The sequence below is a fragment of the Magallana gigas genome, chromosome 4, assembly GCF_963853765.1.
Source record: "Magallana gigas chromosome 4, xbMagGiga1.1, whole genome shotgun sequence".
Taxonomy (NCBI): Eukaryota; Metazoa; Mollusca; class Bivalvia; order Ostreida; family Ostreidae; genus Magallana; species Magallana gigas.
Genome location: NC_088856.1, coordinates 24,997,696 through 25,069,784, shown reverse-complemented (window position 1 = coordinate 25,069,784; position 72,089 = coordinate 24,997,696). Strand labels below are relative to the sequence as shown.

The window sequence follows — 72,089 nt, the reverse complement described above, 5'->3', positions numbered from 1 at the left end:
GTCACAATATGCAGCATGATGTCAGATTTTACTCAGAAACTTGTCGATTTTAACTTTATCTCTGGTTTTAATTATAAAAACTACAGGCATAACATATCACTGGAAACTCTTCTAACTGAATATATCTTCGATTTCTCTCTATTACGTATAATTATCATTGATGACGTCACAAGCATGTTTCATAGAAAGGATCATGTCGGGAGACAAATCATCTGAATGCAGTGTAAACAATGCCGAAATAAGACTTATTCAATACAGATACCTAAGATTTAGATGAGTGTCAGTTAGGATAAAATCAGGATAATAAGGCATGGATATTTTGTTTAATCAGCGAATTTTATAAGGAAAGCAGATCGACATTTATATGGCTTGACCAGCCTTTCCTCTGTCAGTGTGTAAAAAAATGGCAAAAGTGTTACACTACCCCGGATATAATGAAAGATGACTTTGGTAAATATCAACGAACAATTCTGCTATAATCCTTTGCTTTGTTCTTTTAAATGAAAAATACGTAGTATTTTCAATGAAATTATAGAAGTTAAGAGGGTTTCCGATAAATATTTACAATATTTATTTCATGCGATTAACGATAGGATTCTAGCAATAATGCTAATAAGCATAACATGAACTAATTGCCGATCGTATAATTGTAGCAAATATACAAAAGAACTTCGGGGTAGTGTAACACTTTTTAATTTTTTGTTAAAGTAATAAAGTGATCTATTTTTAACTGTCACGTGATACCATGGTACGGCAGCTTCAAAGATCGAGTCGATTCTGAAGTAGAAACATAAAATCTTGGTTAACACATTCGCTTGGTATTATTATTCCGCACTGTTTTCATAAAAATAAATAGTTTTTAAATTGATCATAATTTTGACGGTCATTAAACTCGGAGTTGCATTAACCTACCCGCGTAGCGTTTAATCAATTTTATTCGACAAAATGTTTACAGAATCTGAATATAAACATAACGTAATTTTGAAAGTTATCTAAAAAGTGTCAAATTATTTTTGGTATAACCCCAAAATAACAAAATAAAATATTCAAAATGATTAACTTTAAACATGAGAAGTAAAAAAATTAGACGTCTGCTATAATTCGGAGACTCTATCATCTGATAAAGATAATCTACAAGCCAACACCCATCTCACTAAGCTACGTTGATATATTACCGGAACGGTGAATAACTTTGACTTTTCCAAAATTATAAATAATTTAATAAAAATTAAATGTTTTGGTGAAAACCATAAATTGTGAGTAATTCAATAAATTTTATTGATCAGTATTTTATTATTTACATGTAATTGAAATATTGCTAAAGTTACACGAAAATAAGTAATGAGATATCTTTCTTTGAATATGATTATGTGATAAAAAACGGTCAAGCATGATCAAATCTATCATAAAGCACTTTGGGCTTTATTGGATTTGATCATCTGACCGCATTTAATAACATCACAATATTTAAAAATTAAATGATTTCCTTATTCATTAAATATATACATGTAGCAATAATTATTAAATATTGTTGAAGTCAAGTTATTGATATTGATTATATAATCTTGAGACATGATAAAGAATACATCTTCAGTTTGATTTGCGCCACAAAGCTCCATTTTCTTAAGTTTTTGTTGATCAGGCTGACATTTTGATCAGTTATATTTTGTAAAATATCCCAATAACGCGTATTTGAAGGAATTTAATACTTTTGTTTTAATTTAAGAAATCTAGACGATGAAAATCTTTTGTGATCAATGTAATTAAAGGTAAAGTATTTTTTTTTCAAAAAGGTATTACTTTTTTATGTTTAAAGCATAAACCTACACAAAAACGTTATCATTCCAGAAAAAGGGCTAGCGGTGATTCGAATTTTAGTATCCTCATTAAATGCAAAGAATTAGGTCACAGAAATTAGGGCATACGTTAATGTTGATTAATGGAATGAGAATGAAAATTTCATTAAATACCTCTTACATGCAATGCACCACATTCTGTTTAAATTTGAATTAAAAACTTTGAATAAAATTGAGTCGTTTATTTTTTCAACATTTTCATAAATTATGATATTACAGTGTTTCATTTTTAATCTACTAATATTCCTAGTAAAATTATTGAATAAAATTTGCAAATAAAGTCTATAGATTCGTCATATTATTTCAGGAAATTATAATTGCTAACAAAAAATGATAGAAAATGGGGGAAATTCACATCAAAATATATCATTTACATACCAAGAAAATGGCTTCAAAAATAACAAATGTTGTCGGAAACTTCCACATTTTTTTTTATTATTGTTGATGGGTAAACAATAAGCACACAAAAAAGATTGGTCCCCCTAACGCAAAGAAAAGTCAATATATTTACTCTGTTTGTCAACCAATTTATTATACAGCATAATTCTTGGCAAAAATAAAGTGAATTTATACCAAGCTGAAAAATATACACAACATCAGTTTATGACGTTTGATACAAGATGAATAAATAATCTCAAAACGTCTCTAAAAATAACCTTAATCTACACCACTATTTTTTTAATGTAAGTCAGAACATTTTTTATGACTTTTCTTGACTCCTACAGATTTCTAAATCAACAAAGATGGATAACTTGCTGGTCTTGGGTCTCGTAATTGCCTCCTGTTTGGCTGACGATTATTCTACTTATAAGAATGATTATGGTGGCGGTAGAGGTCATGAAGGAGGTCTTGGAGGAGGAGTTAGAGGAGGTCTAGGAGTAGGAGTTGGAGGTCTAGGAGTAGGAGTTGGAGGTCTAGGAGGAGGTCTTGTCGGAGGAAGTCTTGTAGGAGGATTTGGAGGACGATTTGGAGGACATTTAGGAGGAGGTTTACATGTAGGAGGAGGTCTAGGCGGAGGTCAAGGTGGAGGTCGAGGAGATGGGTTTGGTAAGATATCGTGACATATCAAAGTTTAATTACATGAAAGATGGTGGCAGTATTATTTTGTCTTTTTGTTATTCTAATAGCAAATTCCCCACAGACTGCTTTTAATAAAAATGACAAAATTAATTATGTTTTAAGTCAGTCAGATATATTGATTCGTTTATTTTTGCAATAATTAATTCAAAGGTGTGATTGCCTATCTGTTTATATTTTTTTCCTAAAATCGATTTTTTTAAAAACCTGCATTCTCTGAAAAAAGAGATGCGCTTCCCAGTTTGTATATATGATTTTATGAAATTTCAATATTTCAAAGTGGAACGATACATGTACATACCTTAAATATATTCTTAATAAAGAATTATTCTACTTCAAACGACATATTTCTGCTTCGTTAAATATTAGCACTGCTTTAACAAAAAAAAAAATGGATAATGATACATGTTTATTATTTTATTATTAAAAAATCATTCCTTTTACTTCGCTGAACCATTGCTGCAGGGTACGTATATTCCTTTTTCTTTTATTAAGACAAACTAATAGATGCAGAAATCAAAATTCACGTTAATGTTTGTGTTGCCCCGACGTTATAGATCAAATGCTAGGAATCGGATGACAAAACACGATACTGTTCTTTTACTTTTTAGCTCACCTGAGCCAAAGGCTCAAGTGAACTTATCTGATCACAATGTGTCCGTTGTCTGTCGTTGTCGTCGTTGTTGTAAACTTTTCACATTTTCATCATCTTCTCAAGAACCACTGGGCAGATTTCAACCAAATTTGGCACAAAGCACCACTAGGTGAAGGGAATTCAAGTTTGTTCAAATGAAGCGCCACGCCCTCTGTAAAGGGGAGACAATTGAGAATTATTGAAAATTTGTTGGAATTTTTAAAAATCTTCTTCTCAAAAACTATTCGGCCTGAAAAGCTTAAATTTTTGTAGAGGCGGCCTCAGGTAGTGTAGATTCAAGTCTGTTCAAATCATGGTCCCCGGGAGTAGGGAGGGGCCACAAGAAGGGCATCAATTTTTAAATAGGAATATATAGAGAAAATCTTTAAAAATCTTCTTCTCAAAAGCTATAAGGCCAGAAAAGCTCAAATTAAGATGGGAGCATCCTCAGATAGTGTAGATTCAAATTTGTTCAAATCATGGTCCCCGGTGGTAGAGTGGGGCCACAATTAGGGGGATCAATTTTTACAAAGGAATATATAGAGAAAAACATTTAAAAATCTTCTTCTCAAAAACTATTAGGCCAAGAAAACTCAAATTGGTGTGTAACCATCCTCAGGTAGTTTAGATTCAAGTTTGTTCAAATCGTGGTCCCTGGGGGTAGGGTGGGCCCACAATAGGGGGATCATGTTTTACATAGGAATATATAGAGAAAATCTTTAAACATCTTCCTCTCAAAAACTATTAGGCCAGAAAAGCTCAATTTAAAATGAAAGCATCCTCAGGTAGTGTAGATTCAAGTTTGTTCAAATCATGGTCCCCGGGGGTAGGGTGGGGCCACAATTAGGGGATATATTTTTTAACAGGAATATATACAGAAAATGTTTAAAAAAAATTCTTTTATAAACTTTTTGGCCAAGAAAACTCAAATTGGCATGTAACCATCCTCAGATAATGTAGATTCAAGTTTGTTCAAATCATGGTCCCTGGGGGCAGGGCGGGACCACAATGGGGGATAAATTTTTATATATAGAGAAAATCTTTAAAAATCTTCCTCTCAAAACTATTAGGCCAGGAAAGCCCAAATTTGAGTGGAAGCATTCCCAGATCGTGTAGATTCAAGTTTGTTTAAATAATAGTCCAGGTGTAGGGTGAGGCCACAATTGGAGGGGGGGGGGGGTGAATTTTTGCATAGGAATATATAGAGAAAATCTTCAAAAATCTTCTTTTTAAAGACTATTTGGCTAGAAAAGCTTAAACTTGTGTAGAGGCATCCTCGGGTAGTGTAAATTCAAGTTTGCAAAATCACGATCCCTTGGTGTAGGGCGGGGCCGTGATGACGGTTTGAATTTTTACATAGGAATATATAGAGAAAATCTTTAAAAATATTCTGGGAAAGTTTTCGGTCCAAAACTCAGTACTTAGTGTGAAAGCACAGGTTATCCAGATTTAAGTTTGATAAAACAATGATTCCCTAGAGAAATGTGGGGCCACGAAATGGGGGGGGGGGGGGGCATATAGGAATAGAGAAAAAAACTTCTTATAGGTACAACAACAAAAGGGGCTTGGTATTTACCAAAAAGAGACGTGGAAAAAAATTGGCAGATTTTCAATTTTTTTTCTCAAGATCTACTGTACTTAGTTGTCAAGATATTGTGATACTGTAATGTTAATTTGATCAGAATTAAGGCAATTGTTGCTCAGGTGAGCAATGTGGCTCCTGGGCCTCTTGTTAATGTTAAGTTCACTTTATAAGAATGACTTTTAAGGTCTGATTGCCTTTTGTACATGTCTAGAGTCCAAATTATGTTATAGTTTGTATATAACGTTTTTTAAATGCGAAATACATGGTTTTAGTTAACAAAACCAAAACCAATATTTTTTTAGGTTTACCAAAGGCCGGAACTTGCCCAGCAAGCAACATTTACCCGGAACCAGAGCTTGGCCCATATTGTAGCAATGACGAACAATGCCACGGAGTACAGAAATGTTGTTATGTTGGAGGAAATGGTCAAAGATGTCAAATTCCAGCTGAATTCGAGCGCCGAGGTTCCTGCAACCAAAACTATGTAATCATCGGTGGTAGGCGCGTAGCTTGCAACCATGACACAACATGTCCATATGGAGGCAAATGCTGTAAACGATATTCCAGCGGTCAAGTTGACACATGTACCTACCCATTCAATATAGGACCTTACCATGGAACCCCAGGCGGTCATGGAATCCCAGGTGGTCCCGGAATCCCAGGTCACCCCCGTCAAGTCTATCCCATCCCGCATCGACCTGGTCACGGAAGTCACGGATATGAACCTACATACCATAAACAGTCGAAAGTTTACTAAACCCTATTGATCCAAAATGTTTTTCTATGTAATGACAAATAAAATTGTTAGTCTGCATCTCAAAATTGCGTCATTGATCAATTCTGGAGGATCCTCTTAAAAAATTTTTGATATCGTGATAGAATAAGGTCACAGTTTGGGAAGACAGTTTTCCTTTTTTTTCAATAATAATCTTACTTTTACTTCAATAAGATATGTTAATGGTATGTAAATGCTCAATATCTTTTGTCAAGTTATAAGCAAGATAGAAAATCATATGTTTTTCTTATATAAACTAACCTGATGCATTTGTTCTTAAAACGAGTTATACATGTATACTCTATTTGCTGGTTAAAGAGATTTTCACATGCATTTCTTTAACCCTAGGTTTAGTTTTAAGCAGTTTCATTTTCATAATTGAAAGAAAAGCCCTCACAAAATTACAAACTTTATCATTCATCAGTTTATTGCACAAAGCAAAAAAAAATTGTATCAGATTAAATATAAAGTTTGATTAACCGACATCGGGATCGTTATTTTGACTTTCTTAAGGATTACATTTACTCAGAACGAAGACATAAATCTACTGATGATAATGAAAAACCATCTACCGTCTGTTATAGACCTACAATGTACTTTCTGCGTTAATGGCCACTGAATATTTTTTTATATCCCTAAAAATTTAACACTGTGATTGAGACTTTCTTAATTGTGAAAATAATACAAATGGCTAAATTCATTTAAAAATCAAGTACTGTTTATGATTGACGGTGACACTAAATAGATACAAAGCATTAAGTTTTCATCCTGAATTTTATAAATATTTCAGTCCGAATTTCTTTATCAGTTTTCAAATCCCTACCCATTTTTGATTCAATTAAACAAAAAACCCCTGAATTATGATAATGATAAAACTTATATAGTATTAAACTGAGTATATTGAGTTTTCTCTGCTGGCATTTAATCTATATGAGGTTAATGATCAACATTTTGAGATATGGTGTCTTTTATCGTTTTCAAGCATTTTTTCCCGTATTTTTGTAGTGTGTGCCATGCAATTACAATGTATCTGAAGGTAAAATAAAACCAATATAAAATATACAAATATATACTGATAACAAAAAAAATCTTACTTTAGATACTTTAGTACTACCAACAATATTTCAGAAAAAAGAAATATGAAAATGTAGTTCGAATTTCTCTGTGTTGCTTAAAGTCCTACAATTAGTAAAAATATCGAATGTTTAATCAATAATAATTAGTTTCACAACTACTTTTTGTGTTTAGAACAAGATTTACTCATAAAATTGAACTTTATAATATTACGAATTTGAGAACTCAAACCCTGAGTAAACAACGTCCTTCATGCCATTTTAAGGAAAGCCAGCATATTTGTCGGAAACAGCAAACCTTTATCATGATAGAAAAAAACATGCTGGATGAAATAATGATTAGTTTTGACCTTTTTTTGTGATCGACTTAATCGGACCAGACTTTTAGCTCAATCCTCGTATTGACCTAAATAAAAACAACAATATTTATATAATATATCATATTACCTTTCACACAAGTATCCAGTATAACAATACAATTTTAAAGCACAACTGTAACATAATCATGATAAAGTTCTTTCAATCCATACACTTACCCTTTCCGTCTAAAATTAGTGACTTCATTAAAGGCTAGTCATACATGTATATTACTTTTGATTTGAGACCGTTGCATTATTTAAATCAGTTATATTAGGATTGAAACAATCCTTCAAAGTTGTTCAAAGTTCAAAGACGCTCTCCTTGTACGGTAAACATTAACAATTTCGTATTTAAGAATATCTGATGTTTTCTTTCTATATAGGTCCTTATCATGGAAATCTAGGTGGCCCCAGTCATGTTTACCCCATACCGCATCTACCTGGTCACTGAACGTGCGGATATAGACCTACATATCCCAAACAGTCAAAAGTCTACTAAATAAATGTAGCCAAGCTAAAACTCTAGATCTGACTCAGTCCAAATAAATGTTCAACAACACCAAGGTTCTGGCAAACCAGTTTATTGTGTCTAACGCAGAGTGAAATAAAAAGCTAAAACATTAAAACAGGAAGTGTCACAAAATCAACATTAAAGCTTTGACATACATTTACACATGTGAAATTTGTGATGGGGGCTGTGTATAAAATAAAGATTGTATTCCAATGTTTATGAGTAAATATACATGAAACAGTCATTAAACTCCATCATAGTATCCAATATACAAGACGTTAGATAAGGCACTGTGTAGATGACGATCGACCTATATATAAAGAACGATGTGTGGTATCATGCATTTTTTAGCCCAAAAAGTTTTATAAAGAGCTTTAAAAATTAGGTTGAAGATAGTTAAAATCTAAAGAAAAACATATTTTAAAATCGTACTTAAGCAGACCAGCACTCTTTTGAAATTTTCTTTTGCTTGCACATTTGTGGGAATTAAGTCATTTAGGTAAGGTCACAGATAAAAAGCAAATAGGCAATAATGAATAAAATCAAGGTTAAAGTGATAAGTATCCTCTCTACACAAGTACACTAATTTATGAAAATTTGATTTGTATACGATACTATTTAAAAACTGGTTAAAATTGGGGGGGGGGGGGGGGCAGATATTTGACCATACCAAATACAGTCCTTTGATCTTACGTCATCAATCTGATACTTTCCAGAACTATCATAGAACAAAAAAAAATATTTAGTCATATTTATTCAATTCTTTAATTGTCAGACACTTAAAATAACACTTTTAATGAAAGGTTCAGCGAAAAAAGTAAGCAATTTCCTTTACACATTAAGACAAAATATTGAAAAACATTATGTACTTTCATTTTATAAATGGTAATCTTATTGTATGTATGCAAATAGTCATACGTGTACAAGTTATAAGGTTAAAAACAATATTCCTTGCACCGATACATCTATCAAACACAAGCACACATTCTCGTAGAATCGGAAACGTGCGATTAACAAACGCAGGGCTCACTTATTTCTTAAAAAAACAAAAATACAGGTGGCACTAATCGCCACAGCATCAGAAAAATACTTTAACATACAATGTTAATTTGTAATGTGGACTGGTATAAAAGATATCACCTAAAATCAACAAAATAATCAAGAGAATGTAACGTTTTAAATACAAAACATGTTCATTCACTTTCACAATCTTTTCTGCAGAGGAACACAATGTCAGTTGTAGGTCGTGTATGGTTTCTTCTGTCACTGCCGACGCGCACATCAGTCTTGCAAACGCAGTTATCGGAACTTGGATAAGCCTTGACGATTTTTCCGACCGGCCATTCCTTTTAGTATGTAGATTTCTCGGTGAGAAATGGACATGGAGGGAGGGTCGTACGAGGTGTGAGGAGTCGAACATTCACGATGGATGAAATTTGTGCCATACGTGTTGCCAGTAAATCGTGCGTCAGGTTTTTTTACATCCAGCAGGGGAGAGTCAAGTATGCATCTAGCCACTCCTACCAATCTCTCTCATGACCCTTCCATATGTGAGGCATGAGTTGGGTTAAACATCCAGTTGATGTGATAATCTTTTAGGTACTTCGAATTGGTCTGTCATCTACGCTAATGACATTCGCATTCAAGTCTTTGTTAAAACTTCCGACGATTGTCCCCTGATCGGAGTGAATAATCTTCACATCCCCTCTTACTGCACAAAATCTTCTAATAACATTGATGAAACAAGGAGACGACATCTCATCTAAAAATTCAATGTAGTAGGGTCCATCGCTATCTATCCCGGTGTGTGTGAATGCATAGGGTTGCTTGAGTCCAAACGATCGAAGGGAAGGTCAGCCAAATTCTGCTCCCCACGACGTCATCGTAGTCTTCGACATTAAACGCAGTGGTGAATGCAGGAATTCACAAACAGTCTCCTACAAACAACCAAAAATCCGCCACTTCTGACAGCTGCTTCCGTCAATTGGCGTAGTTGGTGACTGATATTTTCATGAAAAATGTGATATTTCGGAATAATGACAGGATTTGTCTGCAATATGGACAGTTTTGACCCCCGTAGGCGTCCACCAACATGAAGGAAGTCCATCATCATACAGGTAAGGAGAGAGATGCAAGATGTTACGAGATCTCCGCTATTAATTTTACCATATATTTTTTAAAACAAAAATTCGTTTTTTTTTCATCAAAGTCGATACCAAGAGATTCCAATGAAACAAAGTTAAGGTAGCAATGGACGGTTTCGGATATAGTACCCGTCAATATTTTTGTAAAGTTGAGAGTTGCTGATCTTGAAGGCTTATGAGTGTTGCAAAAATTCATGAAATGATTTTGAATGATTATCATAAGTTAAAGGGGTGTTTCTTTGTAGGCCTCATAAGATAGGTACATGAGAATCAGAAGTAAAATGCGAAATCTGCGGCTGTTGTGCTGACTTTACAGAGTGAAATTGCAAACGGGAGGTAAAATAACACGAAAGGTAAGTGGATAAGACAAACTATACACCGGTAAGTTTCTGACATGTGATAGTGCAACATGCACGCGGTACGGAAGGTCAACCCTCTGCAGAGAACTAGCTGGCGGAGGTCTCAAAAGCTGAAAAATCATGAAAAATTAGCAAAATATGAAAGGGTCAAAATCTCATAAAAACCAGTATGTAGATAATTTTACAGGTTTTGACTAGTAATTGTCTTCAGAAATTGGTGATTAGCCTAATAAAGAGTTAATTAAGGGTATGTTTGCTATATGGGAAGTGAGGAAATTCTAGTTACAGAATTCCGAAGACATGCATCCCTTGGCTACAATGAATTGTATCAAAAAACTGTCCCGTGCCACCTAAAGAGATTAAGCGCTGCTAGATTTTTCCAAAATTGACAATGTGTGTAATCATGATATGAAGAATATTAGACACAGTGATTAAAAAACCAAAACTTTATTATCGCAGCATAAAATTAAACATATTTAATGCATATGAAAATAATATTTAGTTATACACAATGTCAAATCATCTTACAAAACATAGTGAAGCGCTGCTTTTAAGTTCAGAAGAGCACTTTGTTGTTTAGGTTTGTAACAAAAACAGCAAGATTTATCTTTCTTTACCATGAACTATTGAAGGGTTTTCATACAGGTTTTGCATACATTATATGATTATTTACAATAGTTTTTAATTTTTCATAAAAAGGTTTTCTGTTTTTAAATTTGGACAAGATAATAGTAAATGGATCCATATGTTTTAGAATGAAAAAAAACTCAAACCAGAGCTTTTTATTATATATGACACATAAAGGGGATCAAATGAATGATCTTCTATTGGTACAATCTCAATATAGGGATTTACATTATCTTGAATAAAATTGGATATTGTTCATTTTTTTTTTTAATTTTGTTTCCCCATATCTGATCTTTTAAAATAGAAAAACCTGAAAAAGTTTTAAACATTTGAAATGTTATAAGTTTCAAATAATGATTTCTAAGTCTAGAGTTTGCAAATGTCTTAGTATGTTTTCCCAAATTCTAATTCATTTACCTTTGTAAACGAGCAATTAAGAGAGAAATAAAAATTTACTATCTAAAGATTCTCTCGCCTAAACCATCAAACACGTATTGTTGATGGAATGTACAAGTACCTATAATTAAGAAATATTTGGAAAAACAAAACAACAATGCAATGGGGATGGGAGAAGGGGGTTTATACATGTAGATATCAACTCACAAAATTTGATCAATATGATTAGTTTAAATTGATTGTACTACTTGGTAAAACATTTCTACCCCCCCCCCCCCCCCCCCGAAAAGTTGGGGTTCAGTTCGTTCCGTTCAAATTTTATCTTTTAATATTTGAATTAACATAGATGTTGCCTTCAAGCATAAAATAGGGCCCAGTACGTACCGCCTCCCTTGTTGCTTGTTGTCCTTGTTGCCTTAATAATTATGAGTTATCAGAAACAAAGTGATAATATATTCTGCAAAGTTATCTCTCTTATCAGAGGGACATTCCACCTTAAAAATTCCTTTCCCCCAGCAAGAATATATATATATATATATATATATATATATATATATATATATATATATATATATATATATATGGACCGCTCTCTGGAAAAAAAGGGTCTTAATGGCATTTTTATCAAAAATTGGTTTTTTATTGGAAAATGAAGGAATAGGTCTACAGAATAATATTTCCAAATTTGAAACTTGTTCTCCATCTAGTTTTCTTGTTACAAGCTTTTGAAAAACGTTGTTTTTATATCCTTCATAACTGGGATGTCATGACGTCACTTAAATTACCTTGACGTTGCGCACATTTTTTTTTTCATTCAGATATGTGCTAAGTTAATTTTTTTTAAGTTTTGCTTTTGACTTTCCTTCGTTGTTGTATATCCGATCACTGTCTCACCTATACCTGTACACAGGTAAGCACGCTAGTGAGCGATATTCACGGACTGTGTGTTTCTGTATGTCTTGTTCATGAGCTCGAAATCAAAAAACAGGAAAAATATAACATAAGACGGTTATGTATAGAAATGTCTACAAATTCAGGAAGAAACTCAAGAAATTCTACAAAAGCTCAATCTTCCGAAAATGCGGCATCGTCTGATGAAACTGGGTACTCCATGACGGAGGTATGCAGACTATTAACCAGTATTAAGACTAACCTATCTGAGGTCAAACAAGATCTAAAAAAACCCGTTAAAGAAGAAAATTTGGAAAAACTGGTGACCGACATTTTACAAAAACTTTTGATTGAAAATAACAAAGTAATAAGCACAGAGATGGAGCAAAAATGTAAGAGTCTCGAAAAAAAGATCATGCTGAAGGTGGATAAATTAAAAAACGACGTTGAGGTTTTGCAGGGACGCGTCGAAACCCTGTCCGAAAAATACAATGATTGTAGGAAAAGCCTCCGTGAAATGTCCAAAACCGTGAGTGATTCACAGCTTGCCGCGATAGAAGTGCTCCGTCGCAGCAACCAAAATGAACAGTTTTCCAGGAAAACCAACTTTAAAATCATGGGAGTTCCTGAGGAGGATAGGGAAAACACCTGGGAACTAGTGAAATCCTTCCTAAAGAAAACAGCAAAGATCGAGCTCGCCGACGATGAAATGATCGCCGCTCACAGAATTCCAGGAGCAAAAGGAAAGATTATACCGATCATAGTGAAAGTTTTGAATACGTCGGTGAAATCCAGAATTGTGAAAATGCGGGCTACTGTGAAAGCAAAGGGAGGTGGTTCCAGATTAGCAGATGATGTTACGAAGTCCAACGCGGAGCTTATCACCAACCTTCTTAAATTCGAAGGAATTGAGAGCGCTTGGTACTTCAACGGGGCAGTATATGGGAAATACAAGGAGAAAAGAATTGGTTTTGATATATGTGACGACATCGAGGAGAAATTGGGAAAAATTAAGTGATGAGCTGTTTCCGGAAAAATTTCCTCCGTTTCACTATTTGTCTCGGTTTATACTTTACTTTCCTCTGATAAACTTCCGGTGTTGAGATACTCGCCTGCCTGACAATGTGTTCCGTGTGTTTACGGTAAGAAACAAGAATAAACATAGTCCACGTTTGACAGTTCCGCCATATGAATCGTTCCTCTTTTTTTAAACTTGTGTTTTTATATTGGTTTTTTTTTCCTTTTGGCTGTATGAAAGAGAAGCATGAAAGTCTATGTTCTGTGTCGTCTCATATTCATTTATATTAGTTGATACAATTAAAGTAGCTACTGTAAACTGTCAAGGATTAGCCACACCGTTAAAAAGGCAAGATGTTTTTAATTGCTATAAGTCAAAAGGTTATTCCATTTTATGTTAAAAACTTTACAAGATACTCATTTTACATGTGAGATAGAGGCTACTGTATTGTACTAATACAATAGGGGTAAAAATGTGTATTTAGTTCATATACTTCTAACTCAAGAGGAGTGGCCATTTTTTTTAATAATAGTTTTGAGTTAAAGCTTCATAAAGAAAAAAAAGTAATGACGGTAATTTTTTTAGCTTTAGACTTAAGTATTAATTATATCAGAATAACTATAGTAAATGTTTATGGTCCTAATTCTGACTGTCCAGAGTTTTATGACAATGTTCGAGAATGTTTTTTTAGAATGTGATAATGACTACTTTATACTTTGTGGATATTTTAATTTAACACTTAATCAAGCTATGAACACTCAGAATTATAGCCATATAAACAACCCTAAGGCAAAAGAAAAAGTTTTAGAAATGATGAGTGACTTAAAACTTGTGAATTTATAGAGTTCTTAACCCAGATAAGAGGGTGTTTACATGGAAAAAGAAAAATCTCCTTAAACAAGGGAGACTAGATTATATCCTGATGTCAGAGAATTTTACTAATGTAGTTGAAGATATGTATAACAAATCTGGTTATCGGTCTGACCATTCCGCTGTTGTTGTTGAATTTAGATTAAATACATTTGAAAGAGGACGAGGTTTATGGAAATTCAATAATAATCTACTTTATGACAAAACTTCCGTTGATAAGGTGAAGAATCAAATAAAGATGGTAAAAACACAGTATGGAAATAGTTTCATGGAGACCGAATGTAAACTTAATGACTCTCTTTTTTTTGGAAATATTACTTATGGAAATTCGTGGAATAACCATATCATACTCCTCTTTCAAAAAAAAGAGCGCAATAATTTAGAATGTGCTCTTATTAAAGAAATTAATGATATTGAACATAATAGTGAGATTGTTGATCATACCTTTTTAGAAGATAAAAAAACAGCGCTTGAAAAGTTACGAAAAGAAAAACTACATGGCCACTTTGTTCGATCTAGGGCAAAATGGGTAGAGCTTGGGGAAAAACCTACAAAATACTTTTGTCACCTTGAATCTAGAAACTTTCTCAACAAAACAATTAAAAAAGGTAGTTAACACAAGAGGAGAGATCATATATGATCAGTCAGATATTCTATGAAAATTTATATAAAAATTTTGATCATGAACTAAATGATATCGACATTCAGAGTGTGATCTCTTCTCCAAGTGTACCATGTTAAGATGATAAGGTCTCAAAGAAACTTGATGAACATATTACAGAAAAAGAAGTTCTCCAAGTTCTTAAAGATATGAAAACCAATAAGTCACCAGGCAGTGAAGGTTTTACGGCTGAATTTTTTAATTTTTTTTGGAATGATTTAAAGTATTTTATAATTAGTGCTATCAATGACATATTTATTCAAAAACAATTACCCATATCACAGAGGCTTGGTATAATTTTTTGTTTACCAAAGGGTGACAAACCTAGCAATTTTTGAAAAACTGGAGACCTATTACACTTCTAAATGTTTTTTATAAATTAGTATCGGGTTGTATAATTTATAGGATCAAATCCACCCTAGATCTGCTAATTTCCAATACTCAAAGCGGTTTTATCAAGGGCAGGTTTATAGGTGAAAATACTAGATTTATTTATGACCTCATGGATTATACAGAATTAAATAACATCCCAGGCCTTCTTATGCTAATTGATTCTGAGAAAGCCTTTGATTCTAGTTCATGGTCATTCATTTACAAAGTTTTAGAATTTTTTTGGATTTGGTAAATATATCATTGACTGGGTAAAAATCTTAGATACCAATTTTAAATCTGCAATTCTGCAAAGTGGTTACTTATCAGATCAATTTAGTATTCAACGCGGTTGTCGACAAGGGGACCCAGTTGCCCCTTATCTATTTATACTTTGTGCAGAAATACTTTCTATTTTGATTAAACAAAACAAAGAAATAAAAGGTATAATTATTAACTAGTAGGCTAATTGTTCTCGAACAATTAGAGGTCTTTCCACCTTAATATATTTAATGAATAGCTAGATTGCTCATTAAGGTACACAAAAAATTATCACACCTATGATTCATGTTGTACTATAAAATGGGAAAACCAAAATGCCATGAAATGATAAATGATTTTTAAAGAGATTTTTTTATTTATTTTCAAGCCATATCTTTTAGAATTCCATGTTGTATATATCATAAACATTTATTAAATTACTTTTCTGAATTGTTTTCTACTTACTATGAACAAAACTAAGCCAAGTGATTATTCTTTACACAATCATATAAACAGTAAAGCTAACAATAGAAGAGAGTGTTCTACAGGCTAGCTGTCTTTGTACAAAATGAATGGGATGACTGTAAAAACAAGTTCCACTTGAGTAACCGCAGGACTTGATGCGATACCTGGCTGACCCAATTGAATACCTTATTGCGCAATCCAGCAAGCTATTGAAACCCTTACTATAATTCTGTATTTCAAATGATATGAAAATTCATTAATTAACAGACTTCCAAATGACATTGACCTTTGAACTTTATGTCATTTTGTTTGGCCAAGGTAGACGCTTCTATTCCAAGTGGTCCGAACTCTCTATGATAGATAGTAAAAAAGTTGGAAGTGATTTTATCGAAGTTTCAATACTTTCAGGGGCAATAACTGCTATAAGGGGGCCTCAGATCCTTTCGGTATGAATAGATTGAAGAACCCTCTAAGTGTACTGAAGACTATGGTAAAAGTTCCATATCTTTATCTCTTAAGGTTTCAGAGGAGTAGCGATAGCAAACATTTCGTACAATAGGGGCTATAACTCTGTAAATATTCAAAGGTATGAGCCAAGAGGCTATTTTTTAAAATGGCTTAAGATGTCCTACTACATCCATAAAATGTTTTTCTCTACCACCCTAAACAAAGGAGATATAAATACTCATTAATTAACAGCTTCTCAAATGACCTTGACCTTTGACTTTTATGTCATTTTGTTCGGCCAAGGTAGAGCTTCCATCCCAAGAAGTCCGAAGTCTCTATGATAAATAATAAAAAAGTTGGAAGTTATTTTATGGAAATTTAAATACTTTTAGGGGCAATAAGTACTACAAGTGGGCCTGTGATCCTTTTGGTATGAATAGATTGAAGAACCCTCTAAGTGTAATGAAGACATTGGTAAAAGTTCCAAATCTCTATCTCTTATGGTTTCAGAAGAGTAGCGATAACAAGCATTTCCTTCTCAAAGGGCAATAACTCTGTAAGTTCTGGGAGTTCTTTGCCACAGAGTCAATTGGTACCATAACTTCTAATGAGCAATTACATACAGTTTAAATTGTTTGGATAACTCTAATAATAAAAAAGTAACCCCGAGCTAAATTGAAAAAAAGAAGAAGAAGAAGAAAAAACATAAAGAAAACAAGAGGTCTTTCACCTGAAAGGTGGAAAGACCTAATAACAAGGAATATAAACTAACACAGTATGCCGATGACACTTCACTAACCCTTGATGGTTCTGAACAGTCCCTTTTTGCAGCTCTTGATACTTTAGAATTTTTTGCAAGATTATCTGGTTTAAAAATCAACAGTTCGAAAACAAAAATTATTTGGATTGGCTCAAGAAAATTTTCTAGTCAAGTCTTCCATCATACTAGGTGGAAACTAGATTGGGGATCAACATAATTCAATTTATTAGGTATTTATTTTTCAGTTGATCTCAATAAAATTGTTGACTTAAATTATGATAAACAATTACCAAAGATACTGGCATTGATTCAGCAATGGAATAGACGAATTCTCACTCCTATTGGAAGAGTAACCGTAATTAAAACACTTATATTGCCGAAGCTCAATCATCTTTTTATCTCTTTACCAAACCCCAATAAAGAATTTTTGTCATCTTTGACCCAAGAACTCTTTATATTTCTATGGAAAGCCAAGTGTGATAAAACCAAACGGGAGGTTGTTACCCAAATTTGTTAATGGTGGACTTAATATGGTCAATATTGATAATTTTTTAGTATCGTTAAAAAGTTCCTGGATACAAAAGCTCCTTAGAGGAGAACAATCATGGATTCATATTTTTTATGCAATATATGGTGACACTGCTCTCAGAAAAATTCTGGATTTTGGTGATGATTTTATTAAGAAACTTTTAGATAAGACAACCAACAACTTTTGGGTTGATGTTTTAAAATCATGGTTGTATGTACTGGCATCATATATTGGTAACTTGCAAAATTCTTACAAGGTTACTTCATCTCCTGTATGGTACAATTCTAAGATAACGGTTGGTAAGAAAAGTTTGTTCATAAAATACTGGTATGAAAAGGGTGTAAAAAGTGTTAATGACTTCTTAGATGATAATGGAACTCTTCTACCAAAAGAGATGTTTGAAAACAAATTTAACATTAGTCATGTATGTACAATGCAATATAATAGCATTATAAGTGCCATTGCAAAGTTTTTAAGACTTTTTAGTTTCACCAAAGAAATGTATTGTTATACTATTGGTCCAGTTATACCATTGTATTATGAGCCATTGTTCTTTTATAAATTTTTTTACCAATATTATCTATAAAAATATTAACACTAAAGACAAAACTCCAGCTTCTGTTGTCAGATGGAACTCTGAAATGTCACTTAATGGTTATTTAGAAAAAACCACCAAAGATGTATTCAAAATATGTTTTAATGTGACCAAAGATTCTGCTGCTCAATGGTTCCAGTATAGGATTTTACACAGAATTCTCTCAGTTAAAAATTATCTGAAGAAGATAAAAGCTACTGTGGGAATTCTACTGAAACTATTGAGCATATTTTTGTTAGTTGTTCAAATTCATTAGCTATGTGGAATCAGTTTAGTATTCACATTTATAATACTACTTCAGAAAGAGTAGGTTTCAATATATCAAATGTCATTTTTTGGAAATTGTCCTCTTCTAGATGCAAACATGGTTGTGAATTTCCTTATTTTATATGGAAAACTATTAATTTTTTTATTGTTCTAAAAAAAAAAAAACTTCCATGTTTATCTGGTTTATTATGTTACTTAAAAGTGAAATATGAAATTGAAAAATGTATATCTTATAAAAATTCTGAAATGAAAATATTTGACAAAAGATGGACTTTGTGGAGAAATATTTTTCAAGAGTATACTTGTATACTTTCTTTTCTGTACGTTGTATCAACTATATTCCTCAAGCTATTTATTGTATATTCTTGTTGAGATTGTATGAGTGTGTGTATGAATGTCTATGTGAAAAATTTATAAATTGCAAATAAAAAAAAGATTTTTTTTTTTTTAAGTTGCATAATTTATAGAACTAGATAATTTCTTTTTAAAAGCTTTACTTAATTATCCGGTAATTAATCATATTTGATCATTTTTTTTCTCCAAGTAGGAATAAAAAAATATACACAAACAATCATTGCATAAGATAGGAAATTGATTTTAATTATCCTTCACTTTAAATCATTCTTCAAATTCATATTTGTTAACATATATATTCAAATCATATTCAATGGTGTAATTAATATATGAATTCTATTATAAAAATTAGATTTATACAATAAAAATCCACCATCTCCTGAAAAAAATGCTTACATCAAAATGTGTCAAAGTAAAGTTTCAGTTCAGTAAGTTTATTACTGGACTGGAGATGAGCACGTCTCCTCCTGGAAAGCATGTCTCACAATTGGTCTCACATGCGAGTAAACCTTGATTCAGACAGTCCACCAGCGGGAAGTACATCCGGTCTTCTTATTTCTCTGAACTGAAATCCCTGATCTTTCAAAATCTCAATCTTCTCCTCGGTTCCGTCAGAAGTCTTCTTCGCCGTTACAATGCCAGGCTCGTTAGAATCGAACGAAAAGTGTTGGTACTGGAGGATACCCTTCACTGGTTTGAAAAACTGCTCCAGATACTCTTTCCAGGATTCCCATTGCCACGCTGGATACCGCACAGCAGTGTTAGTAGTAGAAGATATGTTAACAACATCCTCAAGTTGGCCAATGCTATCACAATCACTGTGTTATCACAGTGTTAGTAGTAGAAGATATGTTAACAACATCCTCAAGTTGGCCAATGCTATCACAATCACACCGCCTATAAAACTTCTTGAAAACAGCAAATCCTCCATCGATGAGGCATCGTGCGTGTCAGGGAATCTGCATATTGAACTCTATTCTGTTGTGTTGCTTTGTCATTACTCGCCACATGAAATATCCAATGACATACTGGTTCTTATTCTGGCCACAGCAGTTATCAGCGTGTATTGTGCATGACGTTTCGCCCGAATTGTGGTTTTGTAAGGCCCAGTCCAACATAGAGATCACAGAATCTGGTCCATGCACTTTGGTTCCATCTGGTCCGATAGTTTCATTTTCTTTTATAAGAATGTTCAGTTGTTTTGGTTCTCCATCGGAGCGGACACCAAATATATGGACTTTTCGAAGTGTCTGAAAGTACAGGGGGCCCATTTGCCGCGAATGATGAGTAATGCATACATTCTGACTGAAGTCAAACGTGTAATGGACGAATCTGTCTTGTGAATGGTATGTGTCTCGGGACCTTTTCACACAATCGTTGTACACTTTCCTTTCAGCCTGTGCATGTGTGATGTGTTCCTGCATCTCTCTTGCTGCCTCCAACTTTTCCTCCTCTGAAACTGCATCTAAAACCCTTTTTCGAAGTTTTTCACAAGTGGCAATACATCGTCACTTGGTTTGGCTATTCTTATATGTGGAAGACACTGGTTCCAGATGTTGCAAAATGTGGAATACCGCACATGTCAGTCGTTCGGTCAGCTTTCAACATATTTCTCGTGGACGTCCTTCTTCGTTGTATCGGATTGAATGTTTATGGGTGGGGTGTCATCTTTTCCTCTTGGGGCTGCTGGTTGTGGTAACCCAAAGTCATCTGCATAACTAGAGATGAACTGTACAACTAACTTAATGTCATCATATTATAGCGAATGACTAGATCTCTTTCCTAGGTTCCCATGCTTGCGTGGTTTTACTCTATGTGTATTCTTATAGGTGATGATATTATGAAGACAATGCTTCTCTATATCATAGACAAGCAGGAACGTATTTCTGCAAACCTTTTCCCCGGAAAACATGAAAGTCTGCCTGGAACGTATTCTTTTATTTTCCCGTTTTGTCGTTTCTTTGCAGCTGTCCACAAGCGATCCCATGATGTACATGTCTTTTTCTTCCTTTGACATTTCTCTCATGTTTAGGATGTGCGAATACAAAGTATTATCGCTGAAGATAGAAACGCACTTGTTCTTACAGACGCAGTCACGAATCTTTACCTCTCTGTTTTTGAACAGATCAGGATCATCATGGGGTAGAGGTACATTCTCAATGGACGCTGAGCTTCTCTGGTATTCATTTTCGTCATCCTCCCCATCTCCATCATCTGAATTTGGATCCGACAAGACAGCATCATCAAGAAACTGCATAACCCGTCGATCTAAACCAATAGTCTCATCAGCTGGTCCATCGCCGTTCGCGTCATCTGATGAATCTTCATGATCAGCGACCTGGGAAGCTGCAGGAGTGCTGTTTGGAGTCCATCAAAAGTGCTGAGAAAAGAAATTCTCCAGCTCCTGAACATAAAATAAAAAATAAATATTTTACACCAATAAGAAATTAAAAATTCCACTGTAACATTAAATGAAAAACGCAAACCCTAGAATGTTATTTTTTAAAATGTTTTTTATTTTTTTTTTACATTTGGTGTATGTCAATACTCAATAATTGTGGGTTGTCGTGATAAAATTGACTAACTAATCAACTATAATTAATACTCAGAGAGAAGAAAACTGCGAACATTAAGTACATATAATAAACTGGTTTTTGTCCTTATTACATTTAGAATATATACATCTTAAATAGGTAATTAACACTGATTGAATATAATAAGTAATGATTTATAAAAGCGTTGATAAGGAGTTAAGGGCTCATTTTGAAGGTTTATATCCCCCTTGATATTGATCACAAGAACTTAGAAACACATGCGTTATGTAGGGGAAGTTTCTTAATATTTTCATGTATAACAAGGGTGTCACAATTATGTTCCAACCATACTCCCATACTTTTGGTTGAGTTCTAGTATCTAAATTTTGTTTGAAATGTATTTCCATACTTTTGAGTTATTTATATATTTTTGCTTGCATGAGTGGTCACTGGGTGTAGTAATACTACTGGAGAAAACCTGTTTAACAGGTATTATTTATTTTTAAATAAACTTGCTTAGTGGTTTGAAGAGTGAGGTTAGATGTATTCTGGGCGACACGCTGTGTGGACGTGTCTGTACTCTTGGTGAGATATCTTGGGCGTTTCCCATGCTGTGTGATCTTGGGAACGGCATCCCTGTGTGGGCTTATTTGTGTGAGAGAGATACAACCCAGTAAGTGTTACATTATTTCTATTTTTATGGTTGATATTAATTCTGCATTGTGAGTAGAGTTAGACTACAGGTATGTGAAATTGTAATTTAAATAGCTGTTATGTTACGGTAGCCCAGAATTGTAATATACTGCAGCGGTGTGTTTAATGAGTCAGTATATGTATCTAATTTCAAATAGGTGAATAAGAAAACTTATTATGCCACGTTGTTCGATATTTAAATAGGTGACCACGGAGTGGGCACGTGCACGTGGTGGACCATGCTATATCCGTGGAAGGACTTATGGTGGGACAATTAATATCCAAACCAAAAACTTATGTGAGATGTCTTGTCGTATGCCATCTATTCCATCCGATAGAACTGATGTCAACAACCTCCTAATTATTGTATATTTGTAAATAAATTGTTTTTGTTTTGTAAATTTTGTGTTGTTTGACTCACAAGGACCATCCTTTTACCAGATTGGTTAAATGTTTTAATAAGAACCTATACAATTTGAATGCAATTGTGACAAAGGGTCTTAGGGCTTCTATCTAAATGTCTAAATGTGTCCATTTAGCTCACTAGAACTTTGTCATTTATTTAAACTCTTCACAGCGATATTGTGGTGAATGGTGGGCCGTTATCTCCCTTTTCTTTATATAGTGTACATCAAATAAATTACAGAGAAGTGCAGGAGACCTATAGGGCTATTATTTCTTGATCCCAAATTCGGGCTGTACGGGTACAACCAGGTATTTCCGAGGGGTTTATATCTCCCTTGATCTTGATCACACAATCTTTACTGCCTCCGAAATTGTCAATGCTCCCACAAACTATTGATATACTGTACCGATCAGACCCAACCTAACACCAGAGTAAACCCCAACTAAACCCTGGGTTTACTTTTTGCGTTTACGTTGGGTTTATTCTGTGTTTACTTTTTGAAAATTTGGGTCCACTCAGGGCTTAGTTCGGGTTTACTCGGGGTTTACTCTTGGTATTTTGAAATTGCTTTTGAGGTCAACTGTATTCACTGAAGTGTGAAACAGACTAGTATTTTAACCTTTCTATCCTACTGCCTGTAATTCCTACCCCTTGTTTATTCTGAATACACGGTTAGCGTCTGCTTTCAGAGGTAAACCTCTGGCCGGGTCTACTCGCTGTGTCCACTCTGGGTTTACTTTGGGTTTACTCTGGGTCCGCTACCGTAGACCCGAAGTAAACCCACAGTAAACCCAGGTTCTATCTGCATGTATATCAAGCCGGAATAATCTTTTATATATTACGATTTATGAACAATTAAAGTGTGTTTTTTTAATGTGGTTACCAGCCTTAGCTATTAATAATGCCCAATCATTATTAAATGACAGATTCAAATTAATGTCGTTAACTTTTTCAGTTGCATATCTAAATATTTATCATTCTAAATGCATTTATAGTTTTATTATGTCGCTCTGTCTTAATAATAAAAACAACAAACATGCTAAAAAAGAATTTAAATGCCGAGTTTTTTTCCTTATATTTTCTTATTTGTTTACATTTGATTATAATTCATGATGACCATTTTGATGTCCAGGGCGGACAATTTCAAATTTAATACAAAAGATTGTGTGGAGTGAATGGATAAATTGTAATCGAAACAAATTGCAATGAGGTATTATGTTCGTACATGTAGTGTCCAAAATTGAAAACTATCTCTCAGACCATTGTGATTGTGATTTAAATATATTAACCTGCATTAACTTATTTTCGACACGAATTTTCTTTACCTGAATACAATCTTTTGCAAAGTTTCTATAATTAATTTTACTTTTTAAATAATATTCTTTCAGTGCTTTTATTTAGAGAATAAAAAGCAACAAATAATGCATTTTTCACTTAAAAATGATACAAAAGGTTGTCTTAAAGTTTGGAAAAAATAGTAATTGTTTTTTCTCGGTTTGTACCGTTAAATGAAAGCATTAAAAGCTTTCCGTAAATGGACGTCGTAGCAAAATAATGCATGTTGATCCAAAACAACATGAACAGTGCCGAAAAATTATTATTCCAAAACTCGACAAAACATTTTTTTTATTTATAAGTTGAATGCATTAAGAAATATTTTGTTTACCTCTTTTTCTTTGTAGATTTGTAGACTCAGGAGAGATAAAACCAATCTAGATTTGAACTTTTATACTAAAGGAATAATATTTGATCAAGAAAAGGCAAACAAAAAATCATGTTGATTTTTTTTCCGATCATGGCTTAGCGTTTTTCACCACTTAAAATGCCTTTTATCAATTTGCCTTCTTCAAAAATGCTAACGTATAACTGAAGAAGACAACTCTTTTGTATAAGATAAGGAATTCAAAGAAATAGTTTTCATTTAAGTTCGGTATTCATGGTTGTTCACTGCGAAACGTCCGATTGTAAATTACAGTCACTGTGGTAAACGACACCATTTATTTTTATTTTTTTACAAAAAATATAAAATCATAAGAACTCCATTGAAATTTATGTGCTCTTCTATATATAGTATAAGTTTATGAAATCATAAATTTCATTCTAAAAAATCAAGTTTAAAGATAAAATATTGCATCGCATTATTCGTTAAGACATTTAAATGATTTATATGATTGACACTCATTAAGAAATGCACAGATTGCATGATTTATAAGCAAAAAAAAAACCCCCACATATTTCTGATTAAAAATCGTTTGTCGTTTGTGCATTGATCATCTATTTCTTTTTTTAATTTTTGAAAAAAATAACTTTCAAGTTCTCGACTTCACAAATGGATGTCAATCAAATTAACCCTACGTCATTGCCATTGATTTATTTGAGGGTAACAAAAAGTAGGATCCTAGGGTTTATTTGTTTGAAAGAATGTGCTGTGCTATATCTAAGATCAGATTCATTATGTAATTATAATTTCATAAGGACATTTTTTACAAATAAATCGTGGAGGCCATGCTGTGATCAAATTTTCTCAATTGTTGAATATTAACCTTATATTTATGCACTCATTTTCCAAAATTTTCTTTGAAGTTGAGGTTTAAGTTAAGAGATTTTAAAATATTGGTAACAATGGAGTGAGTTCTCTTAAATAATATAAAGATTAAATGAATGTATGAACCAAAGCAGTCAGTACCAAAAACTTGAGAATAAAAATGACATCCACAGTTTGACTAATACAGGTATAGATAAATCTAACCGTTGCATAAGTTTTGTTCCGTGGTCGCCATTTCTGGGAAAAGCCTGTAAAATTCTCAGAGTAGCTTTTCTAGTTTAGAACTTTCCAAATGTGCTATTTGACAAGGAAGATTCGTGTGCATTCTGAATTTTGATTGACTTGAGACTGGGCAACACACGCGTTGAGAGGATAAAATTTAACAGTGTACTCAAATTTGAAGTGGCGAAAATATGTAGAAAGTTGGTTCTTCTGAATATACTCTGCAAATTAAAACAACTTCTTCATATTGTGGATTGGGCTGAATTGTTCGGATTTATACATGTACTGGGGTGGATCACCGACTAGTTATTTTTACTAATTATAACATGAGCATTAAATTGTTATTTTAAGTCACCTGACTCACTCAGGTAACCTATTACCATCGGTCTTCGTCCGTCGTTGTGCGTCTACGCGTCGTGAATCGTCCGTTAAAAATTGAAACCTACAATGCCAGTTGTTACAAGTACCAGTTTTGGATTGAAGCATTTCTGTAATACATGTACGATGAATCTAAATTGTGGAATTCATGAATATACCAACCCCGTAGCCTCAATGACGGACTCAAATATGCCTAAAAAATCCAATAAGCTCTCTACTCCCACACAAGTGAAAAAACAACCAATTGGCAATGCAGATGCAATTAAGATGCCCTATACAGTCATTTCATGCATATCTTTTACAATGTAATGCTATGCTTAGGTATGCAATTTTAATGATATGCTATGGGATTTTAAATTAATGCTATGAGATTTGTATGCTATGCTATAAGAAATTGAAATGAAGGGCTTAATCTATGGTATGCTATGGTATGGTATGGTATGCTATGTGATTTGAATAAAAACGCCTCCATACACAGAAGAGTTCCACACATATGGAAGTAAAATGATAAAAAGTGAAAGTTAACCATTTATCTGCAATGTGAGCATTTATTCCTCCAAATAAAAACATTTAAAACCGAGTTAAAATCATGTTGTATGTTATGCTATGGTATGCTATGGTATGCTATGACGAATGAAATTCTATAAGATTATATGCTTCTCACATTAAAATTCATCATTGTATATATTTAGTTTCGTATTTTAACTTTACCACATATCCCGTGGTGAGCCCCTTAGTATTTTAGTCTTACGTATTTGTAAATACCCATATTGAACCTCAGTTCACCGGGCCTTAAACCCGCCAGTCCGTGCAGTATCAGTTTGGACGCGGCAGTCCAGAGGGAAGGACGCACTTATACTTCTCTCGTGCATACCATCCAGTCATTATGCATTTTTGTTAATATAAATAGCTGTGTGCTAACTCTGAATTGAACCTGGTACTGGCTTTTTCTGAGGTGAGGTTTATTAATTGTCAATTTTATCGTCATTTCGTTCATTACTGTTCTAAAACACCCAGTCATGGTATACCAATCGTTTTATGCTTATTTGTTACGTTTGAATTTTAATGTCTATGTTTAGATACACGTGTTTGAATCTATTATAAGTATGGCGGACTCTTATGGTCATATTCCTTTTGTAGTAGTGAGTAGTATTATGCAACACTGCATTTAAGTAATTGAGTTAGTATTTTGTGAGTGTAAAAGCTAACATGCTTTATAGTAAGTCTTCTTTAAGACTGTATATCAGCATTTTGTGTGTAATAAGCGTCTATGCTAAGTGTGTCATGACCGTATAGCCTGTAAGTAAAGTATGGTGCGTATTGGTGTAAAAGCCACAGTTGCTTTTGTCATGTACTTAATGTGTTTGTGTACTATGTTGGCGCAGGTCCCTTATTCCATCTATTGTGTAAACCACTTTCATCGATGGTGGCCGAATATTGGTGACGTCTTGTGTAGACTAAGTGGCCAGTAGAGAACATTGTCCCTTGGAGGACCTCACCAGTCCATTCTTGTCACGACCAAGTGGCAATAGACAACAGTGGAGGACCTTACCAGTTCCCATACTAGGACAATTACTTTCTATATGTATTGATTCAAACTATATCAAATATGTAAAAACAATGTAAAAATATTGTCTTAGTCTTTGTCTTACAGTAAATATAAATTTTAGTTAATTTCGCTCGAAAATCTGTGACAAATTGGTTTCAGAAGTGGGATAGATTCCCCAAAATCTTTGTATTAAAAAAAAAAATTGTAAAGTTTTTCTAAAAAAAAACCAAAAAAACTACGCAGTGTTCAATTTGTTTACTGTTTTGTTTTTTTGTTCCATGTTATTCATGTTTATTGTTCTTTATGTTGTTTCAGTTTGTGTGTACCATTGTCCTTTTGTGTGTGTTCTGTGTTGTAGAAAATCAGCCGTGTACTGGTTGTTTGGGACCTTGGAAAAATGCTAACCAGAGTTGGACCTGTCTCAGTAAGTCGGAACCTTATGGTAACTACAGAGTAGTAAGCTATTTTGTGTTTCGTGATACTGGATGTATTTGTTTTCGCGATGTATTGTGTATCATAGCTACTGGTGGTTTTAAGTTATTCACACGTGAAGTGAGGTTCAAGTTAATTTATTCTTGTACCGATAGTTTCATGTCAAACATGGATGATTTGAATGAGTTAAAAGCATTTGGTGAGGGTTTAGGTCTTAAGGACACTGCTCTGGCAGATTTTATTAAAGGACAGCAAGCTATTAGAAGAGATGAGAGACAAGCTCAGAGAGAGTTGGAAAAGATTAAGATGCATGCTCAAGCGGACGCTGAGAGAGAGAAATATAATTTTGAGTTAGAAAGAGAGAAAGTGAAGATTGACATTGAGAAAATGAAATTAGAGCAACACTCTTATATTGCAAGTTAGTCAAAATCTTACGATAGTCATGTGTCCGCTAAGATTCCTAAACTCCCTTTCTTTGACGATTCTCACGATGAGATGGATAGTTATCTTTTAAGATTTGAAAGGTACGCTGAAGCTCAGCGTTGGGATAGATCGGATTGGGCTATAAATCTATGTGCTTTATTAAAGGGGAAAGCTTTAGATGTTTATGCGTTGATGCCCAAAACTGATGCCTTTGACTACAATACCCTGAAGACAGCATTACTCAGACGCTTTGAATTGACAGATGACGGTTTTAAAAAGAAATTTCGATCATGTAGGCCAGATCCTAGTGAAACATTTTCCCAGTTCGCTGTTCGGTTGAGTAGTTATTTTGATAGGTGGATTGAAATGGCAAAGGTTTCCAAATCATTTGAAGACTTGTATGATCTTATGTTACGCGATCAATTTTTACATGTGTGTAGTCAAGATTTGAAACTGTTTTTATAGGAAAGATTACCTGAGAATTTGACAAGAATGGCAAACTTGGCTGATCAGTATAAAGATGCTCGTGACCTGAATGAACTCCAAGCTACGGGTAAGGGTAAGATGCCTTTAGCAAGAAAAGTTGATCAGGTGAAGAAAAAAGATGTAGGTGAGAACAAGCATGTACCTAATGATAAGAAAAGGTTCATTCTAAGGACAGAGCGTAAGTGTTACACATGTCATAGGTACGGACACATTGCATCAGAATGTAAGTCTAGAACATCGTTCAAAAACGTTTATAATGCAGTGCAAGACTTTGGATCTTCAGAACAAAAGGTTTGTTTTGTAAGCACAATGCCTACTGATTCTATTGTAGATTCCAGAGTATCTTCTTCTCCAATGACAATGTCATCATCTTGTCAGAAGAACTCGTCTTTTAACATGCCTTTATCTGCAGGGTATGTTAACAATGTCCCTGTGACGGTACTAAGAGATACTGGGTGTAGTGGTATTGTTGTTAAAATGAGCAATATACAGGAGGAAAACCTTATAGCTGGTAAGAAACAGACTTGTATTTTAGCAGATGGTTCTAAGGAATCTGTCCCGATTGCCGAAGTGTCCATCGATACGCCATTTCTGAAAGGTCAGTATGAGGTATGGTGTATGGAGAATCCTGTGTACGACTTGATAGTTGGTAACGTTCCAGATGCCAAACCAGCAGATCAACCAGATCCAGATTGGCAGGTAAATGCTGTTGAGACTAGGCAACAGAAACGTGACAAGAGTAAACCATATCCTCAACTTAGGGTTCCAGACATGATTACTGAAGATATCAATCCGATGACAATTAGGGATGCACAGGAGCATGATCATTCTTTGAAAAAGGTACGTGAAAATGTAGAGAACAATCTCTCTCAGGTTAGGAAAAATGGTTAAGTGAGTTGGTTTAAGAAAAACGACCTTATGTTTAGACAGTACAGTACTCATGTGGGAGATAGGGAAAAGACTTATTCTCAATTAGTTGTTCCCGATAAATTCCGAAACCAGGTAATGAAACTTGCACATGATTCACTACTAGCAGGTCATTTAGGAACACAGCGTACTTTAGCGAGAGTAACGTCAGAATTCTGGTGGCCAGGCATCCAGAGTGATGTGCGAAGATTTTGCCAGTCTTGTGACATTTGTCAGCGCACAGTTCACAAAGGTAAGATTAAGAAAGTACCTCTTGAACGAATGCCACTCAAATACGAACCGTTCCAGAGAGTTGCTGTTGACCTGGTGGGCCCTCTTTCTCCAATCACAGACAAAGGTAATCGCTACATTCTCACTTTAGTGGATTATGCTACTCGCTATCCTGAAACCATCGCACTTCCCAGCATCGAAACAGAGAGAATTGCTCTATTTGAAATGTTCTCGAGAATTGGTATACCTCGTGAAATGTTGACAGATATGGGAGCTCAGTTTACTTCCGCATTAATGTCAGAGGTAAGTCGCCTTATTTCTCTTAGTCAGCGGACAACAACCCCGTTTCATCCTAGCTGTAATGGGTTGGTGGAACGATTCAACGGGAACTTAAAGCAGATGTTGAAGCGACTCTGTTCCGAGAAACCAAAAGATTGGGACAAGTACCTGAGTTCGGTGCTGTTTGCCTACCGAGAAGTGCCACAGGAGAGTCTTGGATTCTCACCCTTTGAGTTGGTATATGGTAGATCAGTTCGTGGACCTATTTCCATATTGAAGGAGTTGTGGACAAACGACATACCAGATCCAAACGTCAAGACAACCTACCAATATGTGTTAGATCTCAAGGACAGACTACAGTCTATGGCTGAACTTGCGAATGAGAGTCTTGAAACGTCGTCTACCAGATACAAGAAACACTATGACAGGAAAACTAGAACTAGAAGTCTAAAGGTAGGAGATAAAGCTCCTGTTCTTTTACCGACTGACAATAACAAATTATTGCTTCAGTGGAAAGGACCTTTTGTGGTCACAAAGAAAGTCAACAGAGTTGATTATCAGTTAGATATGCAAGGTAAGACAAAGACCTTTCATATAAATCTTTTGAAAAAGTACATTGAGAGACCAATTTCAGATGTTGCTTCAGTGACGGAAGATACAGGTGTTCTTGGTTTAGTGAACGCAGCAGTAGTTGATTGCATGGATGATGAGGACCAAGATGGACAGTTAGATGAGTATCCTCAATCACAGGTTAGTGTAAGCACCGTAAACATTAACCCATCATTAGCATTAGAGAGCAAGAACAGATTGATGAAGTTGCTTTTAAAGTTTGATGATGTTTTTCAAGACCGTTCTGGTATCACAAGTGTACTTGAACATGAAATTAGAACGACAAGTGCCAAACCGATTCATGTCAAAAATCGTCAGATACCATATTCAATGGAGGAAACAGTAAACAAAGAGGTGAGTGACATGTTGAAGATGAACATTATTGAATCTTCTGACTTGTATTGTTCACCAGTTGTTATCGTGCCCAAGAAAGATGGAACAAACAGGTTCTGTATAGATTTTCGCCTGTTAAATAATCAGACCATATTTGATTCAGAGCCAATGCCAGATGCTGATGAAATGTTTTCCAAACTTGCCGGACATACATTCTTTTCAAAAATTGATCTATCAAAAGGGTACTGGCAGGTTAAGTTAACAGATGATTCAAAACCAAAAACAGCCTTTAGAACAGGTAAGGGTTTGTTTCAGTTCAGGGTCATGCCCTTTGGGTTAGTTACGGCTCCGGCCACATTTTCAAGATTAATGCGCAAAGTCTTGCATGGAATGGAGAATGTAGACAATTTCATAGATGACATTTTGGTGTACACAAAGTCTCTAGATCATCATTTTGTTGTATTAGATGAGCTTTTTCAGCGATTGCGGACAGCAGGTCTGACAGCAAAACCAGGTAAATGTTCATTGGCCTATTCAAATATTGACTGTCTCGGACATGTAGTGGGTAATGAGAAGTTGAAGCCAGACTTTGACAAGGTTGAAGCTATATGTAATGCCCCTATTCCTGTTACGAAAAAACAGTTAAGGTCTTTCCTTGGTTTAGTTGGGTTTTACCGGAAATTTGTGCCCAAGTTTGCTCAAATCGCGTCACCATTGACTGACTTGACAAAAAAAGGTTTACCCACTAAGTTAAAATGGGAAGATGCTCACAATTTAGCATTTCAGACGTTAAAAGCTTCACTTACTAAGTGTCCCATATTGAAACTTCCCAATATCAAGGAGACTTTCATTCTACAGACTGACGCTTCAGACAGAGGTCTAGGTGCAGTTCTTTTACAAGAAGAACTTGGTCAGAAACTCCAAATTGCTTATGCTAGTAGAAAGCTAAGAGAGAGTGAGTGCAAGTATGCAACTGTTGAGAAAGAGTGCTTGACAGTTGTATGGGCAATTCAGAAATTCCAGAAGAATGTGTATGGACATGAGTTCATTTTAGAGACAGATCATAGCCCACTTGTGTACTTAAATAAGGCTAAGGTCACAAACCCTAGACTTATGAGCTGGGCGCTTAGTTTGCAACCTTACAGGTTTACTATACATGCAATTAAAGGTAAAGACAATGTGGGTGCAGACTACCTAAGTCGTTTGATGTCAATATGTTTACTTTCAGTATTTTAAATTTTAATGGGTTTTTCAGTACTTCGTACTTCTCTAAAAAGGGAGGTAAATGTCACATTAAAATTCATCATTGTATACATTTAGTTTCGTATTTTAACTTTACCACATATCCCGTGGTGAGCCCCTTAGTATTTTAGTCTTACGTATTTGTAAATACCCATATTGAACCTCAGTTCACCGGGCCTTAAACCCGACAGTCCGTGCAGTATCAGTTTGGACGCGGCAAGCCAGAGGGAAGGACGCACTTATACTTCTCTCGTGCATACCATCCAGTCACTATGCATTTTTGTTAATATAAATAGCTGTGTGCTAACTCTGAAGTGAACCTGGTACTGGCTTTTTCTGAGGTGAGGTTTATTAATTGTCAATTTTATCGTCATTTCGTTCATTACTGTTCTAAAACACCCAGTCATGGTATTCCAATCGTTTTTATGCTTATTTGTTACGTTTGAATTTTAATGTCTATGTTTAGATACACGTGTTTGAATCTATTATAAGTATGGCAGACTCTTATGGTCATATTCCTTTTGTAGTAGTGAGTAGTATTATGCAACACTGCATTTAAGTAATTGAGTTAGTATTTTGTGAGTGTAAAAGCTAACATGCTTTATAGTAAGTCTTCTTTAAGACTGTATATCAGCATTTTGTGTGTAATAAGCGTCTATGCTAAGTGTGTCATGACCGTATAGCCTGTAAGTAAAGTATGGTGCGTATTGGTGTAAAAGCCACAGTTGCTTTTGTCATGTACTTAATGTGTTTGTGTACTATGTTGGCGCAGGTCCCTTGTTCCATCTATTGTGTAAACCACTTTCATCGATGGTGGCCGAATATTGGTGACGTCTTGTGTAGACTAAGTGGCCAGTAGAGAACATTGTCCCTTGGAGGACCTCACCAGTCCATTCTTGTCAAGACCAAGTGGCAATAGACAACAGTGGAGGACCTTACCAGTTCCCATACTAGGACAATTACTTTCTATATGTATTGATTCAAACTATATTAAATATGTAAAAACAATGTAAAAATATTGTCTTAGTCTTTGTCTTACAGTAAATATAAATTTTAGTTAATTCCGCTCGAAAATCTGTGACAATGCTATGGTATGAGATTCCAATGTTATGCCATGAGATTTCAATGCTATGCTATGAGATTTCAATGCTATGCTATGCTATGGTGTATGTTGTAAAAGATATGCTTGAACTGACTGTACCAACAGTGTGGAATTCATGGCTGTTACATTTAAGTCAAAGTTTGAGGCCCTAGGATGGGGCATTATGGCCATATAGTGAAAAGGGCAAATATGACCGTATAGTGTAAACTGTAGAAAGATCTTCTCTACTCCAATATATATTTGAGAAAAACTAAATGTATGGTAAAGAATTCCATAAAGCAACCTACCAAATTTCATAGCCCTTGGGTTTAAGGTTTAAAGCCAAGGGCAGAGCTAATATGCAGTTGTCCTAAACATATATTAAATCCTATTATTTACCCCCTTATATATTTAAAAAAACCCAACTAAATGCATGTCTATGAAGTTCTCTACCAAAATTGTAAAATACATGGCCACTAGGTCAAGGATTCAGGTAGGGCCGATATGGGGCATTCAGAAGTTTGTTCTATTCGCTTTTTGTTATTCACTATTCGAATAGCAAATACCATGCTAATAAACGTAAATTAAAAACAAAACCATATAAACTTCATTTTTAATTGAAAGAGACAGTTATATAGTAAACATTTTTACTTCCTGATCTGACCTGAACATTGGCACGATTAGCTAGCCTGGCAAAAAGGTAAGACAATTATAATACTCTGTTGAATCATTCTAACACCCTGTATCCCATATTTGGGCCTTCATATTTGGTGGGAATGGGACCCAGGTTTAGCTCAGACTACCTTCAAAACGAATTGGGTTTACACAGCCATTAACAGGCTAAGCTAGCCTGGCGAAAAGAGGAAATTTTGTACAATACAATTATAATAGGATATCTTTCAAAGGGCTGACTAACACTCTGTATTCCATATTTTGGCCTTCATATTTGGTGGGGATGGGGCCCCAAGGAAGCTCGACCTTCAAACGGAATCGGGTTTACACGGCCGATAACAGGTTAAGCTAGCCTGGCGAAAATAGAAAACTTCGTATAATACAGTTATAATTAGATATCTTTTAAGGGGCTGGCTAACACCCTGTATCCCATATTTGGGCCTTCATATTTGGTAGAGATGGGGCCTCGGGATAGCCCAGACCACCCTCAAAAGGAATTGAGTTTACACGGCCATTAACAGGCTTAGCTAGCCTAGCGAAAAGAGGAAATTTCGTATAATACAATTAAAACTGGATATCTTTCAAAGGGCTGGCTAACACTCTGTATCCCATATTTGGGCCTTCATATTTAATGGGGATGGAGCCCGGGGACAGCTCAGACGACCCTCAAAAGGAATTTGGTTTGTAAACACGGCCATTATCAGGCTTAGCTAGCCTGGCGAGAATGCAACATTTAGTATAATACAGTTATAATAGGATTTCTTTCAAGGGGCTGGCTATAACACCCTGTATCCCATATTTGGTGAGGATGGGACCCCGGGGGTTTATAGGGCCAGGAGTCTATGATTTCTATCCGATTAGTTACATGGAAACCAGGAATAGAACAAAGACCCAGATTGGTTGGAGAGAGAATGATATTATTATCTAAATGCAAATACATGTACTTCCATCAAGCTTGCTGATCTCTTGACAGAACATAAAACGCTTTTATTGTGCTTTCATATTGCTGAATGGGGAGAAACTTTCTTTTGTTTTAGATATCATAAATCTGTAACTGATATATGTCTTTCCCAGTTGAAAATTACTATGTAGTAATTGGCTATATAAAGAATAAGGCTTGAAAAACGGAATTTGTACGAGTGTGAAATAAACCTGGTAGTTGCCGAGACCTAAGCTTCTCTTTCAAATAAAACGCATTTAATGGACATTGCCTCAAGATCAGTTTATATTTCTGATTCAATGTAAATTTTTCATCATGTGATAAATCATTTAATTTGTATGTATCATGGGCGTTAAAAACATGTATATGTAAATATACATACATGTATTAAGCATATAAATGTGCATGAATGCTAATGTTTATATATGTAACCTTTCAATCATATAATCTTTTGGATGAGTTAATTGTACATTATGAATGTTTATTATACAATATTCCTTTTACTCCTTTGAGGACCCTTAATGACCAATAAAGAGTTTAAATTGACCTTTTCAGCTTTAAAGAATTATTGAATTTCTGTAGTGAGTTATAACTTTGAAGACTTTTATAATTTATAAAAAAAGGTATTTGCTCATCGATCAAGATATCGGACAATTCTGGCACTCAGTTTCGAAACAGATCATAAGTGCCTGATACATGTATATACAATTTAGAACACATGTAGACTAGGAATACTGTAAACGTATTATATTTGGCATGTACGATATTTTGCGGAAATTAGTTTTTGAACAAGTTGGCGTGGATTTGAATTAGCATATTCCTGAATGTGACTATTCTTAATATATATGCATGACATTTGGCAATGTACTTGATTTAGGGGTTGCTGCATTCCGCCAAAAGCGCTAAAAAAGAATACACAGCCAAAGGTAGTACGTTTACAGTATAGAGAGGACAGCGCGCCAGTGTTGACTGAAATACACGCAAATGCTTTGGATTCCCAAGCGAGGTGGTAGTGGTTGTAGAAGAGGCGTAGATTTATAACATCGATATTGATTTTAACAAATAGTGCAACATTGATTAAAATCAAACAATAAATATTTGCACACTAATTTTTTTCTTTAAAATATGTATTGGTATGTACAACCAGCCACACCTTTCCTGGATTGTCTTTTTTTCTTCAAACAATAAATTGTTATATAGTATTACACATAAATGCATACATGTACTAGTCATTAATAGTTATACAATATCTGACATTTTGCTGCCAGAATTTAGATTCAGTTTTCTTAAATCTATCACAATTTTGCAAGTCAATAAAAGTGGGAACCTTAATGCCAGCATAGTGTATAGTTACTTAGGAAAAAACCTACTAGCATGTCTATGCATGGATTTAGAGGAGAGAGTTGCCCACCCCCTGCCAAACAAAATTATTTTTCAGAGCCTCCTCCCTCACGGGAAATTTTCTGAATCCGGGCATCGTCCCGTATACTAAGTGGGCATTTCACACATATGTGTCCATGACTAATGTGTTTGTATGATATATATATATATATATATATATATATATATATATATATATATATATATATATATAGAGAGAGAGAGAGATAGAGAGAGAGAGAGAGAGAGAGAGAGAGATGTCTTCAAGATCTAGAAAAATTCACCCAAAAGGAGGGGGCTGAAATATAATTTATTTTTTGTTGGGGGGGGGGGGGGTGCCCGATCCCCTCCCTCTAGATCTACACATATAATTGCCAACTCTTTGTACAGTGAGTGGGGTTTTCTTTGGTATATATGAAAATATATATAATGCCAATTGACTCAATGTCAGACACACACCGCCTTCTTTACATAAAATGTTGTAAATTTGAGTTATTGGGCGAAGCAGAGGCATATTTCAGGTGTTTGGGTGGGGTGGGGTGGTCATTGCTGCTTAAAATCAATTTGGATCCGATGATTGTGTTGATTCAGAAATAAACAAGATAAGGCATTTTTGTGTCTTGCACGTTTTCTTTTTCTTCTAAATATAGTAGGCGACCTTGACTGATACGCTTTCTTGTTTTGTTTATTTGGGTGGTGGCATGGGATGGTTTCTCAGGAAAGATCCGATCAAATTTTTCGCATTTTCAAACAAGAGGCCCATGGGCCACATCGCTCACCTGAGGAACAATAGGTATGATAAAGTCAGCTTAATGGAGTCATAATACAAACAATCTGGACAATGTACAATAATACATGTAGATCCTGTATAAATAAAATCCATTTTCCCCCTTGGAACTCGGATAGCCCTGATTGCTGCCAATATTTACAAGAGCAGACTTTAATCATCGCTCCTGCACATATATAGGGACCCAACGTTACACAGGCAGGGATGACCGAACACCTACGCAACTCAACAGGTACGCAAGTCTACGCAAGCAGGGATGACCGCACACTCGCGCCAACAGCTCAACCTAACGCAAGCAGGGAGTGCCGCACACTTGCGCTAGAAAGGCCTGAACACCAGCAGGGATGACCATACATTAGTGCTCCGCCGCAACCACCACCAATACAAGCAGATATGACTGCACACTTGTATTAATGCTATACAGGGCAGGAATGACCGCACACTTTGTATCGAAGATTAGAAAACACGTAGATTAGATAGAGCAAGGATGTTCACACACTCAATCTATCCATACCTGTTCAAGTTTAACCCAAAAAAGTCGCTCATCGAAATGCAATAGACACTGTCCCTATATATGTGCCAACCTAAAATAATTCATAGTATCTAAAAATTGGAAATCAAAAATAAACAAACTAATCCGGCCTTACCCAAAACTTCTTATGCAGAACAACTTATATACATTGAATATTTATTATTGTATAAAAATAATCATCACAATAATTGGTTAACAGTGGATGCATTAATTAAAATAATCAAGAATCAATAAATCAAGGGCAATAACTCAATACAGTTATACAAAAAGATTCTAATGAAAAAATAGCTGCCTGCTTCAATTGTATAGTCATATCACATGTTGAGTATTGCAGTTCTCAAAAAGATCCTTTACAATTGTTTATATGGGATATTTAGCTACATCAAATTCTGAAACCTTCTTGTGAGGCCGAAGAATTGTCCTGGAGCCAAAGTTTTAACAATTATAAAGAATCATCTTGCTGATTAGTTTCTGGGAAGAAGATTTTTAAAGATTTACTTTATATATTCCTATGTAAAACTTTAACACCCCCCCCCCCCATGTGGCCTCACCCTACCCCCAGGGATAATGATTTTCACAACTTTGAATCTACACTACCTGAGGATACTTCCACACAAGTTTCAGCTTTCCTGGCTGTTTAGTTTCTGAGAAGAAGATTTTCAAAGATTTACTCTATATATTTCTATGTAAAACTTCGACCCCCCATTGTGCCCCACCCTACCCCCAGGGATCATGATTTTCACAACTTTGAATCTACACTACCTGAGGATGCTTCCACAACAGTTTCACCTTTCCTGGCTGATTAGTTTCTGAGAAGAAGATTTTTAAAGATTTACTCTATATATTTCTATGTAAAATTTTAACACCCCCCCCCCCAATGTAGCCTCACCCTACCCCCAGGGATCATGATTTTCACAACTTTGAATCTACACTACCTGAGGATGCTTCCACACAAGTTTCAGCTTTCCTGGCTGTTTCGTTTCTGAGCAGATGATTTTTAATGATTTACTTTATATATTCCTATGTAAAACTTCGACCCCCCATTGTGGCCCCACCCTACCCCGGGGGTCCTGAATTTCTCAACTTTGAATCTAAACTACCTGAGGATGCTTCCACACAAGTTTCAGCTTTCCTGGCTGTTTAGTTTCTGAGAAGAAGATTTTTAAAGATTTACTCTATATATTCCTATGTAAAACTTCGACCCCCCATTGTGGCCCCACCCTTCCCCTGGGGGTCATGAATTTCACAATTTTGAATCTACACTACCTGAGGATGCTTCCACACAAGTTTCAGCTTTCCTGGCTGTTTAGTTTCTGAGAACAAGATTTTTAAACATTTACTCTATCTATTCCTATGTAAAACGTCGACCCCCCATTGTGGCCCAACCCTTCCCCCGGGGGTCATGAATTTCTCAACTTTGAATCTACACTACCTGAGGATGCTTCCACACAAGTTTCAGCTTTCCTGGCGGTTTAGTTTCTGAGAAGAAGATTTTTAAAGATTTACTCTATATATTCCTATGTAAAACTTCGACCCCCCATTGTGGCCCCACCCTTCCCCCGGGGGTCATGAATTTCACAATTTTGAATCTACACTACCTGAGGATGCTTCCACACAAGTTTCAGCTTTCCTGGCTGTTTAGTTTCTGAGAAGAAGATTTTTAAAGATTTACTCTATCTATTCCTATGTAAAACTTCGACCCCCCATTGTGGCCCCAACCTACCCCCGGGGGTCATGAATTTCACAACATTGAATCTACACTACCTGAGGATGCTTCCACACAAGTTTCAGCTTTCCTGGCTTTCTGGTTCTTGAGAAGAAGATTTTTGAAAATTTCTCAAAATTTTTCATTAATTTCTAATTATCTCCCCGTGAAAACGGGTGTGGCCCTTAATTTTCACAACTTTGAATCCCCTTTGCCTAAGGATGATCTGTGCCAAGTTTGGTTGAAATTGGCCAAGTAGTTCTTGAGAAGATGTTGAAAATGTGAAAAGTTTACGGACGGACGGACAGACGGACAGACAGACGACAGACAAAATGTGATCAGAATAGCTCACTTGAGCTTTCAGCTCAGGTGAGCTAAAAAGGTGTAAACATGAGGTTTGGGTGGTTATTTGAGGTTTATAAATTCCTAAAATATATATTTCTTTTATATTGTAGATAAAGGGGCTTAGGTCTACCGGTATATTATTGACAAATGACATTTTAGATGCGAAACTGTGCCCTCGATTTTCACTTTCGATTTTATAATGAAAAAGGAAGGGGGTGTCAGAACATGAAATCTCACTCGGAACGTGAATGATTTCAAAACAATTCTTGAATATTTGAATTGTCAATGTTCAAGCCAGGTCAGCAAGTAATAATTTTTTTTATAAAAATGTTTTTTAATTAAAAAGGGAAGTTTATATGAAATTTTTGAATTTACGTTTATTAGCATGTTTACGGTAATTTGAATCGCGAACCGACCACAGAATTCTATTCGCTATTCGAATAGTGAATAGCGAAAAGCTTATAGAACTCCAACTTCTGAATGCCCCAATCTGGCAACATAATGAAAATTATTAAGATTTTAAATGCACTGTATTTCTGTTTTTACTTTCATTGTGGTTTGAGAGCAACTAAATGCATTGCTATAATGCTTTAAATGGTTTTTTTTTTAAATAATGAAATTCTCTGCCTATTGGGCAGGGTTTAATGCTTTTAATATGGAGTCACATAAAAGGCTTAAACAGTGAAGATTTTTTTAGGTCAATTGAGACACTCGGGTAATGTAATGTCGTTGCATGTATTTTTAACTGGAAAACCTCAAGGTTAATTGTCACGTGACCATATTAAATTAAATATTTTGTTTCTATTTGTTTCTATTTTAAGAAATCTTCTTTAATGTCCTGTGCATTGTATGTTTGTGTGTATTTTAAATTAAATTGCCCCAGGCCTCTTTATATTTAAATAATTAAATTTTCGTTGTAACACGCTTTCTGATTGGACTAAAAATTATTTTAAAACGAATGAAAAATGTTTCCTACGTTATAGTAAGATAACGTCAAAAACGTATCAATACACTGTACCGTTTTTTCAGGTGATACCTCATATTTGGGACAACATTAGTAGAATGCACGTTGATATTTTCTTCATGGACATTCATCAGATTGCTTAACAGACGAAATACGATATGCTGCATAGCTTGCGCTTCTGCGTTTGTATATTTGTGCATTTCTACTACCGTGGCTATTAACGTATGTTAAAAATGTACAGTTACCTGTATTTATTTCTAGTGCACAATGATAAAGTCACCAATACACAATTGTGCAGTTTTTTCTTATTAAAATCTGTTTGTACTTGTATGCGTATGTTTGTCAGTCGTTTGATACTGATCATTTTTTGAAGCAACAATTGATCAACAAAAACAACACTATTTTTCAATGTGAGCATGGAACAAAGTTAATGGTACGTAATCTTTCCCTTTTTACCTTTCTAAAGTAAAAATAAAGATGTACAAACAATCCGGCAACCGATGAAATATTGTGAATAAAACAGGCAAAAACCACGTGCGTTTGTTGAATCGTAAACACGTTGTAGACCATCATGCATTGCAACTCATTCACTGGATTGGAGAATCTGTTTGACGAAAATACTGTCACGTGTTAAATAATGCTATCCATATAAGGCAGTGTACCCGACCTGTTAAAAGATACAAATGTACTGCTTATGGTGAGTTACTTTACTTTCTCATAAGAGGTATATTACGAATATAACATCAACATCTGTTTATTTAAGATATGGCGTCTTTTTCGAGATGTTTTATGTAACCAGTGGGCATGTTCACGAAAGTATCTTAAGATTCGTCTTAAGACATGTCCTAAGACATATCTTAAGACGAATCTTATGACCAATCTGAGACATATCTTAGGATGTTTCTCAAAGCTATCTCAGACGTGTCCTAATTTAAGACATCTTAATTTCAGTTTGTATGTAACCTTACAAGAAAAACAGTTTAAAATGATGATACAAAATACTGTTCACTACTTTGGAATGTATTTTTTCAATCAGAAAACATAATTTGGGTACATATATCATAAATAGAGTAAATAAAATCGTCTTAATAAAGTATTTATATTTTCACATAAGTATTTAAGTATTATATAAACTGTGCAGTGTGTTGAGCATTTGGTCGTTATTGATTTACGGTATAAGCGCTGTAACGAAGCGGGGGAGGGGGTGTTAAAAGAATAATACATGTACACTTGTGTGTGTGTGTGTGTGTGTGTGTGTGTGTGTGTGTGTGTGTGTATATATATATATATATATATATATATATATATATATATATATATATATATATATATATATATATATATATATATATTTGATTCCTGTGTGCCTAATTCAACTTTACGAAAACTCCCGAACTTCATATTCTTCCCCATCCCTTTCCCACTCGATCTCGATCGAGAGAGAGAGAGAGAGAGAGAGAGAGAGAGAGAGAGATTTCTTGTGAAACATTCACTACATTATTGTTCTTTTGGATTTTTTATCTGCCTTTAATCCAATAAATGTAAGTGATTGTCTTCAATATTATGGAATTTTAACATGTAAATAAATACTTGTAGGAAAAGCTAATGTATGTAAATGAATGGTTCACACAGCAGTCAACATACACTTGTAAAAGCACGTGTACCTTGTTCATGTTTTTATATGATCAGCCAATGATATTGGTAATTGGTTTTAATTCGCGCCAGTCTTAAATTATCCGTGCGTCCTGTTCTGTCCAGTGCCTATTCATTACATTATACATGTTAAGCGAGTGAACCATTGCCATGTCATCAAGAAAAAGAAATCCTAACTTTTCTGAGGCTGAAATTCAAATCATTCTCAAAGAAGTGAAGAAATGCAAAGGAGTATTGTTTTCGAAACTTTCGACGGTATCGACAAACAGCACAAAACAGCGAGTATGGGAGGCAATTTGCCATTTTTTCTAGTTAAGACACCTGTTAGGATGTCTTAAAGTTAAGATATTTTTTAAGACATGTCCTAAAATAGGACGGCTTCAAGAAATTGACTTAGGACTAAGACGTGTCCTAAGTGATGTCTCAGACATATCTTAGTCTTAAGATAGCTTCGTGAACATGCCCACAGATTACTCTTATAAGTACACGTTTTCAAAAGCTAAAATTAACTTAAACTCCTGTCACACCGGAGTTGCACCCTCACGGCAATCCCGCTGCGTCCACAAATAATGTTAAACACCAAGGTAAACGCAGTAGAGTCTCCTACAGCGCCGTAACAACGCAACGGCATATTTGTCCGTTGCAGTGGGACCGCCTTGAACATTTTAGAACGCCATGCGACGTCGCGCACTTTGAACATGCACAAAGTACGCACTGTGGCTTTGCGTTCTGATAAACACACCTTAGAAGTGTAGTGAGGTCGCCGTGACAGCACCGTAAGATCTCCAACAGCACCACGAGAGCTCTATCGGCGCGCTTAATGAACGCAGCTAATTGCAGTGTAGACAGTGATAAGTCAATTGCGCTTGCACGGAGACCTCACGGAGTCCTTTGGGATCTCACTGCGTCTCTATCGCGCTCTCACTGCGCATCCACAGGATGAATCTCTGCCATTCAGTGAATTAAAAGGTGACTGAAAGGTAACTGATATGGGACTGAATGGCATATGTGTGCCATTCAGTCACCTTTCCAGACCATTCAGTTATCATTCAGTTGACTGAATGGCAGAGATTTATCCTGTGATCCACAGCGTTTGAACAAGTTGTTTTTCATTTGGCTGCATTCACACAGATGATTTCTAATTTTCTTTTTTTTCTGAGAGGTTCAGACAAGTTAGGCCCTATCTAATCGACCTACAAAATATTTTTTTCAAGACCGCCTGTTTCCTATATCTCAAATGAACGCATTGTCTTATTACAAACAGGTCCTTTTTTATGTTTGTAAATTTGAAGTTGTTTAAATTAATTAACGAAATCTTAGTTTTAGCATAGTTTATTAAAGGCATCTTGTTAACTATATATCCATTTTGGATTTTAATTGTATTTTATATATCTTTTATTCACTAAGAAATTAATTTATTATAATTTAATTCTGTTGTAACGCGGCATTAGATTGGATAGAAAAATTTAGTTAAATGTGTATAACCTGGTTTTCACGTCACAAGACATGTCACAATACACCGACGTCAAAAACGGAATTTTGAACAGATTAATATCATTTTTAAAAGTAAAAGGCTCTCAATTTGTTTGTACAGTAAGTTACAGGAAATTAAATTATTAGGAATGAACTCAATATTTACCCAAATAATACTCGTATATCATGTGTTGGATCAATTTATGCTGTTGTATAATCCGCTAAGAAACTGATTTATTAACTATAAAAAATTGTATCCTCCCCCACCCTAAAAAAAAAAGATGAAGAAAAATCACACACCGACGCTTCCCATTGCATGACATATTTTGGCGATTAATTTTACAAATAGATAGAATGGTTATAGGTATTGACTTGTTGTGGAATGGTTAAGGTTCGTTAAGGTGAATTTTCATGGACTGCCCTTTAACTGCCAATTATAAAACATCGCATATAAGATTAGAATATTTGAGATTTTAATTTAATTATCAATATTGCTTTTATGCTATAAAGATAACATATTAAGGAATTTTTTATAATTTGTGTCGTTTCTGATGTTTAGATAGATAATACAATTTTCAAAATTATGTGAATATTTAATGACAAAATGTGCATCCTAAAATTTGAAACATAATCAATGCTTCAGCAGTATGTAACCTTGTATTAAGAAATGTTTAATTACGCTATCAAAATCATGAACTCGTTTCATTCACACGGTGCATTTATTACTTATGACCTCTAAATTAGAAGATAACAAGTTTTTGATTAACAAATGTATTATAAAAAATCCTCCAAAACGATATATAAAATATCAAAATAATATCAAACATATTTAATATTGCTACTCATATTACATAACAAGGGATATAAATTTGCATTCTAAAAGGAAGCTGTTACAATCAAATATCAACAAAATTATTTGATGAATATCATATAGTATAGAATTTGATTTATTATATAATATGCTACCTTATCCATCGTTCTAGTTGTAGTGGTTGTATTGTTAATATTACTCTCTGATGAACAAATTGGAAGTATGTAGAAGTATTTTTTATCGTATTATGGTTTGGGACAGTTTACGCTTTATAAACCGCGAAGCGGTTTATAATAAAAAGGGTAAACTGTTTTAAGCCATTCTATATCGTATAAAACTAATAAATATTGAATTCATTGCTTATAGTAGATAAAAACGGTCATTTGACCTTTAAAATGACGTAAAATTGTACAAAATTCAAACGTTACGTCAAGCGTACATTGTACTCACTGCTTCTAATTCAAAAGGACGTACCTCTCTTTTGAACATTGACAATGGGGTATTTAAATAGGTTGATATAAGTCCTCATATGCAATATTTTTTAAATGTGAGCATAGAAATTGAAGTTCAGACATAATTAATTAATTTCATAAATTCTGAAAAAGCATTCAAAATGAGTTTCCAAAAGACAATTTAAAATGGTATATATTTTCAATACGCTTTGTATACACTGAAACTTGTAGTAGCCCACAATGCCTTGCAACTCATTCACCTGATTGGTTTGTCGCTAAAAGTAAACAGATGGCTAATCTAGTATGCAAATTTATGCCAAAGTCACAAAATATAGACCTGTTAAAATGATTCAAGTAATTGATTAGTTATGAATACGGATTGGTGGAAAGTTAACAAGCAAAGCAAGTGCTACTTTAGACATTATTGTTGGAAAGGATGATACGAAAGGGATCCCCCATAGATAGCTTAACAAATAGTTAATTTTGAAATGTTTTTTTTTCCATTTAGCATTGACTTAAGGTTCTCCAATCCTCAGCATCAATTTTTGATTTCATCCTAAAAGTATTATATTTGTCAACCAAATTTTTCCATAAATATAATACATAAGCATTTCCAAGAGACACACTTAATAATTTTGCCCAACTTTGAGCTTTCTTGCAACAAGTAATTTACCCAATACAAGTAACTGAATAAAAAATCTTCCAATGAGTCCAAGTTTATTTGCAATGAAATAGAACAACAGATTGCATTAAAGGTCGTTTATTCAATGAACCCAATTTGTATTGTTTAAATTGAAAACAATAAATTAAAGAAGAAAAATCATTGAATAAATGACCAATTAATTTGCAAAGATGGGGTTAAAAACCGCAACAGCTGAAAGACCTTTGTCTTGAAGGACCCCACCTGAGGACTCATTGGAATAAATGGAAAATATTCCTAGTTTCTAAAACTAGCAGAAAATTATTTGATTATGATAAATAGCATGATGGATAAAAAGTACATGTACAAGTATAATAAACCAAATTAAAAATTAAATTATTACATGTATATGCAACTTAATGAAATATGAACGAAATCTCCAGGTGGATTGTGATATGCAGTTCACAAGCGAGATACTTTAAAGGACATATCGCATGTTTCTAAAGTATGGGACATTTTACATTTTTTGGCCTCCTTGTGTATCTAATAATTACTCCTAACAGTTTGTTAACGACACATACCGACACACACATGAACGTATAGTTTAACAATAACAATAAGAAAACAGCTAATGAAGCGAGGCGGTATCCAAAATGGCGCCCCCTCTCGTTATTTTTCTCCGATTAACTTGTGTTTTGTACACAGGCCCCTGTGCATAAACTTTTATTTTTATCTTTTTGAAAAATGAATACGATTTATTTATGAAACTATAATTACAAAAATATACCATATAATTAATGATATATATGTATTGAATGTTTATTTATAAATCCTCTCGTCGACAGATAGACCCTTATTTGTCGCAAGATTTCCGCATGCTTTCGTAAGGGAAACTTAAAAAAAAACCAACGGTCCAAATCCCAATTTCTGACGGCTAGAACACCCGCAGGAGGCACAAAGCAACATCATGACCCGTTATCGGCAATTAAATAGGTGATAATTAGTTTAATTGTCGTTTAAATCTAATCCAATTACAAAGATGGCTAACAGCACCTTCTCGATCGAGGTCGCATATGACGTCATACATCATGGCGGGTAGATCGAGAGAGAAATATGCATATCGCGACATTTGAATTTCATTGCTTTCAAACTCACGAATTAGGCAGAATATTTTATGAAAACGTTTATTAACTTCATTTTTAATGAGTATAGAATGATTTTATTGAAAAAATTCCGAAAATTGAAAAACATGCGATATGTCCTTTAACCAATGAGTTATGATAATGAACAACCAAATAATCAATGCAAAAAATTTAAATGACTGTAAAGTTTCTGACATGACCCTATAAACATTATGGCAGTGCAAGCCTTGTTGACCTCTACCAAAACTATGTATAGTACTTAGAATATTTTGCTTATAACACAAAAAATATGTACAAATATGTATATGTACATGTTATGTATATGTACAAAAAATACAAGGTAAGGAGGTCAGGTTTTACCCTCTGAGTTCATTTGATTTGAGCTTTTTGTACTTAAAGTGCAATTCTAAACATAATGAAATATGACTTGGGTATTCTTAACAAAAAATGTGAACAATAACATCATATACCAATATTGTTTTTAATAAGTACTATAGTGATGGTCAGATTGAATATATAATATATATATATATATATATATATATATATATATGTGTGTGTGTGTGTGTGTGTGTGTGTGTGTGTGTGTGTGTGTGTGTGTGTAATATATATTTTGTTTAAATTGCATTTTTCCTGACCATTTTTTATCTAAAATTAGCTAACTTTTAATAATAAGTATGATTTGAAATAAAAGCTTCCTGAATGTTTAGATTTATTTTGATTTCAATGCAGTTTTTTGAATGTGTTTTTTTTCTAATTCATAATAAGATATCATATATCAATGATTAGAAAGAGGGCTTTAAATGTAAAATTCTTACAAAAATGGCTTAAAATTATGAAGGCTTTTTCTTTGTTTTTGAAGCAGTTAACACTGAAAATATATCACCTATAAAGCTCTCTGAAGGGCATAATTATTTAAAGTGACCCCGGTTTAGAAGAAAGATATGCTCTTCATCTTTATATGTAATACTGAATCTCCAGTCTACTCTAACATGTCAAAGAGATTTCAAGTTGTTCCATCATATTTCATTTTTCAATATGTAAATTTAACATTCCTCAGAAGGCAAAATATCCAATTTATATGTTCATCTGATTATTATATATAGATTTTATAGTTGAACCAGTCACCATTAGTTTCTTTCTTTCAGTGATATCAGTCCGAATCATATTTGGATGTAACTATAACAAATCAATAACTGTTCAATAATTATTTCAGTTACATTTGTCATACCCGCCCCCTCCCAGCACCCACGCATGCAAAGTATTTTATATTACTGTTACAATTCATTAAATATAGGTGTAAAATCTTGACTTTTTCAAGCAATATGGTACAAGTAGTTGGTATTATGCGAATATTAATTATCAACATATAGAATAATATGAAGACTGATCAATTATTCACACGAGATACATTTAAACATATACTTGTATACTACATGTACCAAAATACATGTAGCTACCATAGTCTATACATGTATGTTGATATATTTTTCATTAAAAGTTTGTCATTGTTCTAGATGCGCAAACACTAAGAACACAAAGCAATCACGTTCAAATTTTCTTTGTCATGTTTGAACTATTATTTCCCTTAATTTGCCACTATTTCTCCCGTTAAAGAAATGTTTGCTAGTAGCATGTAAGAAACCAGTAAAAGTTGCCACTTACCATGATAATGAACTAAATTTATACTTCCATAACCCAGGAACTAAAATCCATAGTCGTCTCACTTCAGCTCCGTAGAAATTGGATGAAAACAATGTAAACAAAATACCGTTTTTACCTCCTTTCGTAAGAGAGTCATATCAAAGGGAGGTAATTAGAGTAAAACTTGAACGTTTCCCGATGTATTGAATCGGTATATATCTATAAATGGGTGACTTGCCTACAGATTTTTTAATTGATTCTTCTAGAACAAATGTCATGATATAAATACATGTACGTTGTGTTAGTTAACCTTGACATGGTTGTATAATTTTATAAAAGTGCACAAAATTGACTGGTGTTTGCATGCAAAATTAACAAGATAAAACGGGTATAAATATCAAATGATGAAGTCAATGTAAATTTTTGATGATGTTTAAATTAGAGCAAAGTGTTTTGTAGTATGAAAAATTATCGACAGAGTTTTAAGATGATTTAGCATAATATTGTATTCGTATATACAAAAATTTTCATGTTAAAATGAAGTAAAAATCAGTCAGTCTCAAAGCACATGGTTTCCATAGAAAAACACGAATGATAAAAAAAAATTACACATATATTTTTAATACAATCTTCATTCTGATTATCTTTATATGTGTTTTTATCATTATTGTTTTTATGCCACTTTCCATATTTTTCACAAAATGCTCGATGCTTGCTTATTTTCACTCTTAAATATATGTATGCATATATTAAATAAAGAAAAATTAAAAATCAGCTATTGATGAGCTTTGCCTAAGAAGACTGAAAGTAATGATAGCACCTGGATTTTGTGCAATAGTTGAAATGCTCTTTAAAAAAACCCAAAAACAAAAACAAAGCGCGACAAATACCATTAATGATTTACCAGTCAAACATCATTCATTTGTGCACCTAATCATAAGACGTATAGTCCATGTAAAAACTACATTGTTTTAACATTGTACAAATGTTGTCAGTATATTTATTCAGCGCAAAATGGAATTTTAGTTATATTGTAATGTACAAAGACTAGAAATTATCAAATGCTGCAGTCTATTGTTGATTGAACTGAAATTGGTTGTTTTCAACAATATGATGTAATTCTAAGTCTCTTAATTTAAAACATTACATTGAAACCCAGAGGTAAAGATACCAAGTGTTGTATTGTCAACACCTATAGTCTCTGGGTTTTTATTGCCACTGCTTAAGATCTTGGAGCCTTGGTGGTTGGCATAGGTGCCAGGTAGGGAAGTTGATGCTTGAAGGTGTCCTTGCATCCTTGTATCTGATTTGACTCTAACCTTCAATCTTTATTAATGAAATATAATAAAAAGAAATGTTTCGATGGTATCCATGCATTTAACGAATTCATTACATCTTCTGCCACGATAAATATAATGAAACGCACAGTGGATACAAGTATATATCAAATTAGAAAAAAAGGTTATTCCGGTACAACGGTGGCTCTTACCCCTTTTTCTCTAGGTAGTGGGCCTCCGTTGAGCCACTAAGCCAAGCAGTTCGTTAAATGGTGTGTGTTATATTAACACTAATAGATTAATTAAAATTTTCTATAGAAAGGGCATTTTTATGGTACACATAATAAAAGACCCCAGGATAATTTAGATTTATCGAACATTACTGAAGATCGGAAATATCTTTGAGATATGTTTCCGTATAAAGCTCGAGTTAAAAAAAACAAATAAATAGTACAATAACATGAACGATATAATAAATCATTACTTGTCGTACGGATATACTGTTTGCATCAAACCCTATAGACATTTAGCTCCATCCCGCATTTAAAATTTTTCAAAATACACGAGTGACATAGAGTGCAATTCTTTCAAGCTCGTCAATGTTTTTTTCGAACTCTATAAATATAGCAAAGAATAAAAATGTTACTCAGTGCACTCATAAGGACTTGGTTGTTAAAAAAAATCAAAATTCAAGTTGACTTCTCCCATTATAAACTTATGTTGCTTACCTTTTGTAAATGCGATTAACCTTTCATAATGTTACATTTCTGTACTATATACGTCACGTGACAACAATCTCGGAAAGCGTGTTCGATGTTACTATAAACCATTTATCTTTATTTATGCAAACCATTAATTTACAAATTGTATTTTCAACGGATGTTATTCACCTTAGCTGGTAAGAATTTGGGTGATTATCAATGCCACGTGATACTCTGAATGAGTCTTGTCCGATCTGCTTAAATTCTTAAGTTAGCTATCCTCTTTTGCACTAGGACCCGACCATTTGATTTATTTCATTTTATGGGACGGGAATACAAACAAGACAACTTTCACTGATAATGAGTACGAAATTTTCGATCAGGCGCCAATTATTTAAACTGTGTCGATTTTGCATTCTCATCTGACAAATATTAGAATTCAAAGTAGATTATTCTACAAATCAACGTATAACATGGGCTAAGGACATGTGTTTAGGAAAATTATTATTCTGAAAAAGGCTTGAGTCGGGTAGGGGTACAAAGAGCTGATGTTGGTCTTTCTTGGTGATATAAGCAGCCGGACTTTAGCAAAGTAGATATATTTGTATACATTCCAAACATATTTTGATAATGGTGGAATATTTTTGAATTGACACTACCATGCGCTTAATGATCGGTCAAACAAATAGATTAATAATGAAAATAATTAACAAAGTGTTGTGACGATTGTTTAGCAATTTACTATGATGTTTTGATATCTTTAGCGCCTTAGTTCGGTAAATAAATCCTGGATATATGTTAAACTCCATTTGTTGTCACTATTTATTAGCGCGATTTTAAATCAAAACATGGTCAATGCACCCGGTAATAACAAATATGACATTGGACCCTTCTAAAACCAATCTTTTTTCATATTGATGTTTTATAACTGAACACTTTATATGTTTTTTTTTAACTCTCAGAAATGGCTTTGTTAAGAATTTAGATTAAAAAATATATTTATTTGATTCTCATGCTTCAGATTTCCAAATAAGCAAAGATGAATAAATTGGTGATTTTCTGTGCCTTAGTCGGGTCCTGTATTGCTGGCTATTATTCCACACATAGGGATGGTTACAGAGGTGGTGGACATAGTGGATACGGTAATGTTGGACACGGATATGGACAAGTAGGTCATGTATTAGGTGGGGACAACTTTGGAGGTGTTGGCGGAGGGTTGTTAGGAGGTTGACCTGTAGGTTGCGTCGGGGGAGTTGGGGGTGTTAGATGGGCCATTGAAGGAGGTGCAGGAGGAATTTTTCCCACAGCAGGTAGTTCGCTTTGCATTCTAATACATGTATATTGATATATGACTTCAAATGACAATAATATCTTATCTTTGTTCGCTCCAGTATATATAATGAATAATTATCATTTTTTCAGGTTTTCCGAAATATTAAACATGTCCATTTGAATCTGTATTTAACCCTCTCGAACTCGGTCCATATTGTTCAAACGACGAAGACTGTCACGGAGTACAGAAATGCTGTTTTGTTCTTGGCAATGGTCAAAGATGCCGAATTCCCAGAGAATACCAGAAGCAAGGGTCTTGCAACACAAACTATAAATTAAGTGGGTGGGTGCGCAGAGCATGCAACGATGACACCACATGCCGCTATGGCAAATGTTGTAGAAGAGCTTCAAGTGGTCAAGTTGACACATGCACATACCAATTCCATGGTCCTATCCAAGGTGGCTATGGAATCCCAGGCGGTCATGGAATCCCAGGTGGCCCCGGTCCTGTCTATCCCATCTCGTATCTACCTGGTCACAGAAGTCACAGGGCCCATGGATATGGAGAAACATATTCCAAACACTCGAATGTCTACTAAACGCTATTGATCCGAAATGTTTTTATTGTTATAACAATAAGATTTTTTTTTTTTTCATCTGAAAACTGTATTATCGAAATTATTTTTAATTCGGGGAATTTTGATAGAGATTTAAAAGAACAGGGAACAAGGACATGGTTTGTCTACAAAGTTTCAGTTTTCATTTTTCATATTTAATCTTAAGCATCGAAAATACGCGGTTTGAAGGTAGGGATACAGTTGTTTTATTTTCAAAAAGAAGTGAAAACTAGCTTTCTATATTCAAAAAATAAAAACAACAATGCATATCAACATCTGTATCACATCTAACATCAACCCTTGACCAAAATCAGTCCTCTGGTCTTTGGACCTCGGACTGATGTTGGATGTCAGGTTGATAAGGTTTTGACGCGTATTTTTCTTTATTTATCACACGACTTTAGAGTTGGTGGAAAAGGTTATATTTCTATACATTTGTACGCATACAATATATAAGATTAACCATATCGCCAACTTTCTAAAGTTAGATAGACGTTAGTTGGTGATAAAAAAGAATACTTCAATGGAAACAGCGAATTTTTTTAAAGTTTTTTTTTTTATCTTTAAAATACCATGGAAGTAATCATTAAACAAAATCAGGTATCACATCGGTAATTGTTTTCTAAAGTATGTATAAATATCTAAAACTAGTAATAATTTAATAAATCATTGTTACATGTAATATTAACAAAAAATGGCATATTTTAAAATAAAATTATACATGGATTAGAATTGGGTCAACATCTGAATAAGAAAAGCCTATCACCCACATCACCCACAGAAAATATTGCAATTTAAACAATAATGATATATAAACAGTATTCTTAAATGTAAAACATAGCATTTTCTTAGAAACCGGTTTGATTGGTGTTTAATAAACGATTTCATTGGTACGTTTCAAAGAAAATTTCAAAGGTTTTGGATAATCTTTTTTCAAGAAAAAAAAAACTCGAACGTGAAGCACAAAAGCCATATCATTAAAAAAAACCATCAAAACTTTCAGCATTACATGCATAACAAACTGAATGTAAAAAACAAATGCAAAATAAAGTTACAAATATTTTAGAAGTTGTTGATTTTTAAAGGATATACTGTTTACAATAAGCGCGAACATAAATATCAGCATTTGATTTGTTTGTTTTTTATAATTAATGAGCAACTGTGTGTGTGTGTGTGTGTGTGTGTGTGTGTGTGTGTGTGTGTGTGTGTGTGTGTGTGTGTGTGTGTGTGTGTGTGTGTGTGTGTGTGTGTGTGTGTGTGTGTGTGTGTGTGTGTGTGTGTGTGTGTGTGTGTGTGTGTGTGTGTGTGTGTGTGTGTGTGTGTGTGTGTGTGTGTGTGTGTGTGTGTGTGTGTGTGTGTGTGTGTGTGTGTGTGTGTGTGTGTGTGTGTGTGTGTGTGTGTGTGTGTGTGTGTGTGTGTGTGTGTGTGTGTGTGTGTGTGTGTGTGTGTGTGTGTGTGTGTGTGTGTGTGTGTGTGTGTGTGTGTGTGTGTGTGTGTGTGTGTGTGTGTGTGTGTGTGTGTGTGTGTGTGTGTGTGTGTGTGTGTGTGTGTGTGTGCGCGCGCGTGCGTGTGTGTGTGTGTGTGTTTTATTGAATATGACTACAACATAAATGGTTAATAAACCCTGATCATTATCAAGTGACAATATAATGGAGGTTCTCTTAGCAGGTTTTTTTTGGTTTGCATTTAGAAATAAATATTTGATTTTTAACACATTAATCATTTTTCTTTAATTTCGTAAGAAATTCAATAAGCGTGCTTAAAAAAAAATATATGGTGACCGGTTTTCTTGATGTTCTACATTTATGTGACTAAAATGCATAACGGAAATTTTTATCTTCTAATGTGCAGGAAATTGATAACTATTATATTATGCATCGGAGCGGCAAGATGCTGCTATGATGTGTTATGTGTTTAGTGTCACGAAGATGAATGGTTGCAAGGTGTGTGACTAAACCCTGTCAATCTGTATTATTTGATCTTATTTCTGTTTTGAAATAATGTTGCAAAAGTCAATTTGCCACTAATTTATTGAAATTTGATTTTACTTGAGATCAAATATTTCCAGGTATGCAGTTTGGGATATATTATGATAGCTGTTCAAACTAAGGCCGCCTAAAAGATATGTTTAGTTATGAAGGAACCTAAATATAAAAAATTCCATCTGCCTTCCTTCTGACTAGAATCTCTTTTACATTCTTGATGGTACATGTACAGTACCCGAAACATTTTTTTAGAATCCTATCCTGTCGTATCGTGTATCAATCCTATCGTATCGTGTATACTGTTCTATCGTCCGTTAATCTTATCATATCGTATCGAATCCTATCAGTTTCAATCTTAGTAAATATTAAAGGTTTTATAATTCGTTTTAATACATCGTTTTCTTACACAGAAAGAAATGTATTTATGACATATTTTATATTTATTTAAAACAAGAATTGCATTTTAATTAAACCCGCTATTTTTTCGTGTGATTTGATCTCGTTCTGAATTGTTCGCGGCGATCGGCTAGGGTGTTCGGTAATGAAAACAATGTAAACAATACAGATAATTTATTTAACATTTAAGGCTCACATTTTTTGTTACAAAAATTTAACTGTTCGCTTTTATATATTCGATAAATATTTTAGCGATGATTAACAACACGACAATTGTAAGTAATAAGAAATTCTACGAAAATCTTGATTCGTACGTGTTCTTTCTCAAATTCTGCGATTATTAGGTGAATTGTGGAAGTCGTTTAATATGGTTATACTTTTATCATAAACATCGTTTATCCTTTCCTTCCGTGTATCAATCCTATCCTATTCGCTCCTCTTATCATCTTGCGTGAATCCAATCCTATCGCTTTTCTTTTAAAAAAAATAACGTTTCGGTAATTGTAGCTACCCATTTTTTGAAGGAATAAGCCTTTTATCTTTGGTTAACTTTAGTCAAAATGCTGTGAACTGATACCTAGTTCATGAGATTCCAAAAGTGGATAAACATTGAACCTAGCTTTGGATTTACTCCTTAACGATATGATAATTCTAATGCATTACAAGTCATTCTTTATACGCCTTATTTTTACATACATTTTGCGAACCTATATTTTCATCACGACGTTTACCCGACGTCATCAATTTCTTCCGTCCGATAACAGAAAAAATGAAAATGCGCTGGTTGACAAGACTAGCTGATTAACACATATTAGAACATGCGAATCCAATTAACATTAATATGAATGTTTTCGAATGCATAAATGCAATTAAAGTAAGGTTGTGAAGAAAAGAAACATGGCTACTTTTCTTTTTATGAAACTCAATGAGTCAATCATTCAATGCAAACATAATTATCATACAACTATTGACATATTAATACGTTTGTAATCGTATACGTTACTAGTTAAAGCCAAAATAATTTTGATAATAAGATCGGTATTTGAAAATACAGAATTTATAATTGTTAAACGAGCGAAGTTAATGTATACGAATCAATCTATTTACAATGTACTTGACTAAACATGATTTTAAATGAAAAAGTTCCAACGCACACTCATACATTATAGAACTAAATGCAACAATGTATATCACATCTTTAAATTTTTAGCACTTGATAATTATAAATGCTAGTATAAACTGCAATTTAGCTTTCTGAAATATTTCATTTTATGTTTCTGAAGATCATTTGTTATTTATAAAAGAAATGTATGAGTTTGCTATGACGGTCAACTCTTTACGTCAAATCCTATTGTGACGTCAGCAAACCCGTGAGCTACGTTAAATGCTTGTAATTTTCATTCCCATATGAATCACTCAAAAAAACTTTATGTACAACTAGATCTATTTGTGAATCAATAATGTTAGTTATCACTGGACACTGTTTTTTGAACAATATTTCTTCATAAAGATATACGTTATTATACGAAATTATTAAAGGAACCAAAAATTTTGATTGATAACATAATGCCTCACCAACGCCTCATTATTTATGCAAAGTTAACAAAAGCCAAACATCAACGTACATGTTTGATTTTAATAAGATAAGAAACAGAGAGCAGAATAAGCATGTTGGAGACAATATGACGGGAAAAAAAATTTAACTTGTGGACGTGCGGAATGCTGCTGTAAAACAGTATAAAAGGGTTAGGCTTTTTCTATTCAGTCATTCCTGTTTCCTGTTGTAGCAAGGAATCCGACGGTAAGTTTTACTTAAATATTTTTGTCTATAGAGAAAACAAAAACATTAATTTTTATTAATAAAATAAAAAGGTTGAGTTAAAATTGTTTACTTAAGGAAACTTAAATCCAATGCCAGCAGCGTTATTCTGTATAATCATATCGTATCTTATTATGCGTGTGGATATTATATCTAGTCCGTTTTATCGTATCGTTTGAATTCATTACCTATGAGAGGAAAAGAGCGCACAATGCCTTACAAATTCCCTGCATCCGGTATGTAGAAATGGCATACGTACCTATAAAAAATATAATTTGTAAGTGTACACTGACAGGGCACGACAAATTGACTAATATACATTATTACTTATTTCTTTTATTCTGGTAATTTATTGTCTGATCATTAACATAATGATCTCATATATGTAGCTACATTGTAGCGCTGAATACATTTTATTCGACGATGTGTTTACAGAATCTGAAAATAAACACAACGTAATTTTGACAGTTATCTAAAAGGTGTAAAATTATTTTTTTGTGTAACTTAAAAATAAAAAGAAATATTCAAAATGATTTACTTAAAACACGAGAATTAAAAAAATTAAACGCCTGCTATGATTCGAACACGCTATCATCTGTTAAAGATAATCTACAAGCCTCCGCATGTCCCACTAAGCTATGTTAATATATTACCGGAACGGTGAAATTTGACTTTTCGAAAATAAATAATAATTTAATAAAAGTTAAATGTTTTTGTGAAACCCATATATAATGAGTGATTGAATAAATTTTACCGATCAATATATTACTTTTTACATGTAATTGTACTATTGCTAAAGTTACACGAAAATAAGTAATGAGGAATCATTCTTTGAATATTATTATGTGATAAAATACGGTCAAGCATGATCAAATCTATCACAAAGCACTTTGGGCTTTATTGGATTTGATCATCCTACCGCATTAAATCACATCATAATACTCAAAGAAAAAATGATTTCCTTATTCATTAAATATATACATGTAGCAATAATTATTAAACATTGTTGAAGTCAAGGTGTTGATATTGTTTATATAATCTATAGATATAATAAACAATACATCTTCAGTTTGATATGTGCAACAAAATCCCAATTTTTAAAGTTTTTGTTGAGCAGGCTGACATTCTCATCAGTTATATATTTTTAAAATATCCTAATAACGCGTACATCAGTTGAAGGAATTTTAAACTTCTTTTTGTTTAATTTGAGAAATCTTTAGTGATCAATATGGTTAAAGATAAAGTATTTTTATTTTTCAAAAAAGGTATTACTTTTTATGTTTAAAGCATAAACCTACACAAAAACGTTATTATTCAAGAAGAAGGGGTAGCGGGGATTCCTATTTTAGTATTTTAATTAAATGCTGAGAACAAGGTCACGGAAATAAGAGCATATGTTAAGAATGATTAATGAAATGTGTATGGAAATTTTATTAAATACCTTTTACATGTCATGCACCACATTCTTTTTAAATTTGAATTAAAAAACTTTGAATCAAATTGAGTTCTTGACTTTCTCAACATTTTCATAAGTTATGATATTACTGTGTTACATTTTTAATCCACTAATAACCCTTGTAAATATATTGAACAACATTTGCAAACAAAGTCTAAAGATTCATCATATTATTTCAGGAAATTATAATCGCAAAAAAAAAATAAATAAATAAATAAATAAAAATGATAAAAAAAATTGGGGGAATTAACATCAAAATATATCATTTACATAACAAGAAAATGGGGCCGCAAAAATAACAAATGTTGCCGAGGAGTTCTCATTTTGAATTAATTTTGAAAAAAATATTGGTTCCCCTCACGCAAAAATGAATAATATTACATTGCTCTATTTGACAACCAATTTATTATACAACATACTCTTTGTCAAAAAAGTGGATTTATACCAATCTAACAAATATACACAGCAGTTTGATACAAGATGAATAAATAAATTCTCTATCATCTCAAAACGTCTCTGAAAATAATCTGAATCTACATTACGATCTATTCAATGTAAGTAAGAACAGTTTTTATGGCTTTTCCTGTCTCCTACAGATTTCCACATCAACAAAGATGAATACCTTGCTGATCTTGGGTCTCGTAGTTGCCTGCTGTTTTGCTGACGACTATTCTACTCATAAGAATAGTTATAGCGGCGAATATGGAGGTTATGGAGGAGGTCTTAATGGAGGTCTAGGTCTTGTTGGAGGAGGTTTTGGAGGAGGAGGAGGTTTTGGAGGAGGAGGAGGTTTTGGAGGAGGAGGAGGTTTTGGAGGAGGAGGTTTTGGAGGAGGAGGAGGAGGAGGTTTTGGAGGAGGAGGATTTGGAGGAGGTTTTGGAGGAGGAGGAGGATTAAGAGGAGGTTTTGGAGGAGGAGGTTTTGGAGGAGGAGGTTTTGGAGGAGGAGGTTTTGGAGGAGGAGGAGGAGGAGGAGGAGGAGGAGGAGGAGGAGGAGGAGGAGGAGGAGGAGGAGGAGGAGGAGGAGGAGGAGGAGGAGGAGGAGGAGGAGGAGGAGGATTTGGAGGAGGAGGATTTGGAGGAGGTTTTGGAGGAGGAGCTGGAGGAGGTTTTGGAGGAGGAGCTGGAGGAAGTATTGGTGGAGGTCGAGGGCACGGGTTTGGTAAGATATCATGACATAAAGTAACAAAGTTTAATCTCATAAAAGATAGTGGCGGTATTGTTTTGTCTTTTTGTTATTTTGATAGCAAATTTCCCACAGACTGATTTCAATAAAAATGAAACAAGAGATTTTTGTGAAACACTTATGCCCCCCTCCCTTGAAAACATCCACAAAGAAAATGAACGTAAACTGCAAATAACTGGAATTTTTCTATGTCCAAGGGGTATAACTCTGTCGAAAATTGCTCTATCATATCTAAAATCAAACTTGACCTAGATATTATTTAGATAAACCTGTATACCAAATATCAATATGTGCACCCTCTGAAAAGAAAATGAGCAGAAACTGCAAATAACGGGAATTTTTTTATGTCCAAGGGCCATAACTCTGTCGAAAATTGCTCGATCCTACCCAATGTCGAACTTGACCTAGATATGATCATGATGAACCTGTATACCAAATTTCATTTCAATATGTTCATTTTCTGTAAAGAAAATGAGTGGAAACTGTAAATAACTGGAATTTTTCTATGTCCAAGGGCCATAACTCTGTTTCAAATTGCTAGATCGTACCCAATATCAAACTTGACCTAGATCTTATCATGATAAACCTGTATATCAAATTTCTTTTCAATATGTTCATCCTCTGCGAAGAAAATGATTGGAAACTGCAAATAACTGGAATTTTTTCTATGTCCAAGGGCCATAACTGTGTCGAAAATTGCTAGATCGTACCCAATATTTAATTTGCCCTATATATTATCATGATAAACCTGTAAACCAAATTTCATTCCAATATTTTCATCCTCAGCGAAGAAAATGAGCGGAAACTGTAAATAGCTGGAATTTTTCTACGTCCAAGAGCCATAACTCTGTCAACAATTGCTTGATCGTACCCAATATCAAACTTAACCTAGATTATATCATGTTTAACCTGTATTTCAAATTTCTTTCCAATATGTTCATCCTCGACGAAGAAAATGAACGGAAACTGTTGGTGGACCGACCGACCGGCAGACAGCAGCAAACCAATATGCCCTCCCTTCCTCGAACGGGGCCATAAAAATTAATTATGTTTAAAGTCAATCAGATATATTGAATCAGATCCGTTTATTCTTGCAATAACAAATTCAAAGGTGTAATTGCCTTTTTGTTAAACTTTTTAAAATCAATTTTTTAGAAACCTGCATTCTCTGAAAAAAGAGGTGCGCTTCCAGTTTTGTATAAATGATTTTATGAAATTTCAATATTTTTAAGGGGAACGATATATCTTAAATTTATTCTAAACAAAGTATAATTCTACTTCAAACGACATATATATGTTACGTTAAATAATAACACAGATTTAACCCAAAAAATTCATAATGATATATTTTTATTATACAAAAAATCATCCTTTTACTTCGATGAACCCTTGCTGTAGGGTACACGCATTTCTGTTTGTTTCATATTGAGACAAACTATTAGATGCAGAAACCAAAATTCACATTAATATTTGTGTTGCTCCGACGTTATGGATCAAATTCTAGGAATCGGATGACAAAACACTGTTCTTCTACTTTTGCTGTTAAGTTCGCTTTATCAGAATGACTTTTAAGGTCGGATTCCCATTTGTACTTTGTACATACTTTATTGTAAATAAAGTAATAGTTTGTATAACATTTTTTAAATGCGAAATGTATGGTTTTAGTTAACAAATCCAAAAGCAATTATTATTTTTTAGGTTTACCAAAAGCCGGAACTTGCCCAGCAAGAAACATTTACCAGGAGCTAGAGCTTGGCCCATATTGTAGCAATGACGAACATTGCCACGGAGTACAGAAATGTTGTTATGTTGGAGGAAATGGTCAAAGATGTCAAATTCCAGTAGAATTCGAGCGCCGAGGTTCATGCAACCAAAACTATGTAATCTTCGGTGGTAGGCGCGTAGCTTGCAACCATGACACAACATGTCCATATGGCGGCAAATGCTGTAAACGATACTCCAGCGGTCAAGTTGACACATGTACCTCCCACCCAATTTTTGGCCCTTACCATGGAATCCCAGGCGGTCATGGACTCCCAGGTGGTCCCGGAATCACAGCTGGCCCCCCTCATGTCTATCCCATTCCGCTTATTCCTGGTCACGGTAGTCACGGATATGAACCTACATACCCAGCACAGTCGAAAGTCTACTAAACGCTATTGATCCCAAATGTTTTTCTTTGTTATGACAAATAAAATTGTTAGTCTGCATCTCAAAATTGCGCCATTCATCAATTCTGGAAGATCCTCTCAAAATCATATTTGATATCATAATAGAATAAGGTCACAATTTGGGAAGACAGATTTCATTTTCTCAACAATAATCTTACTTTTACTTCTATAAGATATGTTATTGGTAAGTAAATACTCAATATCATTTGTCTAGTTATAAGCAAGTAGGAAATTATATGTCTTTCTTATATAAACTAGGCTAATGAAATTGTTCTCTAAACGTGTTATATTCTCTAACTCTATTTGCTGGTTAAAGAGTTTTCCCATGCATTTCTTAGACCCTAGGTTTAGTTTTAAGCAATTTTATTTTCATAATTGAACGAAGAGTCCTCACAAAATGACAAACTTTATCATTCATCAGTTTATTGCACAAAGCAAAAAAAAAAAAAAAAAAAAAAAATATTTGTATCAGATTAAATATGAAGTTACCCGCCATTTTGAATCGCTATTTTGACCTAAATATGATTGCGTTTACTCAAAACTAAAAAAAAAGCCAACTGATGGTAGAAAACCATCTATTGTGTTTTATAGACCTTTCATGGTATTGTTATTTTCAACTTTTAAAAAAGTAGATCAATGACTAACAATGTACTTTTTGAGTTAATGGCCATTGAATATTATTTTATATCCCTACAAATTTAACACTGTGATTAAGACTTTCTTAATGGCTTAACTCTTTTTAAAAAATTACTGTTTATGCTTGACAGTGACACTAAATAGATACAAAGCTTAAGGGTTTCATCAACAATTTCTATAAATACTCCATTCCGAATTTCCTCTATCAGTTTTCAAATCCCTACCCATTTTGTATTCAATTAAACACAAAACTGAGTAATGATAATGATAAAACATATATAGTAATAAGCTGAGTATATTGATTTTATTCTGCTGGCATTCAATCTATATGAGGTTAATGATCAAAATTTTGAAAATTGTGTCTTTTACCATTTTTAAGCATTTTCTGTAGTGTATGCCATAAGATTACAATGTATATAAAGGTGAAATAAAACCAATAGAAAATATATAAAAATATATTGATAACAAAAAAAATCTTAACTTTAGATAGTATAGTACTACCAACGATATTTCAGTGTAAAAAATATGAAAATGTAGTTCGAATTGCCTCTGCTTTGCTTAAAGTCCAACAATCAGTAAATATATCGAATGTTATGTCAATAATAATTCAATTCAGAAATACTTTTTGTGCTTACAACAAATTTTACCTGGCAAAGAAAAATAAATCAATGTTAGAATCAAACAAGGACTATATTTTTGGCGTAATATTGGCGTATAAAAATATCATATGCCTCGCAATTCAGGATTGCTGCAAATTAATGAGTCTGTTTTAGCATTTTAAAAACAATAACATTAATGCTGGATTTTTTTTACTAATGTGAACTAATAATATGATACTTGGGTTTCAGAATATGTTTTTAAAATATGATTTGCCTATCAAATTACATTTTAAAAGCTTTATAATGTGCCCATTCTATACATTGATTTTTGTGAAAAAAAATCATTAAAATCAGCTTTTCTCTCTTGTTAAATGGTCAATATATTAGCTTTTCTTTCAATTTATATCTTTATAAAAAGTCTTCATATTACATAAAAATCAGAAATATTTTATTATTGGAAGCATATAAAAATAATCACCATTTTGTCAAAATTTAAGAAAATTAGAGGAAATGCGGGCTAAGCAATATCAATTTTAGTATAAATATATATTCCATTTTAGTAGTACAAGCTAATAGACATTCTGATATTCTATCATTTTATGGGAGAATATAATCTTCAAATCTTAAATAAATGTCTACAGAACTACAAGAGCTACACTTTTTTTATCATCTTTTCTCAACTGCTTTAGAAAATTCATAAAAAAATACAACTAAACCACGATGAACAATTATCCATGTAAAGGCGAGTATAATTCAATTAACATTATTTCATTGATTAAGTTTTAATACCAGATGATAAGTATTTGTAAAAACAGTAAATTTTTATGAAAAAATATTACATTCATATCACGACAGAGGTCTTTTGTATAATATCCTTATTTCATAATACTGATTTCTTTTCTTCATTAAAATTAAAATTTAGTACAAAGTATTTAATAAATATGATATTAAATGCCCTTTTACCATATCACCGCCTGTAACCGCCCTCGACCAATATCAACCCTCGGGCTGATATTGGAGTCTCGGGCTGATACTGGCTGTGATATGGAAAAGGGTATGTATTATTCTCTATTTAATATTATTAATGTTGTTGATTTAAAACCTTAAGGTCAGTCTTTAATATGTAACATCAACCCAATAAACATGTGTGAATCCAACGAGGGGCCATGGGGTCTCACGATCCCTTTTAAAAAATCATACAATTTACCTTGTAAAATTGCCAAAAAAAGGACTTTGCATGAAAACTTCCACACTCCGGCAAACATATATATCCATCGGACAATTTCTGGATCCGTGGATAATAGAGTATCTAAGATGTTCTTAGTATTTTCATAAAAATATTAAAGATCTTAAAGATCTGTAATGATATATCAATTTGATTCTGAACGCGGTATTTGCTAATTCAAATATATAATCGAAATAGATTGGAACTGGGTGCACTTGTTCAATTTGGTAAAATAAAAAAAATGATAATTCTATAGTTAGAGCATATACCTATGTATACATAAACAGGTCGAGACCACTATATTTTGTGACGTCGGCATAAATGTGGATACTAAATTAGCCATCTGTTTACTTTTAGCGACAAACCAATCAGGTGAATGAGTTGCAAGGCATTGTGGGCTACTACAAGTTTCAGTGTATACAAAGCGTATTGAAAATATATACCATTTTAAATTGTCCTTTGGAAACTCATTTTGAATGCTTTTTCAGAATTTATGAAATTAATATGGACAATTATGTCTGAACTTCAATTTCTATGCTCACATTTAAAAAATATTGCATATATGAGGACTTATACATGTATCAACCTATTTAAATACCCCATATTAGAAGCAGTGAGTACCGTTTTTTCACGTGATACCCCATATTTGGGACAACATCAGTAGAATGCGCGTTGATTTTTTTCTTCAGGAACATTCATCAGAATGCTTAACGGACAAAATACTATATGCTGCATAGCTTACGCATCTGCGTTTGTATATTTGTGCATATCTTCTACCGTGGCTATTCACGTATGTTAAAAATGTACAGTTACCTGTATTTATATCTAGTGCACGATGATAAAGTCACAAATACACAATTGTGCAGTTTTTTCTAATCAAAATATGTTTATACTTGTATACGTATGTTTGACAGTCGTTTGATACTGATCATTTTTTGAAGCAGCAATTGATCAACTAAAACAACAGTATTTTTCAATGTGAGCATGGAACAAAGTTAACGGTACGTAATCTTTCCTTTTTTTACCTTCTAAAGTAAAAATCAAGATGTTCAAACATTCCAGTAAGCAATTAAATATTGTGAATAAAAAAGACAAAAACCACGTGCGTTTGTCGAATAGTAAACACGTTGTTGACCGTCATGCATTGCAACTCATTCACTGGAGTTGAGAATCTGTTGAAAAAGAAAATACTGTCACATGTTAAATAATGCTATCCATATTAGGTAGTGTACACGACCTGATAAAGGAGAAGTCTTACTTTACAGGATCAAATGTCCTACTTTTGTTATTATGAACAACAAAATGTTGCACATGCCATTAATTTTTTGATCAGGTATTGATAGCTTAATCTTTATAATATCCAAAAACTCTAACAATTCAGAGTTCAACCGTTCTCTTGACCTGGTTGAATTTGAAATATCTCAAGATTTCAACACGCTGGGGTGTTAATTTTGACATTTTAGATAAATTCTAATTAAATCAAAATAATTGAATTATTGCCTTGATTAAACCAGTAATTTTGAGTAGAATATGAATATATTAGAAATTTTTAAAATTCATGAATTAGTATTATTAAAATTTTCACTTGCTGCTTTCATTAATTAAAATCACTGGGTGATGTCAATCTAGGATATTTCTTTTTGCCCCACACTAAAAGCAATGACATCAACATTACCATCATCATCATCATCATTTCTCTCTGTGTGTGTGTCTCTCTCTCTATCTCTCTCTCTCTCTCTCATTTGAACAGAATGTTTTAGATACCAAATTCAGTAATTTCAGAGGACAAAGCTTAAACTGATAATAGTTTGGCTCTTTTCAGGTCCTTGGGAAAATAAGTTATATAAAAGGTTATATAAGAGAAAAAAGCACATGGTTTGAAAACTTTGCAATGTCTTTAAAAGGTTACAATTTTCAAAGCAGGACTATTTTCCGAAAAAATCAGGTCATAGTCAATATTCATAGTATTAAAAACATTTTAATAAAAAAACAATATAACATCCTGCTCTCTGATAACCGTCGCAGATATCATTGGCAATTGACATAGTTATTTTGATTGAAAGCAATTTAACAAATTTTAGAACTTACGTTGAAATATATCGTCAAATAAGATTTGCAAAAGTGCGCATGTTATCATGAAAAAGATGTCCAATATACAAACGTCAGCAAATTTTAAAATTATTGCGAGTATGTGCATTTTTTCTAAGTAAATCTGTCTAAAAGTTACTTCATGTAAGTGTAACTCCTCTCATTAATTAAAGCGTAGTGTTACACATTATTGTTGCTGCCTGACGAATGAACTTTTGATTGTTTAAGTTATGTTACGTTTATTACTGTACTGAAATGAACACTTAAACCGGCTTTTAATCTCTAAAGCCACAGACCAGGGAATAGACCATGCATACATTTTTTCACATCAAATGTGAATATAAATGCTTTCCAAACTTTAGTGCTAAGTTCATGTGTAAAAATTGAATTATAAATTGTGGGTTTTTAATTATAAAATACATAAACAGGAGGGTTTTTTTTAATCAAATGTCATCAATAAATTAAAAGAAACAGGAAGCAATGACTGATTGATTTAGGTTTGATTCTATTAATGGACAAACAAATCGTGTTATGAAATAAGTTGGAAGCATAAATAAATCATTACAGGTTAAAGAAGTTAGTCACAATGATATTGCAATTTTATTAATCGTATTCAGCATCATGGCACTTCAAACATAACATCTAATAGCATTTCGCTTCGAGTAAAATATTCAATGAGGCTCTTATATAATTGATTTGTTTCTTTTTCTCCGTCCTTGAAAGACTAAAGGTGTCCAAGTAGCGTAGTGAAAAGTGCACTTGCTTTTCACTACTGCGACCTGAGTTCGATCCCGTGATCGACAGTGGTTGTATGTGATAGGGAATGGCGGTTGCCCGCTTGGACACGTGGGTTCTCTCCGGGTACTCCGGCTTCCTCCCACACCAATGATCCCCTTGTGCTAACATCCGTGCCAACGAGAGATATTAAAATAGGTTGTAGAACTTGTCAATCTTTGTTAAATAAATAATGTTCAGTTCACTAAAGCATGTATTACTTATTACACTCACGTACGTGTAAAACAAAAATTAAGGAAATCCCTTGATAAATACTTTGATAATTTATTTAATAATGCATTTTATTGTTATAACAAAGACATACCTAAATAAATAACACCTTTGAAAATTACACAATTCAAAAAAGACAAAAAAAAAATGAAGAATTAATGGCTCCCAAATAATTCAGTCAATTTAAAACATGCATATTATTGTTCTAACAAAAAATTGATCTAAATGAATTTAATTTAAAATTATGTAATTACATGTATTTTCAAAATCATTTAAAAATCAATCGGTGACTTTTTTAATGATTACAATCATGTGCGTGTAAGAAATATTAAGGAAATCACTTGATAAATACTCCTCTCTATTAAAGCATATATTGCGCTAACAGAGAAATAACTTTATGATTGCTGCCTTACAATTATATAATTAATTTTTAAAAAACTTCAAAGAATTAATGGCTCCAAAATAATCCAATCACTTAATTATGATCAGGGTTTATCAATACATGTAGCTTACACATGTATGTTGTTAATCACATTTAAAAATCTCACTAATCATTGAAAAGGATCCTGCCATTAAAGAAACATTGATTTGTCCGACTAACTTCCCGGTTGTTTTGCAATATCAATAAAATGATAAAGCTGGAGAGTTAGATTTATTTAATTTGATATGATTTGTAAAGCAAGGTACATTAAACCAAAATCACGTCCACCTATGGTTTTTACAAGCTTAATAATCCTTCGTGTGACAAAAAAAAATGAACAATTAATGTCAAGGTCGTTTTTGCTTCATACATGTAATTATATCTATTCATTTCGCCCTGGATCGGACACAAATTAAATTAACAAAGGATCGAACAGTTTTAATAATTAACATGTTAGGTGCCCATTACGTGTGATATGCTTTAAATGTACTGGGTATAGTAAAAAAATATGTAAGAAAATAATTGATTCAAACATTTCCTTCAGACAACTTAAAATGCATGTTCTAGGAATACTGCCTTCTTAATCCAAACTTCATGTAGGTGCTGGGCATCATAAAGAACCCCTGATGATAATTTTTTTAAACAGAAGCATTAGTCTGAATTCCTGATTGTAGATTTGAGGATTTTCGTTTAAAGACATCTGAATAGAAATTGAATAGTTTTTTCCAGAACCTCTGAATTTTTGCATAATTAAAACAAGAAAAGTTTGTTATTTTGTATATCTTTGTATATCAGTCCGATGCTTGGTAATTTTTTCCGATCAATGGTGAAATAGTTCAACACTTCATTAATTTGCTTCTACCACGTTTTTAACACTTTCAATATTTTCTCCGAATTAGGGAAAACCTGTAACTTTTAAAACAATTTTTATTTATATCTGGACTATAAATGATGTGTGATCAAAGAAATTGTTTAGGTGGTCTGATGCATGGTAGAATCATCCTAAATAGAATCTTCTAGATTTTGGCCAAATAACATTGTTGCTAGTAAATTTGATTACACTTCAATCTATTACTGTAACAGTTTTATTATCATATGAAGTGTAACGCTAGTAATTTAACCAGCATAAGATTGACTTAATATGAAAATTAAATACTAGTGTTAATAAATCGTGCATATGATTGCATGTCAATGATTTCGCAAAAAGAATTCAGATTGAGATGGAAGCAATTGTAAGTTTTTTATGACATAGTCTTCTTGAGCAGAAGATTAAGATAATTTGTTTAAGTACCTGGAGGTTTTGTTTAACCAAAAGGGAAAATTTCATTTTTGATAAAATGGCAATATATCAATTGATAATAAAAAAAACACAAAGAAAAACACAAAAAAACCATCCCAAAATAAAACAAAAAAACCTCGTATTAGACATTTCTAATTTAAATCAAAATTATTTTTTTAATCATATAGCCAAACAATTTTAAGGACAGGACTAGTAATATTTTCTATTTAATTTCATAAACCATTACAAATAAGTTGTGGTACAAGTTAATAAACTTTGCCCACAAAAAGGAGCTCTTTCTTTAACCCATTTGAGCTCAGGAGCAGACATATTTCTTAGAGATTGTGTAAACATATATAACCGTCAGCGTTTTAATCAGCAATACTCCCAGAGCTTTTAAGAGAAGGCTTACAAGCCAAAAGGGATGGAACCAAAACTACCATTTTTCACCACGACGAAGCCAATCGCCGGACATGATCGCGAACAAGCCTCAGATGCCCATAACCCCGCCGGAACAATATGCACCACAAGTGGTAGTAAATGCGTCATTAGCGGTACAAACTGAAGCGGTTGAGCCCATGGTATCTTTCCTTGCATCGGAATTGTCCAGTCGTGACGGCTTTGCAGGAACAGACATGCATGTAGCAAATACGGAGACAACCACCCAAGTATCAGTTGGCAAAATAATGGCTCTTTATATTTCTTCGGCACAACGCCTATTAATTTACAAGAGCTATGTAAACTGGGGAAGTAAGGATAGCTAGAAAATCAAGAAGCGTGTCTTAAAAGAAAGTATGTGGTGACAGGTTTTCTTGATGTTTTAGATTTATGTAACCATAGCGCATAAAAGAGGTTTTGATCTTCTAAAGTGCAGGAAATTAATAACTAGGATATAATGCATAGGAGTGACAAGAAGTTGCTATGATGTGTTATGTTTTTAGTGTCACGAAGATGAATGATTGCAAGGTGTGTACGACTAAACCCTGTCAATCTGTATTATTTTATCTTATTTCTGTTTTGAAATGATGTTGCAGAAGTCTATTAGCCTCTAATTTATTTAAAATTGTCTGATTTTACTGGAGATCAAACATTTCCAGGTATGCAGTTTGGGAAATATTATGATAGCTGTCCAAACTAGGGCCGCTTGAAAGATATGTTTAGTTATGAAGGAACCTAAATATAAAAAATTCCATCTGCCTTCCTTTTGAATAGAATCTCTTTTACATTCTTGATGGTACATGTGCAGTATACCCGCAACATTTTTCTTTTTACAATCCTCTCCTGTCGTATCGTGTATCAATCCTATCGTATCGTGTATACCCCTGCGAGATGAAATTCATGCTTTTAAGAACTTTAATGAACCGTTCATGAAGTTTCATGATGTATTCATGACTGGTTCATAACTGGTTCATAAAGGTGGTTCATGAATTTTATTCATGAATATATTCTTAAAATGTAATTCATGAACAAATTATGAATATACAAGAATACAGGAAATACCCGGTATTCAATAGTTCTAGGTATTGAACATTCATGAATTTTCATGAAGTTCTAATTAACGAAATATATAATTAATTTCAAATACTTTTATAAATAACACAGTTTACTCTAGTATTCAGAACATTATCTTTTTAAAAAAAATAATTATAAATCTTAAAATATTAATATTAAAACACAGTCTTCATGAACATTCTTGAATATTCATACAAACACCTATATAAATGTGGCATCTTTAATTTTGAAAAAGAAAGATGTGATATATTATAGTTACATTATTTATTCAATTCTAAGAAACATGTAAATTCATTGACAACAACGAAGGTCTCAGACATCATGATCAAATGTTCATTACTAGATCCTAAATTTGACGGTTAATTTCTTCATTGTTCAATTCATATTTTAAAAAAAAAATGACATAATTTATCAGTGAATAATCAGTCTTTGCAGATGATACATTATGGCTGTTTTATGTTGTTCAAAATCTTGTAAACTAAACTGAAAAAGTGAAATGATTTAAAAATTTGCACATTTCTTTGGGAAAAAGATTGAATTCCAACTTGTTTGAAGTACATTGTATATCAAGTTTATTAAAGACGTGGTAGGTTGTCAGTCTATCATAGAAGCATATATACACACAAGACGAAGTGCGTCTGTTCCTGGGAGAACGACAGAGAAAATGTTCCGAGCACATTCGGTTGAAATTTGGACCCCGTCGAGTTTAGAACCTTTGCGGTTTCTTTGTAAAAGGCATTACTGTTGCACACATTTGAAAGCGATTCATTCTATGAAGTTACAAATCCGTTACGTAAATATTCCGTTGAGAACTTCCTACAATTCATATATGATTAGCTGTTTGAACTCAGACACACTCTGAGTTACGAGGAGTCCGCCATTGTTTATGAGGTGTCATGTCGATTAGCCTCCGTTACAAAAACACACTGAACTTCAATATGTCAATTAACTTAATGATAAGCAATAATGAAAATATTACTTTAAAACATTAATGCAAATTATAGAAATAAAGTATGAAAGAATATTTAATTGAGTGTAAATTATTTTTTAAGTTCCAAAACTATGAGGGTTCAAAAACGAAGGGGGTTGAAGTTTATCAGACACAACTTGTGTAAACCGAACGATATTAAATCGTACGTTTCTTCAATCTCTGAAAATATAATAATGAAAACTTAAGCATTTTATAACTAGTTTCATTTAATTATATTTTTTGATTATTATTAACATATGTTAAAGAAATTATTTAACCAAATGAAAGAGTCTCAGAATACACAGTCAGCGACTTGTTTTGATTCTATTACGTTACTTCCGCCCAGTGATTACGCATTTTGAATGAAAGCAGACGGATCTTCAAAATGAGCGATGGATTAATTAAGCATGGAACATGCAAGAAGATAATGCAGCAGATGTAGTTCAAAGTAATGGTATTAAAGGTAATATAGTATGTATACATGTATATTGAAATAACTTTTATGAGGGAGTCAAAACGTAAGATAAAGTTTTGTTTATTTTTTCAAACATTTCAAAATGGCAGTTTTTAATTTGTAGTGAAATTCTTTTTTGACTAACTTATAAGTTTTAACTACATAATTGATAGTAAATTACACATTTGATATACCTAAATCGGTGCAATTACAAGGTAAAGTTATATGCTGATGTCATTTTAGTGAATACAACTCTTTTTTTTTTACCCTAGAATTATGCTGTGAAACCAGAATATTGGACAGCCCTAAAGATAGTGATCATTGAACATAAATTTCAGTAAGTAATAAATAAATGCTATTGCAAGTAATTGAAAATTTTTAATAGAATGGCCAGTATCATTTACAAATTTGAAAACAGTTATAGTTTCATCGTAATTAATTTAAGAAGTATTTTATTCAAGTATATACCCCGGTAGATACATTGAAATGGATTGAACAGCAGGCATAATGCCTATTTATGTTTTCTCCTGAATTTTTCATCTTGTTTCATCTTAAGTTGTTTTATTTTTCTGCGATATCACTTTTTCTAGGGTAGGCACTCTCATTCTTAAGCTCTAGTGCAATTTCAGCATTATCATTTGATAAAAAT

General features: G+C 33.5%; 3 protein-coding genes and 2 long non-coding RNA genes across 5 annotated transcripts in view; all 5 read left to right on the top strand.

The window, feature by feature from the left end:
- The window catches only part of LOC136274581 (uncharacterized PE-PGRS family protein PE_PGRS36-like), a 6,654-nt gene extending 699 nt beyond the window's left edge, over positions 1–5,955 (top strand). The window contains exons 2-3 of the mRNA XM_066081731.1: positions 2,582–2,903; positions 5,455–5,955. Coding sequence (XP_065937803.1) covers positions 2,600–2,903; positions 5,455–5,909 — 759 coding nt within the window. The 5' untranslated portion in view covers positions 2,582–2,599 and the 3' untranslated portion in view covers positions 5,910–5,955. The remainder of the gene's footprint in view (positions 1–2,581; positions 2,904–5,454) is intronic.
- A 15,785-nt stretch (positions 5,956–21,740) lies between these two features.
- LOC136275151 (uncharacterized) lies at positions 21,741–22,413 on the top strand. Its single transcript, XR_010713679.1, has 2 exons — positions 21,741–22,090; positions 22,315–22,413. It is a non-coding gene; the product is annotated as an uncharacterized lncRNA (long non-coding RNA).
- A 5,397-nt stretch (positions 22,414–27,810) lies between these two features.
- Positions 27,811–32,145, top strand: LOC136275032 (uncharacterized). The gene is made up of 4 exons (XM_066083286.1): positions 27,811–28,056; positions 28,531–28,729; positions 28,883–29,391; positions 29,695–32,145. The coding sequence occupies exons 1-4, from the start codon at positions 27,811–27,813 to the stop codon at positions 32,143–32,145; spliced, it is 3,405 nt and encodes a 1,134-aa protein (XP_065939358.1).
- Positions 32,146–32,353: 208 nt separating this feature from the next.
- On the top strand, positions 32,354–33,167 carry LOC117685077 (uncharacterized). The gene is made up of 2 exons (XR_010713018.1): positions 32,354–32,492; positions 32,924–33,167. It is a non-coding gene; the product is annotated as an uncharacterized lncRNA (long non-coding RNA).
- A 21,000-nt stretch (positions 33,168–54,167) lies between these two features.
- Positions 54,168–60,829, top strand: LOC136275031 (coiled-coil domain-containing glutamate-rich protein 1-like). Its single transcript, XM_066083285.1, has 4 exons — positions 54,168–54,182; positions 58,634–58,768; positions 58,814–59,056; positions 60,779–60,829. Exons 1-4 carry the CDS (start codon positions 54,168–54,170, stop codon positions 60,827–60,829), a joined length of 444 nt encoding a protein of 147 aa, XP_065939357.1.
- Positions 60,830–72,089: the final 11,260 nt, after the last annotated feature.

Bases quoted from the DNA above. Each gene is read 5' to 3' on its own strand.
- LOC136275032 (XM_066083286.1), top strand. From the start codon at position 27,811: ATGGATGATTTGAATGAGTTAAAAGCATTTGGTGAGGGTTTAGGTCTT. The intron at 28,730-28,882 runs GTAAGTGTTACA...ATTCTATTGTAG, and splicing joins GTTCATTCTAAGGACAGAGC to ATTCCAGAGTATCTTCTTCT. The intron at 29,392-29,694 runs GTACGTGAAAAT...GACATTTGTCAG, and splicing joins ATGATCATTCTTTGAAAAAG to CGCACAGTTCACAAAGGTAA.
- LOC136275031 (XM_066083285.1), top strand. The intron at 58,769-58,813 runs GTTTTGGAGGAG...TTGGAGGAGGAG, and splicing joins AGGAGGAGGATTTGGAGGAG to GTTTTGGAGGAGGAGGTTTT. The intron at 59,057-60,778 runs GTAAGATATCAT...ATTATTTTTTAG, and splicing joins AGGTCGAGGGCACGGGTTTG to GTTTACCAAAAGCCGGAACT.